We start from the raw sequence: 69276 nt of genomic DNA on the forward strand, positions 1-69276 counted from the left end.
TAATTCTTGCCATAGTAGATAGCATGCCTTAAATCTTTGCTTGCAATACAATTGTTGGTCTTGTTGCATTTCATCATACAGAGAGAGTGACCTTTGACCATTTCCCTTTGCACAATCTCTCTATCTCATCATTAGTTCTGGATCCTCTCTCATGTTCTCTGCTCTTCATCTCACCCTGGGGGCTGAAATCATTATAGAAGAAGGTTGATTTTGTGTCCACTGAAATATTTTTCTGTTGGTTTGGCTATGTGTTTTTGGATTATTATCCTGTTGAAAGACAGTATGACCACCCTTTTTCACCTACAAGAGGCCAGCGGATTTTTATGTTCATAAACCCTTGTACTCCGACAAGCTTCTCAGGGCCTTGATCAGGGCCTATGGTCATGAGCTTTGGGTCATGACCGAAAGAACGAGATCGCGGATACAAGCGGCCAAAATGGGTTTTCTCCGTAGGGGGTCTGGGCTCTCCCTTAGAGATAGGGTGAGAAGCTCAGTCATCCGGGAGGGACTCAGAGTAGAGCCGCTGCTCCTTCACATCGAGAGGAGCCAGTTGAAGTGGCTCGGGCATCTGGTCAGGATGCCTCCTGGACGCCTCCCTGGTGAGGTGTTCCGGGCACGTCCCACCAAGAGGAGGCCCCGGGGAAGACCCAGGACACGCTGGAGGGATTATGTCTCTCGGCTGGCCTGGGAACGCCTTGGGATTCCCCTGGAGGAGCTGGAACAAGTGGCTGGGGAGAGGGAAGTCTGTGCCTAAACGGAAGATGGATGGATGGATGGATGGATGGATGGATGAACTCTTGTACTCCGACAAGCTTCTCAGGGCCTTGAGAGAAAAATAAGCCCACAGTACTACAGATCCTTCTCCACACTAAATAGTGGGCATGAGGTACTTTTTCACCTCATCATTGTTGTTTCAATAGGAGTATTTCTTGCTGAAAAGCTCCATCTTGGTGTCATCTATAGCTATATCACACTTTCCAGATGAAGCTAGAGAAGCATTTGGTAATTTAATAATTATCCTGCATATTTTGCATTTGGTTAGCTTTTCATGGTTGTTATAAAGACTTGGCAACTCCAAGATGCCGCTCTTTGCCAGAGTTATTTATCTGTGAGTTAGAGATTGTTTCCTCCTCCAAAATATAACTAAATTTTAATATTCTCTCAGCTTTGATTCTCACTGTTCTGTTTCTAAAACATTATTTATAGTTTCTAATGGTTAAGCGATGTCATCTTATCTTTACTACTTAAAGAAAGGTGAAGAGGAAAGTGCAGCCTTGTTGAAAATTGTATTAACTTAATCTCTAGATATCCTATTGTGGGATTTTTGTGTATGTGGTGCTATTTTTTTTTTTTTTAAAAAGAACAAGAAAATTATATTTACTCATTATAAGAAGAGTTTAATTGCTGGAAAGGCAATGTAACATTAAAAAGTTTAATTAAAACATTATTTTTTTCAAAATTGAAACTTATGTTCTTTTAATAAATATCTAATAGATGCTGGGCCTCATTCCTATCAGAAATAAACTTTTTAGTGTGGAATAACCTTAACCTTAACTGTTAAGGTTTGTTGACCTTAACTGATGCTTTTTGTAGAGTAGAATGATAATTTATTATGTTTTCTTTGCAAAATATACACATCAGGTAGTTTTCTTTCCCACACTTCAATGTTGCATCTGGTGTTGCTATTTGAATATTTGTTATCCCTTTCAATATAATAGTTTTCTAAATGTATTATATCAGATATTATTCCACGTAGAACGCTACAGAATTTTAACAGAGGGTTATTTTTTTCCTTTATTTAATTTATTATTTAATAAAGTCCTGTCATATAATTGGTGCTTGGCTGTATTTACTAGCCTTTATTATGAAACAGAAACCAAATTACCAAAGCTACTCTCTTAACAACATTAAGTAAGTATCTAAATTAAATTTAAAGGACGTGCCAAGAAACTCATTTGAATAATTCATTGATGGTGTATCCCCACCTGCTTCTGCCTTAGAGTCAGTGTCTAAATTTGTGTGACGGAGAGGCTGAATAGTGATGTGTGACACACTCCCGATGAAAAATAACAGTGTCCTTTAGATCCTCACAACAGCTGATGAAGAATCACTGACTTTTATTGGCGCCGAATAAAAGGATGGGATGAAAGAGTCAAAGGCTGAGGGAGAGAAAGAGGGATTCAGAGGGAGGGACGGAGGAGTGCAAAACAAGGCCCCATCCATCACATGAGTTGAGAAGACACATTCCAGTGCCCTTAGCAAGAGGATACATTCACTCAAAGTCACAAAGGAGGGTGAATCTGAGAGAAGCTGGGAGGGGCATCCATCAATGCACAACCTCTCCCTTGAGCTGTCTGTGAGCACAAACTCAATGTGCTTTTTAAGTCCAATTCACTTCCTTCTATAGGCATGACAAATGTACATTTTGCTGCAGATGAATATGTTCATACTCAAAACAATTGAAAAAACAAAAAACTAAATCGCGTATGGTTGAAAATGCTTCTCCCACTCCTCTCCTTTCCCTCCCTCTTTCCTTCCATCTCACTTCTCTCTCTGTCTCCCTCAATAATCAGAGCCGGGGAAAGTTGAGGTCGGGGTCTGCAGCACATCTCCGCTGCCTGGCAGAGTTAGTGGGGATTTTAGGGTGGAGGGAGCAGGTGATGGCTTTCTGGAGTGCACTCATTTACACTCCTCCCTTTCTCTGTCTGAGCACCGTGAAGAGGTGGGAGAGATGAGGGGCCACCTCCTCTCGCTCCTATGAGCTGCACCTGCCAGGGGGTAAGATCAATTGTGAACTTTGACCTCGTACCTTCCACAATGCTCAATTATAACATGTAGCATGTAATATATACACCGTACATCAAGAGTGAGTAAAATATGTAAAATATGTGCAACTGCAGAATTATTCCTTTTATCTATTTATTTTTTCTTTGTCAAATGGAAATGTGACATATTATTTAAGACACCAAAAACCTTCTGATTCACTTTGGTTTACAAAAGACACTAAACTTTGTTGTGGCTCAAAAGGGACTTTTAGAAACTTACTAGGTAATTTATTCTTTTTAAAACTACACTTAGCACAACTCTGATATGTTCTAATGGAATAAACCCAAATTGAGGCTCAAAAATTATGAAAAAAACTGATCCAGTGAAAGTTACCTTTGATCAAACTTTCCATGAACAACACCAAAACCTAACAGAGCTCAAAGAAAAGATCTCATCTATTTGTTATGTTAACTACACCACATAAATTTACTTTAATGGAATAACAAAATAGACAAATATAGAGTGTTTTTGCAAAGTATCCAAACCTCTTTAACTTATTTTGTCACATTACAACCACAAAATTCAGTCTATTTTGTTTTGATATCAATTGAAAGATCAACACAGAGGAGTGAATGAAGTTAATATTTTACTAATATATTCCTGCATTTGTATGCAGATGACTGTGTTGTTATATTGCTAAATAAAAATGCAACAAATTGTCTTTTGTCTTCAGAAGTCAAATAAGGGAAGGTAGCAACCATGAAGAAAGTCCTCTGGTCAGGTTAGACCAAAACTGAAATATTTTGCAAAAAGCTGTGTGGCAGAAAACTGACACTGCAGATCAACTTCAACATACCACCCCCTATGGTGAAATATGGTGGTGGCAGCATCGTGCTGTGGGGTTTATTTTCTTGAGCAGGTATAGGGAAGCAAGTCAGAGATTATCAAAATATGGTTGCATACAAGACAACACTGGAAGATTAACTTTGAATTTGCAAACGGCACGAGATCAGGGCAGAGGGTCTCGTGCCCTGATCTCGAGACCCTCTGCCCTGATCTCGAGGGCAGAGGGTTTGTAAAATATTTGTAATATTTTACAAACATTACAAATAATGTTTGTAAAATATTATTTATGGGTCACAGAAAACATGATAGAAGGTGGTCTAGTCAGATGGGACCAAATCTGTAGTTTTTTTTATCTATATGCAAAACCCTATCTGTAGTTGAATACTAATATTTTGGATGACTCTAAACACAGTATTTTCATTTTGAAACATGGCGGTGGCAGCAGAAAAGGATAGATGAGCAATTCAGAGCTGACAGAAAACCTGTCAGACAAGAATCTTGTTAGAAAGGAAGGTCAAAGTTTAGACTTTCATCAATTTAAAGAATCTGTGCCACAATGGGAACTCTGCTGAAAAACTGAAAATTAGTGCACTGCCTTCACTTGAGCTGGTATATTTTTGGATATTTAAATTGCGACCATCTTGCAATTCTCAAACTCTGCCCAGTGATGCTTCTTTCCCATGGAACGATGTTGGCGATTACATTTTAAAACCACAGATGTTTATATCCAAGAACATTTGCTACGAACGTGTCAATGCTGTGAAAGTTTTTGTATAAATGCAGCATAATCTTCGAGTGATTGCTCATGCAACTTTCCTTCATCGGTAATATACTCATAACCTCTCCACTTCAAGAACTCCACTTCAAAAAAATCTAAAAAGAATGTGTTTCTGTGACTCAGACGTCTTACTTTATGTTGTTTAAGTATTTTCTGAGAAGCAAACCTCTTGGGCCCCTTTTCTTTCTTTTTTTTTTATCACTTCTGGCAGCTCATTTTTGTCAGTGAACTGGGTACAAATGGTTATTATTCAGTGTGATGAGAGCCATTTGGGGTTTTGTCAGGACCCAGAGTAGTGTGAAAGTTGGTGTCAGTGGACCCCTGGCCTGGACTGACTCAAAGCCAGTGTGTTTGTTCCTATGGTAATGGAGAAAAAGTAAGCAACTCCCAGCAGCATCCCGCCGCGTGTCGCCTCCTCAATAGAGCGCATCTGCAAAAAATGTGGGACCCTTTGAGATGGGCAGTGACCCGTCATCACAACGGCTCTTACATATATGGCTGTATGTAGACGCTGAATTAGCCTAAACCTCCCTTTCACGCCGCTTACGTCATAACTCTTGAGGCAAAGTTGAGACTGGGCCATATATTCCCAGTTTTGATAAAAGCTGAGTGTGGGACAAGAGTGAAAAAAAAGCTGTTGCAGAGGTCATTAGGATGAAGGAGAGGGAGAAGTGAAATATAACAACTGCAAAGTGGGTGGGGGGGTTTCTTCATACAATAGCTTGATTCAGATCAGAAAGATTCCAATGGAAATTAGAGAAGAAAAGAAGATAATGACTCATAAAAATCACACCAGGGGCCTGCTTTTCCTCTTGCAAACAATGTTTTAGTCATTACTCGGAACGGGAGTAACTTCAATGTGCTTCGGATAATTAAAATTTTATGAATAAATCTAAGGAAGTAAGAGCTTAAAAAGCAGTTCATTTTAAGCTTAGAATAATGTGTTCTTAAAATCCAAGTGTTTACGTTTTCTGTCAAACCTTTGTGCTGTGGAATAATAAAAGAAAAACAATTCTAAAACAATTGTGACTCCTGAAAGGAGACTAATGTGAGATGAATGGAGAGGAAATGGGCCAGACTGCAGGGGGTCATTAATAGGAAAGTCATAAACTTAAAGAGAACCTAGTTTCCTTTAAGGGTGCTTTTCCCGCAGCTTGTTCTCATCCCGCTCCGAAACGGGGTATTTACTAAAATGGGGGTAATCATGAGCCGCTCAGCTGAAAATGGGTAAGTAATGGTTGCATGAGTACATTTTTGTGGGAGCGTTTATTTCACCCCCCCTTTTTCCCTCCTGCTCTAACTGTCTGACCTCCCTCCTCCTTAACTCTTACCCCCCTCCGTGTTTTCCCATGGGCCTCCAATTGATTCAATTATGTGAACAAACAAATACCATATGCTTCTACTCAACCGTTCAAACCACTCCACAACAATTAGACATATTGATGCACTCATTTACCAGATACATAACGGAATGAGGCAATTTTTTTCTTCAGTACTGATCATTTTGTCTGAATTAATTTGGAAGATACTACTGGAAACATCAGAGAACCCCAACAGGAAGACACAGTGAAAAAGTGACTTAAGGGAGGAAAGCAGCCAAAAGGAGGGTCGAGCAGGGACAGTCTGTAGCTGTAGTTCAGTGCTGTTCTTGTAACTTCTCCTACGATTCGGCCTTCGGCGTGCAGCTCGGTGAAGAGAAATGAAGCTAACACAACATCGGCATTCTTTAACTTTTTGTCGTTGTGTGAGACTGTTCGTGAATGGGCAGCGGGGAACAAAGCGGGCGGGGGGAGCAGTTTGGATGAAGGCACTATTGCTGCCATCCCCAGCACTTTGAACAACTTGTCAGCAAAGACACTGAAGAAACTGCGCTCTGTCACATTTGTGTACAAAACCCTTGAAAGCGCTTGCTGACCTGCCCATATCCTTTTATTGAGGTTCAAATGGCAAAAAACGTCCATTGTGTCTGGGAGAGTTCATTAAATTCATTGGTTTGACCTGTTATTTCTAGGCCAAAAGTCTACTGATTTGGAAAAATGTGAGTCAGACACACCGCAATAGCAGACTGACCTCCACAGGGTAACAAACCCTTTTGAAGAGTGTTTCAAGGCTTTTATATGAATGGGGTCAGAGGGGAAGTTTGAAGCATATCCATAGCAGAACCAATGGATTTACATCAAAAGGAAATTTAAAATCATCCAAATATATTTAGTCCACTAATCACTTTTCATGTATTATTTTTGGTCAGATCAATTTTTTTATGCATGAGGACACTGTGAGAAGTATCACAACTTTTTTCCTGAAACAACGCTGTGCGAGAAGTTTGCAGATACCAAACGTTTTGTCTCAAAGACTGATAGGAAAGTTTGGGAATAAATACATTCAACTGCTTTAGTTCTCACAGCATCTTCACATTTAGATGTAAATAGGCTCATTAGAGAGGCCACACTGTTACGTTTGCATCTTCTCCTCATTTGTTCTTGTCAAAGAGGCCAGCGCCCATGGTAGCTCCCAGTTTTGTTTGTCAAACACATGTTGCAAATTGGCAATTTTTTGTTCTAAACTATGTTTTTGTTCAATTTTGTGACACAAAAATAAGCAGTAAAAGGTAAAGAATAACCTAAAAGTAGCTGATTTTTTTTCATTTATAGTACATGATTTTCTGCTTTAGACAGGTGCAGTGTTAACTAATGTATCCACTGTTGTAAATACTCTTGAGATGACAGTAGACTGAACTGAAAATCTTTTAATTATACACACTGTGCTCCTAAAAAAAATTTCCAAAATGCATTGGTGATGCTATGTTAAAAACATTTTGTGAAATTTCAGCAATCTTTAAAATCATAATTCTTTTAATGGAAAGGATAAAACTCTTAGAGTTCATGATTTTTTAAAAACATGTCTAAGACTCCTGACATGTAGAAATCTAAATTAATCATGTAAATTGAGTTTACATTCCCTGAGACATGGGGGGAGGAGACATGTATCACTCAATAAGGTTAAGCTTTATTAAGTGTTTAATCATGTTTAAACACTTAATAATGTGTTTGAACATTATTAAGCTAAAGATAATAATGTATTTAGCTTAATTATGCTAAGAAAAACCTTTGTTTTCTAGGCTTTCCAAAAACACAATAGTTATATTTCACGTTTATTTGTTTATGTCGCTATATTTTCCTCATTGTGTATTTATTTTAATGTATTATTCAAAACAAGTCAAAATTTTATATCTGTTTCAGTATAAGTACTGAGGTAAGGCTTCTTTTTACATATCTGTTATCTGTTTCTTTCATCAGTAGATTTTAGTAAACTGCGTGGTATTTTGTGCTGAGATTGTCAGCGTGGTTTAGTGGTGAGGATGCACCAAGCAGCAGCACTTGACCTGGTCTCAAACACATCACAGTGCCTCTACAACAGACCCAGGCATAAACTAGAGGGCCATGTATATCACAAGAGGACTCAAAGTAAATCTAATCAAAAAGTCTGAAAACCATCTAAGTGAAACAACCATTGTCTCTGCTTTCTTGTTTACCTTTAATTAAGGGATTTTTTTTATTTTTTTTTAGCCTAAAGATAAAGATAGTAAAGGTTTTTTGTAAAATTAAAATCTTATCAAAATACTAGATGTTTTCTTACTATTTATTTAGGTGCTACAAGTAAATACAGCTGTAAAAACATATGATGCCGTATAATTTGTAAGTTCATGCCCAAGTGAGGTGGAAAGAGACTAGGAACTGTCCCACATTTGCTCAATAAAATCTTGATTAACCCCAAGAATTTGGGGAAAATACTTTGTGAATTGAGGCTAAAGTGGAACTTTTTGGAAAGTGTGTATCATGTTGCATAAGACAGTCAAACACGGTGATGGTAGTGAGGTAGTTTTGGGCTGCATTAAAATCTCTATTAAGATAATTTAATCATCATAATCAATCCTGTGATGAACAAGAAGCCGTTGAGTGAACAAGAAACAGTAACCATCTTGCGCACAATACCATTATTCCCATGTGAGTCTTGAATTGATGTTGTCTCCTCAGCTCTGTGATGGAGTCTAGAGTCGATGAAGTGTCTGAATCTTGATAATTGTTTATAACATTCACGCAGCAAATAAAACAAGCACAAAAGGTAATGCAATTTGTAGAAAGAATTACTGGAAATAATAGGCTTCCCCAAAGTATGGGGTTATTTTCAGCAAGAACTGTTACAACAAAGAAGTAATAAACTTTACCATAAAGTGGAGCAACACTTCTAACGACAAGGTTTTCAGCATTCATCCAGTAGATTATTTAATTAGTGGTGTTTTAATTTTAATCAAATGTGATGCCATATCTTTAATTCAACTCAAAAATGCAACTTTTTTTTATTTTATTTTGATGTTATGAATATAAATGTTAGTAGCCACGTTGTTTTCTCAGTGTCTCCCTCCCCATAGGTTCACCTGTAGAGCCCTATATCTGTCACTTCATGCTCCTTCCGCTGACAGCTTCTCTTTGTCCACCTCTCTCTCTCTTTAGGATTCATTAGTCCCTATAGACTCCAGCAGCCCAAACATATTGCACCATTCAGCTGGTACTTATGTGTCATCTGTTATCTATTGGACTGGTGTTTCTGGTGAGCATATGAATGATAATCAGGCCTTTGTGTGTCCGTGGAGGTGCAGCGGGATCTGCAGCTTGTGATGTTGCCTCGGGGGGAGATTAGGAGGGGCAAACCGGCCCTCTGTGTCACGTCGCCAGTCACAGCGCCCATCCACGGCTGTCCCAAACCCCAGTGGGACCTTAAATCCTGTTACACTGTCAGCTAAAACCATCACTTGTGTTAAAGATGTGTGGGTGTTTAAGTGTGTGTACACATTAAGCGACGGGGTATAATGTCTTAAACTATGAATTATTCATTTCAAAAAGAAAAGGAGATATTGACTACATCTCCATAAACAGACTGCTCTCTTTATGTCATCAGGCACGAGATCTTTGGTTATAATTGCGTAAAAGAGCCCAGTGAAAATGTGTTCCACCAACGGCACAGCAGGCAGTGGTCAGCGTTATCATGAGGGTCGAATTTGAGTGATGGCAATTGTTCCGTCCTAATATCTTATAAATAATTTACAATATCAGGGGCAATTGCTTCCCCCAGAATCAAACAGTTATGTTAAACGTTTTCCCAGCTGCATGTTGAACACACTATAAAAAGAGAGTTTTGGAGGGTGTTAAACATTGGCCATTCAAATTATATCAAATTTAATTAAGCATATTAATTAGTTTTAGTGAAATTAGCTACTTCAGTTGGTAACAGATTTGTTGCTTTAGTCGTATTCTTTTTGTGCAACAATTAAGCTACAAAGTAATGCTCATGTAAAACATAACAGCAAGCTGAACTATAAGAAAATAACTCTGCAATGAGCATGTTGGCTAATTTAGTCTGTTTATTGTCTTTTGCAGAGAACAGTAAGGTTGGGTTTTATTAAGCGATGGAACCTGAATCAGTATGTGAGTTGAATAAAAGTCAACTCAAACTTGTGATTGAAATAAACTGCTGGAGAAAAAATAAAACTTGTATCCAGCTTCCACTAGTGTAAGCTGGTTGACTAACCATTAATGCTGATGCTAGCAAAAACCTTTTTTAAATGAAATTTGGAAAAAGTACTACATTAATTTAAATTGTAACCACATTACTAGTTTATGAAAGTATTGTTATAAAATTGGTCAACTTTAACAACATTAACCTTATTTTGGTAACAAATCTGGCCCACAGATTTAAATTAGAATTGAACTGATTATGTTGATTCACTTTGTTATTATTGTCAAAATGTGGGCAGCCCAGCTGGGAATGGTAAGGCTGATGTGTTCATGAGGGTTGTTTTATAGGTAAGCTAGAAAAACAGTTATAAAAACTGGCATGTCTGCATGCCTGCGATGGACTGGCGACCTGTCCAGGGTGACCCGGCCTCTCAACCAAAATGTCTTGCTAGAGAAAGGCACCAGCACCCCTCTGGACCCCACAAGGGTGAAGGAAAAGGATGGATGTTTGCATGCTGCTGCAAGTGGTAAAGTTGGCATCAAACTGTAATTAGTTTAGTAACCTTACTATTGCTAATACCTTATTTACAATGGCTGAGACATATTTGTTTTTAAAGCTTGATACAATGAATTTTAGGGGTTTGCTTTAATTTTTTAAGCATTTTTATGCATTAATCAGAAATTAATTACTGTTTACAAATGTATTTAACTTTTGATGAAGCCAGAATGAAATCAAATTAGAAAAACAGTCCTAATAATCTGTTACTTAAGTAATTATCTTATTGTAAGTAAATATGTTTCTAAACCAGGCAGTAGTCTTACTAATAGTCTTTCAGCTGCTATGTAAAAGTCTTGATTCAAACCTGAAAAAATGTTGTTGCCATGTTGTTGTAACAGTTTTTTTTAGTTAAATTATAACAGTTAGATTTTCAGCGCAGCTTCATGAAACACCATTAGTCCAACTTGTTTATATTTGAGGGGTTATGATAGATTGTATTCAGTGAAGTGTTTCATTTTGAGCTTAACTTAAAACAGTGAACAATCTTTGCACAATTGTATTGATTAAAATCTAACAATTTGTTAGTGCTGAGTTAGGCTGGGACGCAGCTTTTTCACAAGAGAAAAAAAACGCAGGTATGGGGGTGATGGTGCATTATCAGAAGTGGCTATAGATGTATCTTTATTTATTTAGCTTCCAGTTTGTGCAGAAGCGCAACAGAGTGGTTATAATGTGAGAGCGCTATTTTCCTCGATTATTTGTCTCAGTAACAAGTGATCATGGGGAGAATGGGATTCTTTGCACTTCTGGCCCGCAGCCTCCAGAGGGAGGTCAAAACTATTTGTCAGTCTCCAGTTGGGATTGCAAATTAGGGATGAGCCTCCCCTGCGTGACGGCCCTGTGAAACCTCTATTCCTATCCACGGGATGACTGCTGTACATAATTTGAAAATTAGGGCCTTTGATAACATCTTTATGTTCCGCAATAGGCACTGTGCCGCCCCCGCACACAGACTATACCTGCGGCTGAAAAAAAAAAGCGATATTCACTGAATCGTTTATATGTTTGGTCTGTTTTATATCTGAGCATTCCCACATACACTCAGCCTGAGCTCTTTGTGATCATTTTAGAGCTTTTAACGTCGGGTGACATATTATGACATATCATTAACCTGTCACCTTCATTAAAATTTGAATAAAGGTGTTTTTATATGTTTCGAAAATCGCCACAAGGCTGAATTGCTTAATGGAAATTAAGAGACAGACTAATTGAAAACTGAAAATGACGCGCAGTGATACAACAGCTTTTCAGCGTCGGTGGTTCGGTCTCCTTTGATCGCTTAACTGCTCCTAATCTGGTTTTAATGGCACAACCTAATTATTGAAGATTACTGGTGTAAATGTAAGGCAACAAGCCCCTTTTAGGAGCTCAAAACAGACAGCATCACACTGAAATATTGATGCAGCCATTCTAGAACAGAAAAGCGCACTTGGTGACACTTTTACGTTTCTAACCCTAGATTTATTTCGGGTGTTGTCTCCTCTAAACGTAGGTAGCAAAATAAATCACTTTCTACTCTTTACTCACACGTTACGACTGCGGTCCCTTTGAAGATGTTGTTCAAAAAGGACTTAAAGTGAAAGAAAATGTTTTCCTATTACTTAATTCAATCGGAGCGCAAGGCGGGGGCTTGACGCGCAGCGCGCAGGGCTCCTCTATGACAGAGTCGCCTTTGTTGCGTCTATCCGCCGCTGTCACACACTTTAATTCGACTCTCTTTCTCTCTCATTGAAAGCCCTCCACAATGACATTCAATGAGGGCCGCGGAGTGAAAACCTGGTTATTTTTACATATTCTTTCCCCCTCCGACTCGGCAGGGGCCCGAGCAAAGGAATTAATCACTGCTCTTTAACAGCGCTGCCTTCAGGCAATGACTTGTCCCTTTTTTTGTGCCCAGAAATGACACATTAACCCTAAAATGGATATGCATAAACTTTACATTCAGCTGTTGCGTGCATGTTTATGTCAGTGAAGGAGCCATACAAGTACAGAAGACCTGTATCAAATGCACAAAAAGATGCATATGTAAGATATTACATATAAACCAGTAAAATTATTCAAGTTTTAAGCAGAGCTGTACATTTAATGTTTAATAATAGTTGAATCCCAATAATCAACAACTTCATATTGGTAATAAAATGTGTCTATTTCAGCTTGAATGAGACATTAGTTCAGTGCTCTCATACAATGTGTGTGGAGCTGACCTGAGGACAGTCACACCTGGTCCATGCTCTGTTTATGTCCTCTTTGAGGAACGTCTTATGGAAGAAGAGCGCGCTATTTTTGAGCGCGCTATTCATGTTCCGACATTCAGCCCAGTCATGTGTAACATGAGTGACACTCTCCGAAACAGAGTGACAGGGCAAAGTCTGAATGTATGTTCATTTTTACAAATATACCCATATACCCAGATAAACTTGTATAAGGATTGCACTTCTTCTTCTGCTGCTGCCACTGTTGAGTAAAGGCAGATTTTTATCTCCAGCACCATTTTCTGTAAAAAAAAATAAAAAATAAGAACTGCAGCACATCAGCTGCTAAAGGTATGAAAGCCAAAACGTTCAAAGAGGCATCCTTCATGCCAACTCAGGTAAAAGCAGCAAAATGTTAGAATTTCATCAATAAACTTGATTTTGTTCAGTATTTCTGAATGGAAACTGAAAGATGTAAAACATTACTGAAGTAGTTCTCTCCACATCCTTTCCTATGAGGTGGCATTTAAACTTTATTCCTTGTAACAACTAAGATGTGCCATTCTTTTGCAGTGACTGCCTCCAGCTACGAAGATCTTTGACAAGTTTGACTTCAGTTTGAGTAACTTGATTGAACAATAAGTTGGATACGAACTTGATTTCAGCACATTTCTCTACCACAAGTCTTACAACAGTTCCTACCTGATGTATTCTATCACAATTTGACCCATATGAACATATCATTTGTCTGGTCTTTCCTTGGCCAGACAAATGAGAAGAAATGAACCACCATCCTTATTTGAATTCTAATCCAAATATTTAGGCTGAGTTAGTCACTGAAATAAAATAGGTTGTGGAATTTATGTTGGTGGAATTTACACAAATTTGAATATTACATTTAAAATCTGATCTGTTTCATTCAAATAAAAACTTATATTAGTTGCTGATATGTAATGGATTCCAAAATCATTTTTTAAAAAAGATTACTTCTCAGAATAGAACTCCTGTGAAACTAGCTGCAGCTGGAAACAAACTTAAATTTGTGCTCTGTGAAAACATTTAGGTCTTAGCCTTTAACAAACTCATTGCACCTCATCATTATAAACTAATGTGGCTTACCGTTCACTTCCACTAATTAGAATGAAGGTTGACTTAAACAACATAATAAGTTAGATTTTCACCAATGTGTTCAGGTTGGAAGAATAATAAATTTGGGATAGTTACTAAAATAAAGTGTTAACATTGTTTGAGCTCATTAACTATTATTAAGCAGTACATTTACGAAATGAATATGCTTGACAGAAATTTAGTAATGAATGAATTATATTTAACACCGTACAGTTATCAGTTTTAAAGTGAAATTTGGCCCTTTTGTCTCGTCTCTCAGTTGTATTTAACTCACCCTGCTTAATATCTGAGAGGAAACTTAACTTAGTTCCTAAATGAAACAGAAACGCTTTCTCTGGACATTTAAGCTTGGCACTATGATAGAAATGAGAGTGATGATAAAAGGGAGAATGGGTAGTGCCGCCTCTCTCGGCGTGGGTGGGGCTGACAAGAATAGACTACATTATGCAGTTCATTTAGTTAACAAGTGAAATAATGGGGAAGCGTGCAGTGGGAATGCCTAGAGAAAGGCACAAAACCCTATTGAGAGCTCTCGGCCGCTTACAGCGTAACCGTCACATGGCCGAACGGAGTCCATCGGCAGCTATTTAAGGCGAGGCCGTGCGCCTTCAGCACCACTTCGCTGTCCACCGTGCCACTGAGAGCACACTGACGCACCGAGTGACGCAACGAGGCTCAGACTACAGCCACGCCGAGCAACACGTTTTGCAAACATGCCGAGGTCTTTTCTCGTGGATTCCTTGATTTTGAGGGAGGCCAACGACAAGGGGAGCGAGAGCAGCCCGCCTCTGTTCCCTTACGCGGTGCACTCGCCGCACCACCCGCACGGGCTGCCGGGTTCCTGCCACTCCAGGAAAGCCGGTCTGCTGTGCTTCTGCCCGCTGTGCATGGCCGCGTCCCAGCTTCATCCTTCTCCTCCGACCCTGCCGCTCCTCAAAGCTTCATTCCCTCCGTTTGGCTCGCAATACTGCCACTCCGCTCTATCCAGGCATCACTCCACATCAAACAGCGTGAACCTCAGCCACGCTCCAGGGATATACCAAGCTGCGTACACGGTTCCAGACCCAAGGCAATTCCACTGCATCTCCATCGGTGAGTAGAGGCAGATATCACCACATTTAGATAACTTGATTTGGTTTTGGTTTTGTTTTTTCATTGCATGCCGGTTTTTAACAGTCTATATCACTTTTTTTTTTCAACAGAAAACAACAATGGGAAACTTCAGAGTAGCAAGCGCATGCGTACTGCCTTCACCAGCACGCAACTTTTGGAGCTGGAGCGGGAGTTCACCTCCAACATGTACCTGTCCAGACTGAGGCGCATCGAGATCGCCACGTACCTGAACTTGTCCGAGAAGCAGGTGAAAATCTGGTTCCAGAACCGCAGAGTGAAGCACAAAAAGGAGGGCAAGAGCGGCGGGCAGAGGACTGGATCACACAACTGCAAATGCTCGTCCCTGTCCGCCGCCAGATGCTCGGAAGAGGAGGACGACGACATTCCCGCATCTCCATCCTCGTCAGAAAAGGAGGATGTGGACCTGTCTGTCTCCCCGTAAAAGTCTCATAGAACTACTGCTGTCTGAAATTATTTTTCTGATCTTGTTGAGATTTGAACGCTGCCAAAAAAACAAAAAAAAGAATGAAGGAAAGAAAAGAAAGAAGACTGGGCCAGTTGTGTTCAGTCGTTTGTAATTAACAGATATTTAATCAGGGAACTGCTCTGAATTATTGTATAGCTGTATACACGTTGTACGTATTGTATGTAGTTTTTTTCTGAAAACAGTCCATTGTTGTTGCCAATCCGATGAGCACGGTGGACATATTTGTAAAGACAAATCCCCAGTCGATAGCAACATTGTTATTATTTGTATATTGGGGTGGGACAGTTTGGTGAAAATGTGGATTGAACTGTTACTTAAATAAATCTCCACCACTGTCACATGACCAGGACCACTCTGAAATTATATCTCCGGTGTACCTGAAAAATATTTATTTATTTAAAAATGTTGATACTTGAATAAAAATTATAATAAGCCGTACAGACTTTGTTGTTTTGTGAGATTAATGTTGGACGTTTTGCGCACACGATTGCGCACAGACATTTTTGCTATGCTCCAGAGAAAGAGCTTTTAAATCCAATATCAAAATATTGTGTAGTAAAAACAGATAATTTCTGATTATTAGTTAGATTGTTTATTTTTTGTAGTATGTTTTTTTTTTTTCCAATGAAAATATTTCAACGCAATGGCTTCCAATTTGTGAAAGCGCGCGGTTGTGATGTGTACAATTGCTATTTCCAGAGAGAAGCATCAATTTCAAGCAATTCTTTTCAGGAAAATAACATGTTTCAATATTATCTCATTTAGGCTCAAATTAATGGACACATTGTCGTTTTCAGGAATATTTTAAATTCGTCTAAAACAATTTGGTTGTTACATGCCCAGCATGAGCTTTATCCAACAAGCAAACAAACCTTTATTAATGGATGGGAGCACGCTGAAAGTTTTATTCTTCATTTGAACTGATAAATTAAATTCATAATAACCTCTATTACGCTGCAGAGACAAAAGCTTTATTGTGATGGGGCTCTTATACGCCTTTCCCTGGGGAAAACCAGCCCCTCATATCGCTGCCTTCTCTGGCCCTTAAGGGCTCCTTTCAGCTCCTCTGCCAGCTGAAATGATCTGGGTTGTGTGAGCGAGTTAATAATCGCAGCGGGTGTATAAGAGCGTATCTTCAAGATATCGATCTAACATGAAAATAAATGAGGAGTGAGAGCAGTTTTGTGTCCATGACAAAGATTGTTCCCGTTGTCAGCGCAGCTTTTCTCTAAGATGCGGGGCCGTTTATTTTTTTTTTTTGCACCAATGCAAACATTCTCTGCTTGACTAATGCTATGTTTTAAAAAATTCAAAACATAAACTTATACGTCAACCTGTAGTTATGTTACCTAAAGACGAAACCTAAAATTAAAGAGTTTGCGGTGCTTGGTTAATTTAGACGCATCATCCACATGGCATTTCGTAATCTTGGTGAATAAAATAAAATAAAAATGAAAAACATTTTTACTAAAAGAAAAAAAAGTAAAAATAAAGATGTTATTTTTTTTTATCTATTGTCATGAAAATATTATTTAATGTACAGAACATATGAACAAAAACAACAAAAGTTGTTCAAGACGCAGTTTTAGTTTTGTTTGCCTATTTTACGCACCACTGAAACCAGCCTCTGACTCAAGGCTTTGGTTAAGAAATGTGTTTTTCTTGCCTTGAATAGCCTTTGAAGGATGTTTGCTGCAATATAAACTTGCCTCAAACTTTTCTTAAAGAGAGAAAAATCAGTTGTTTAATTGCGTACAGAGTATAATCTGCATCTCTGTGTCTGTTATGGATGTTGAATTTCGCCAGCAAACTTTCCTTTAATGGTTCACTTAAACATTTTTAACAAAACTCTAATATTTGCATTTGTTAAGATATGGGATTAGGCTATTTTGTTAATTGCACCATAGAGTCCCCATTTTGCTCACAACGTGCTCTGCAAAGCGCCCTTTATCCATTCAATAGCCCGGGGGTATGCGCCCTGGGGGAGCTTATACGCTCGCTGTTCCCAAATGCTCAATTTATTTATTCTTAATTTTGTGCCGATCAATTCATTGAAGCAAAAAGGACTTCGGTGTCTTTTAAAAAAGAAGAAAAGGGGAATTGTGGACGTAACCTTGACAGAGCCGAGTAGAGGGCTCCCCTGACGCTGGAGAGCCGCTTGAGTCAACAGGCGCCCATCTAGCAGACTCGCCCTTGTCTTTATTCGGGCTAATTTTTTATTTACGGCCTTTCTTTGACATGTCTCTTATCTATCAGATTAAAAGAACAGCTTGTAACAAATCAGTCTGCACGATTTACAACAGCATTAAAAGGGGACAAAGGGAGCAGGCAGTCAGTACCTGAGAGTCTGGTAGACGGCGCGGCGCTGCAGCTGATTCGATGGTTTGAAAAATACGCACGAAACAAAATACTTGAATCCTGAAAAAGAGCCTTTGTACGTTTCTTTAGAAATCAAGCAATTCTGCATGACAAAGGACAATTAATAAGCCGTCTTTTCACGACCAGCAGCTGGTTTCCCCGTCAAGGAAAGTTGGAAAAAATTCAGACTGAATGCGCGCAAAAGCCCTTTGCGCGCAGACAGCAACCCAAGGTGACCCATTTGGCACAGTTAAAATAACCAAGCCGAGGTAAAAGCGGGGGAACTGTCAAAAACATTTAAGCTGAAATATCTTGAAATTGCAAATCCCTTTATGTGGAGGGACGCTGCCGATGTGGGTTAGTGGTACAAAGGAGGTGGTTAAGTTGGAGAGGCTTTGGAAACGGACACGTGGCTTCTCAATGAGGGCTCTTTTTTGGACCCGCGTGGCTTGCTCTGGCACTGCACATTCAAACTGGTTTAAACTTCTTTTGCTTCGAATAAAAAGTAGCAAAACTTAACAAGTCGATAAATAAAGTTTAACAAAACATTTAATAAACATATAGGAGCATTTTAAACAGTTTGTTTGCCAGTTTCTGAAAGACAAAAGTGTGCTTCAACTTCGACTGGAATAAAAAAAAAATGTTTTCTTAAAAGGGGGAAGGATTTTATTTTAAGTTTGTTTTTAAAGAAATCATTTATTGATGACATATACATTTATTTTGTAGTTTGTTGCGCAAAGAATGTTTCTAATTTCGCGCAAAGCTGTTATCTGCCATCAGATCTCGCAGATCGAAAACGTTTTTTTAGAGTAAAAAATGTAGAAGAGGATGCAAGTGGCTTAAAAATGAATTAATGAATTAATTTAGCACTGACATCAAGAATGCAGCCAGATAATCCGAACAGGCAGGCTTGTGCTTCATCTTCATGTAACCAACTCGACCTTAAGAAATGGATTAAAAACAGTTTCTATTCTATAAAATGTTTTTGTTCGACAAAAACGGAGCAGGATCCTGCCTCAGAAAAGCTGCTGTTGCCGACAAAAGTGCTGAAGTGGCTGCAGGAACAGGAAACAGCTCGCCGCTTGCCTTGAACTGCGGCTGTTTTTCTGCAGCAACATTTGAACCCACTCAGCTGTACATAATCTGTTTAACAGCTAATCAGTACTTTAAGATGAAGGACCGGCACGCAGCTCCGCTTTCCCTCGGTCCCCCCGGCTCTAATTGAATATTCAAGGCGCGCACCGCGCACCCTGTTTGCCTTTTTCAGGGTGCTGAGAATGCGCCCTTTTTAATTCTCGGCCCATACACAAGCGGTGTCAAAGGTCCAGAAATAATGAACTGCGCAGACATGGAAGAGACGTTTGGAAGAGTTGCCTCTGTGTGGTGTGAAGGAAGATCCTCTGGGATATATGCAGATATTTGATTGTTTAGTGGATTTGATTAATTCCAGCAGACTCACAAGTCAGTGATCCCCCCCCCGAAAATGAAAATCAAAAGGGCCTAGAAGTTGAATTATTTTGTGAAGTAAGAAAATCGATGGCAAAAGTTTAGTTTAGCCTTGAAATATCTGAGTCAAGTTTTTAATATCCTGACTTGCAGGTTTTAAATGTGACTGATATGTTTGCAGTTTAATTTCACTGTAGTGGTATAATGAAGGATTGCATTGTTTGAAGCAGAAAAAAATTGAGGGCACAAGTTGTGTGATTTCATCCGAGAGCGCACGGACAACCCCATGCGCACAAACACACACGTTTACCACAAACCGATCCAGGCTTGCAACATGAGAGGTGGAGTCCCCGCCGGCACATATAATCAGGACACCTGCCACTTATGTGTCGTGGTGTTTGGGTGACAGTTTTCAGACCCGTAAAATGCACAAGAGCAAGATTGTCCGCTGTTAGTTTCAAATCTGCCTGTTTTCTCCTCCACTTGGCAGGTACTCTGCGGCACAGGAGCGGCACCTGGCGGCAAACGCTGAGTTCGTTTGGACCAGCCCTGAATAACGGTGGAGGCCAGAAGTTTTAAATATTTTAGACATTTTTGTTTTTCTCGAAGGCGTTTCTGCTTTAATGTTTTTAGAGATTTCAGATTTTTAGGTTATACCGAGGCTCATTAATAATCTGAAATCAAGATTCTCAGCTCATCTTCTCTTAAACAGGAAGGTCATTTAAGACCGGCAGGGCATCAGAACTACAAGATACAGAACTGGAGTTGATTAATAGATCTGTGATTCAGTTCTAGTTTTCTCCATTTCCCCCCCACTGCATACATAAAATCAAATTAAAGGTTGGATTTTTGTTAAAATTAGATTTTTTTTTTCTAATAATGAGACTGTGGTTAAATAGTGATTTTGAAAAATAATACAACATCAAACAAAATTAATTTCCAGATGTGTTGCATCAACTGAAGAAATTTATTTTAAAGCCTTATATATTTAATAGCAGCCCCAATAATGAAAATAATTTCAGAAAGCACTGCATTTACATGAGATGTCACATAAAAGTATTAAAATATATATCGATTCAATAAATGTGTTGTCACAACACTTTAATTTTTTTTTTTATTCTGATGATTTGTAACAAAATCAGCAATAATATGTACATTACTGCAGGTGCTATCATCAAAAGACTTTTCACCTCAAAATCTTATAACACTGATACGTGTTTATGTAAATTCATACAACATATTGAATTCTTGTCAGTCTCAACAAGCAAACAGGAGTTATAAAAACCAACAGGAAACATTAGATGCTCAGTTTAAAGATACACTCAATCATCCTGCTCATCCAAACTGTGGTAACAAAAAAAAAAAAACAATGTCAGCTCAACAGCATTCAAAGTATGTTCAACATAAAAAAAAAGGTATCCTGTGCATTTACAAGTGATCTGCTAAACAATCAGAAGAGAGAAAAAAAATCTGGAGATGGCAAAATCTGACTTTGACTCAAAGCACCTTCAAGCTCCAAAGTGAATACAGTCAGCTCGCACAGAGGCAGCCTACAAATTTACTGTCTGATAAACAGCTCTTTAACTTCACTTTTATTCACTTTTCATTTGTCTTATTACAACATATATTCCAAAACAACAACAAAAAAAAAACCAACTACTGAAGTAACTCTGACACGATCAAGATACGCATTACTTACACTCCTTCGGCTGGTAAATACTGTTATTAAAATTTCTGATACATAGAAATCTGAAAATAAAATCATTTAAATATCAGTTGAACAAAATCACATTGACGTCAATGTGCGCCACAGATCCAGTCTCACTAAGTGTTCATATAAAAAAAAAAAAGTAATTAATGTCGTAAGAGTCAGTTGATTGAAAGAAATTTTTAAATTTAAATTCAGGGATAAAAAGTTTGTTTCATAAAAACAGTTTTAATCGATATTTTCCTTTAGGACTTCAGTTGTCCTTCTTCAGTAGATAATTCTTGAGAGATATGTCATTTCCTGTTTAACACACTGTTTTGTGTTGTAGCACTTTGCTTCAACTATAAAACATTACATCAGATTTTTTTTTTATGCCTCTAAAATAATCCTGCTCCATCCCTGGAGCTCCCAGAGGAGACAAAACTATTGGATCATTTTTGGATTTTAATGGATTAGGACTAACCTGAACTCAACAAGTTACAGAATATAAACTGCGCTTGCACGTTTCAGTGTCAGAAACCTTTCACTAACAGGAACATTTCCTCTGCATGCACAAGATGATTTCAGAGCTGAATTACATGCCACAGGCCTAAATCTGGATCATCTGGCTCCATCTAGTGTTTGTGTTGTGATCAACAAAAATGCTCATGCCCTGCAAGTATTGTAGAGGTGAATATGTCTTCTTGTGATCATTGCTTTGTGTGAGTTTGTTTGCAAATGGGTTTTGGGGGGAAAGAAGTTAGTGAGTTTAACTACCATATGCTGCAGAGCTAATTTCTGAAAAAGAGCAATATGTGATTGACTTCAGTTTGTTCTGAATTAAATGCATGGAATTTGTGCACATCTTAGAATAGAACCTGCTTCCCACTTTCTTCCTTTTTTTTTATTTTTTACATATGTCATTATCACTCAGTGAAAGGTCATCTTGCCATCAAGTTAATATATTACAGTAGCCTAAATTTTATCAGCAGTCATGGCACATGCGCTCTTGGATCTGATTTATTATCTAATAGACAGGTTGAGTCTAAAATGTTTGAACTAACCTCAAAGCTGCAAACTCTGTGCACATTTCAAACTCTTCAAACATAACTTTATGATCACCCTGACTGGTCTGCAGCTATACAGCCCTCTACTGAACTTAATGTTTGGAAACTTTGGACAGATTCTGACCGCTGCAGACTGGTAAACCTCCAGCGGAGCTGCAGTATTCTGACCCAATCTTCTGTTTAAACTTGCATATTTTTGCCAATTTTTCCTACTTCTAACTCGACCTTGATAACACAATGTTCACTTGCTACCTCATATATTCAGCGCTCTATCAAGTGAGATGATGAATAAATCTGATGTCATTTATTTTGTCAGTGGTCATAGTGTCACACTTGGTACTTTTATGCTGTAATTTAATTTGAAACTCTATCTGGGAATAAAAATATCATTTGATAAAAAAATATGATTACACGTATAAAAAAATACCAGTGAGGACTAAGAGAATGAATAAAAATATTGATCCTAGTCTCACATATCAGAGAAATCTGAGTTATGGCTTCCTCTTTTTGATTTTGGGATCACTTTAGCTTCATCCCATAGACTATTATCATAATCTTTTCTTTTTTCCAAAGATACTTTATGTACTGCACCTACAGTACATAAACTGTACTGTTTATGTACAGTTTATGTACATAAACCCACTCGCAGTCATTCGATCTGCCTGGGACTCCTGCTGTCAAATATCATGGACCTCCTCTGAGGCTGGTAGAAGCAGCTGGTTGATGTTTCTAGTCTCTGTCCGCTTTTCGGAATCGTCATTTTATTCTGCAGAGCGAGTCCCTCTTGTGTCCTGAAGTTCTCAGTCATCTCTTTGGAAAAGACATTGAGCGCCGACGTGTCATTTAGACTCTTGATGGATGATAGCAGCTTGCCATCGTCCCCTGATGTTGGATAGTCCATGAACGGGAAAGGGGGGCTGAGAAGGATGAGGCTCTGAGGTCTCTGCCGGTTTCTAAAGGATGGCCTTTGTAGCAGTGCTCCTCTGTTGGGTCTAGGACCGTCTACAAACACTTCCAGACTCGGGGCATGTCTCCTAGTTATGACTGGCAGCTCTGGGGTGGCATTCTTCCCAGCTTCAGCTGACTTCTGAACATTTGCATGCTTTTGGTGTTTATGGGGTGGTTCTTTGTTCTCCAGTTCCTCCTTTAGGTCCGACATCATCATAGGCGGGATGGCAGTGCTTGTGTCTGTGCTTGTCTTTGAGAATCCCTTTTCTTGCTCCTTCACAGTGCCAGAATCACTTTCTTGCTTTGTTTGAGGTATCTGGCTGTACTGCACCTGTGGAGGGACAACGGGCACAGCTTTGACCTGACATGTTTTTATCATGAAGGCTGTCCGCACCGATGACACACTGACTGGGGCAGAGTTTCGGCGGAGAGGTGCCTGTCTGTCATTTAGAAACAGATCCAACTCAGAATGTCCTTTATTCACAGTTCCAGAAGCGGCCAGCAAGCCTTTTGGACCAGAAAAAAACTCAGACGACTTGCGATTTTGCTGATTTGAAATGTCTCTTATGCATCGATGGCTAAGGTCTAAGTTAAGGGAGCAGGGCCTTTGTCTGAAAGAGCCATGCTCCTCTTTTTTCTCTGGCACTGTTGTCTCACATGACATTTGCCTGATGAATCTCTGAGATGATGCTGTATTCTTTGGTTTTGTTGTGCTGCTCTTTGCTGTTGGAGGTTGGGTTGCATTATTGTTATTCAAACTCGTTCGTCTGGGCACCAATGGCAGATTGGTCCATTTAATTTCTGGATTAGCTCCAACATTCTGAGGAACGTTTTCAGGAGATGAAGCTTCCGGGTTTGGAGTTTCTCCCTTAGAACTGAAGGGGGAAAGTTGGTTAAACAGCTCCTCAACATCAGGTGAGTGCAGAGGACTAGTAACCCACTGCTTGGTGGAGCTAAGATCCTCCCAGGACTCCACCAAGTCCAGCTCCTCCGGGTTCATTCCAAATACATCTTCATCATCAAAGTTTGCCAGCTCTGGTGTGTTTCGTCTCTCCTCTAAACACACCGAGAGTCTCTGACAGGGTTCCACCTCAGGATTCACACTTTTCTTTACTTCATCCTGTGATATTTTTGTGTCCTCTTGTTTCTCAGATTGTCTGTCTGCACTGTCTGAGAAGCTTGCGACCTGTGGGGCGTCCTCTATGGTTAAAGGATTTCTAACACAGCCTACCCTGGTTTCCCTCCTAGGAACCTGGCACTGGCTGGTGTAAGCTGGTGCACTTTTATGTAAAGGTTTCAGCTTCTCTTTTGCGTCTAATGTGCTTGAAATTTGGACGTCAAAGTTTTTGTGAACACAAAACAACAGGTCTGATTCCGAGGGCTGTTTTCTTTTTGAGTCGGGTCTATTTGCAGTTACACGCTCACCCAAAGAGGCGTTCGACGAAGTCTCCTTACAAAGCAAAGATAAAGATGGAGAGCTGCGGCTTCGCTTTGACTTGACGTCCATTGTTAACTTGGTGCTTGTTGAAGCAAAAGCCGGCTTAAAAGTCGTATGCAGCAGGTTGATTTCAGGCTCAGTTATCATCAGCTCTTGATGGAGGTCAGACCAAAGCATTTTCCCAGCAGCAGGTAAAACAGCCTGAGAGATAAAAGGAAACACGAATTAATCACACAAAGTGACTGAATATTTATTTATTGACTTTATTTTGAACAAGGGTTTGGATTTTAGCATGCTTAAAATGTAAAAGTCCAAATGAAATTTAGTTTTGTTATGAAATAATAACAAGGTGCAATATTATTCATACCAGGAGCAGACTGAGAGGAAACATGTCTTTTAACTTGACAAACATGTTTCTTTGGGAACAATATTACCTTAAATTGTGCAATAGATAAAGAATCATAATTGCATTGATTAATTAGAAACAGTGGTTTATATCAACCCAGAAGGTGAAAAAGCAGAAACTCTCTGCAGCTGGTTTGAGGAAAATCACTGCTAAAAAATTGACCTAGGGCTGTGCAGAGGAAAGGGAAACTCAGGAAACGGCTACAACTCCATATGTAGATGTCTTGAAGCTCCACTGTCAGCAGTGCACAGTATTATTAAAAACATTTAAGACGTTTCAGTAACTTTAACTCTAAATCTCCCAGGAGTGTGCACAGTTTTTGGCTTAACTATAAATCTCATCATTCTAAGGAAAATAACAAGAACTGACATGACAGAAAATAATTTACCAGTTGTGTATCTTTAGGGATTTTTGAATGTCTTCCCCAGAAGATGGCGCTGTATCTTTGTCTTCACTTTTTTGTGCATTAGGTAGCTCTTCCAGTTTAGAAACAATCTTTTCTCCTTCGTTTTTTTGCAATGTTTGTTTGTCTTTATCTGAAAGAAATGAAAATTTTCCTTCATGTCAAATAAAACACTTAGCTGAAGTGAAGCCATCTTAAAAAGCTGCAAAAGAGACTTCCTTACCCTCTGGCGACACTCTGAAGGTCAGAACCTCGGTGTGCTTCTTCTCTGTTCCTTCCTGCCTTTTCGGCTCCAGCAAAGGGAACGTGTTGCTCTTTTTAAAGTGGCTGCTCTGCTCTGTAGGCTCCCTGCAAGGCTTCAAAGTGGCTGCTTTCTCTTTGTTGAGCCCCCTGCAAGGCGTGCTGTTGGAGCTGATGACAGCAGACACACGTAAGGGCACGGACACAGCAAAAGGCTCAGATATGTTGACGGCTCTGCGTTGGTGCCTCGGCGAAGACTCCAGTGGGAAGAAGCTGCCTGGGAACGAGGGCCGGGAGGAGCCAGAGTACAGCATCCTCCTGTTTTTCGGAGAACTCGGTTTGTAGTTGCTGAGGTCATCCCCTTTGAACACCTTGAGTTGTTCTGGCATTGTTTTCTGAAAAGCGGAAGCTCCCGGTGAGTCTTTTTGGTTCAGGCCAGAGCTCCAGCTGGCCTTTGCACCACCTTTCTTTGCTTTCATCTCCCAGCTTTGGTTATGTTCGTTGAGATCGTAGAGTGAGTCAGATCCCAGTGTTCTGGATTTCACATCAGGAATAAAAATACTATTGGATCCATCAGCTGAGGTATTGCTTCTTGCCCCGTCATCATCTGTGCAATAGAAAACATAATGTCAACCAAAGATTTGTATAGTAAAATACTTGCATAATTGTTTTTTTTAAAGCCAGTTATTACGTTTTTGTTTATACCCACAGTGCTTTAGAACGTTGCATCTGCAAGCATCAATGTATTTATATTTTATGTACTGCACCAACACAAAGTAGCCCATAATTGTGAAGCTGTAGTGAAGGTAAAAGTTATATGACTTTTATTTATTAGTTTTTTTACAAATAAATTCTGAAAGGTGTGGACCAACTTTTAGTTCTCCCGAGTAAATACTTTGTAGAACCACATTTCACTGTAATTACAGCAGGACTTTTGGGCTATGCCTCTAGCAGCTTAGTCAAACTAAAGACTCCACATTTTGCACATTTGTTTTTACAAAACAGCTCAAATCAATCAATTAGATGTGAGTATCTGTGAACATTCATTTTCGTGCCGTGTCATAATTTGCATTTTGCATATACAGTACAGACCAAAAGTTTGGACACAACTGTGTGTCCAAACTTTTGGTCTGTACTGTAGGTATAAATAGTTTTTATTCTAACTTCAAATCATATGTTGATGTGATACAAGTTACCTTTATTTAATTTGTGTTAAACTAAGTAAAGTTAAATTAATAAAAGGTACTTAAGGATATCTGAGTAAAGGAGGTCTGAATAAAAATACATGCCAAACTTTTCAGATTTCACTGTTTTCCTTTGATTCTTTTACTTCAGAGTTGTACACTACTTTGTACATGTCTGTTATATGACATTCCCAGAAATACATTTGTGTTTGTAGCAAGACAAAATGTGAAAAGTTTTTCGTATTAGAAGGCACAGCTATGATATATAGTATTTAAGACTGGGTTCACCTGGAGATGAGGAGCACAAGGACTCCATGCTTCTGGAAGGACGCAGAGCTGCCTTTTCTGTAAAAAGAAAAATCAAATACATGAAAAGTTACCACTTATTTTATAAGTAATAATTTAAGACAATATGGACATGAAAATCCTGTTGTGCCCAATATATTTAACTTAATGTTTTGGTGTCATAAGTACTTAATTTATTTTAGTATCTTGTTTTTGACATCTCTATAAAAAATGCTCTTTCTCTCAGGACAGGTAATAAAGGTTTATAGGCATCTATAAACTGAGTCATGCTGTTTGTGACATTATCATATATTCTTTACATTTGTGATGCTAGAAATTTTGAAATGTGAATTTCATTAATCCCTGAAGTTGTAACCTGTATCTGAGATGACATAAAGCATAACTTAAACATTTTCCAGATGTATGTTCAAAAACTAGTGTAAACTGAAAAGCTAAAAGCAATATAAGCTAACAGCAGCACATTTTGTATTTTTAAAAGCTTCCAGCAAGATTAGCAAAGAAGATTGGATTATACTGTGTGTGTTTATATTGAATTTTGAAGTCTGTGTCACTGAGAAACCTTTTCACACTGGTGTTGGACTGCAGGGGAATTTTCTGTTACTTTTTGTAACATCATACTTGGAAGTTTCATCTTTTTAAATAAAATGACACATATTATTACATCCTCAAGTCAAACAGGACAAATTGATATGAATGTTTAGGGTTTATTCAGAGTCCCAGGCCTGTTTCTAAATGATTTTAACATGGTTACACTTCAAAATTTTAGTTTTTATGGAACTAGTCTTTGTTTACCACTAACCCTAAACATGTTCTAAAGCATACAAAACACTGTTGTCCTTATTTTTAATTTATTTATTTAATCTTATTGTCTGCATTCTCTTTTTATTTTCTGAGAATGCAGTAAAGTTTAAAGTCTGCCAGTGTATTTGTAGTTAGAACATTACTTTTGTATGTTTATAGTACACAAATGGAGCAAAGCCTGACCTGATGCTCCCTGTGCTCTGATGAACACACTGCCATTGCGGCTGAGTTTTCCCTTTGACTCCACAGATCTTCCCAGGTTAAAGATAGACTTCCACTTTTTAGATTTTCCAGAGAACCTCCTCCTAATCAAAACAAACACAAAAAAAGAAGTGATATCAAATATATTTTCTGCTATTTTATCCTGTGAGACATCAATCTTTAACTTGAAAAGCTGAATTTAGATCTTACTTGTCTGATATTTCTATGACCGTGTGATAGAGCGATGCAGTGCTGGTATCAGGTAGGCTGTTCTCTCGCTGACGTTCTTTGTGCACTGGGTGGTTTGGACTTAAGGAGCGGGCCTGGGCTTCTTCCAGACTCATCAGTTTCATCGGCCCACTCCCACCACTGATCGGGAGAGTGGCGTATTTCTCTGCACACATCAAACTCGGTCCTGCAAAAGTATATTCTATTAGTATCAGTAAAAATCTCTTACTATTTTAGTGTTGAAAGAACTGTTTATGGATATACCTTCTTTGGGTTTTGTTTGATCAGAATCACCACTGAAGATCTGCTCTGTGTTGTTTAAGATAAACTCGATCACTGACTGCTGTATTCTCACTTCCTGGAAGGCCATGTCTCCATTACCAGATGAAGTCTCAATGTCCTTGGATCTAAAAAACACAAGATGTAGGATTTTAAGGATAAACTGCTGAGTACAAGCGTCTCTCAAAAGCAGGGCATTTACAAATGCATTTGAAGGCAAAGTAGAAGAAGAGGAATGACAGTCATGCAAATAAGTATTTGCCTTCTTTCCTCAGGTTTGGCTTTTTTTAAATCTTCAAATGTTTCAGATCATCAACAGGAATTAGTAGCAAACAAAGATGGCCTGTCTAAATACAAAGGGCAGTAACCAAAATAAGACAATCTAAACAAAATGGCCCGACGTAACAGAAATGTTACTGGTGCCACCATTCGTGCTTAAAACTACTATCATGCTTTTTTAATTGCTCCCTGTGGAAGAACTGTGGCTCACTCTAATTTGCAAAATTATTTTTGATTCAGCCATTTTCCTTGGTCTGGTAGTAAAACATTGAATATTACAAAAATTATGTCACCTCATCCAGACCCTGAAATAGTAAAGCAGACCATCAAACTACCAGAACCATGTTTGACTGCTGGGGTGACGTCTATTTTGTTGAAAGGGGAAACACTACCATTGATGACATTTGTGCCCAGTCCCTTTCTAATTGTTGGATTATTAACATTCACCCTAAATGGGGCCACTTAAGCTATAAAGCTTAAGTTCTATTATTTTCTCCATTTGTGAATAATGTCTCACAATGCAGTGTGATGAAGTTTCAAAGCTCTAAAAGTTGCTTTGAAACTTATTCCAGACTGAAAGAGGTCAGCGATTTAACATTTTCATCATAAACCTGCAAAGATGAGTTATTTATGACTACTCATAAATCACAAGTGCAGATGTCGAAATGCCGCACAGCTGTAAGGTTTTAAAAATAAAGTTGGTAATGTAGGACATCCAAAAGTATTGTGTGGGATGATAGAAGCACTATATGTCAAATCTATTAAAAGCCTAATCATAAGATTTTTTTGGAAAAAATAATGGTGGACACATTCAGAATTGGGATGCTAAATATCTAAAGTTTAGTTCATATTTTCCACCAGACTCATTGACTTAGCTTAACTCTGTCTGACGTTAAAATGTGTTTGATGATTAAAAAGTCATTGAATGTAACAAAAACTGTAAAAACAGAAGAGACTTGTGAGGGGGGCAAATATTATGCAGCACTGTATGCCTAAAATATTTCCAGTACTTGCGTGGGTTTAAACTCACCTTAACAGATTTGGAGCCCAAACCAAAGCCAGATTACGCGTGTGCATATTTGTCTGGGCGCTTAAGGTAGCAAGTCGGGCCAAGTGCTTGGAAAGGTATTCCAGAGTCCTGAGAACAATTGATTAACAGTTGCTTCATCATATTTTTCACAGCTTTAAAGTCAGTAAAAGCAAGCTCGACTGATATTTCAGGAACTGAGAGCGAAAGATGTGGGGTTTACCTGAAGTGAGGGGACGGAAGTTCTTTGATAACTGTCTGAATATGTGAAAGTCTGTCTTGATCTCCTTGAAACGACACAGCCTCCTGTATGAGAAACAAAGATAATCACAATGGCAGTCATGTCATGTCTGATATATTTTTACGTTTTCTCTCCAAAGCTTTTGCAAATAAATTTGAAACTTACCAACATTCATGACACAAACAAGTTCAAATTATGTCCACATATATGGGATATAAATCGTTTATAATTCATTTCAAGTCAGCCAAATTCATTCCATTACAACCATATTACATGGTTATATTAAGATCTAGTTTGATTCAAATCATATTATTTTGAATTTCGATTTGAAATTCAAAATAATAGCTAACTATTATTTTAGCTACAACGTTAGCGGTTAAGGATAACTGCTAACATTGTTTTGGGGAGGCCCAGCTGGTTGCATGGGGTCACTGCATCAATCCCTCTCTGAGGAACCATCCAGCTACAGACTCATTCAAGTTCATACTCATTAAATATTAAAATAGAAGTGCTGCAATGCCTGTAATTAAACCAACAACACTGAACTTTTTAAAAAGTTTTATTGAAGTCATTATAGAACACTGAAAAAAAATCTTCAAACAAAAACCATCCAAGTGCAATTTTTTTCAAAGGATATAAAATGATATTTGAAGATGTTCACACAAAAGCATCTGCTCATGTCTGAATATGTTTGAGAAGTTGTCATGATTTATCAAATGGATGAAACAAGTCTGACTTTCAACATCTTTGTTTCTTCAGGCCAAATTCGGACATCGTTTACGGGCTAAAAAAAAAGTTAACGTTTTCATTTTGACTAAATAAGGACACCTAGGTGACCTGAAATATCCATTAAAATACAACCATGAATGTCCAGTCTTTGTGGGTAAGATATTTGTGATCAGCCAGATTTCTGTTAGTACCCCAGGAGAGTGAAACTCTTTTCAAAGCATACCAGAGAGCTGGAGTTAAAGGCACAGCCAGCCAGAGATGTAAGAAAGCCAAGGTATGCAAATAACCCCGTCAAAGTACACACACTGCTCCACAGAAAGCAGTTCTTACACTTGGGTATTTTTGTCCCATTTTCTCTTACTGAAGTCTCTTTCATATTTGCATTCATCTAGAAAAGCAACCAAAAACTTTTCTTTACTACCAAGTTTAGAAGTTATACAACCTACACTTTATCTTAGCTGGTTATCAGTTCGACTTTGGGTATATTTTAGGATCTGGTCCCATTTTATTCAATGTTTATTAAATCCTTCAACAAGTAAACATACAGTGAAACCGATGTTGACAATATCGGTACTGTAAAGTATACAACATTAAGTAGTTATACAGAGAAGGATCTGAGTTTTAACATTTTCCCCCCTGACCCCCCCCCCCCATCCCAGCCAACAAAAGGAGCTAAAGCAAAAGAAAATATACTAAAATAAAATGAAGATAAAGTAAACAAAAAGTTCAAACACACTGTGTCTTTTATTCTGGACCAATAGTGTTTGAGCCTTATCTCTCTGGTTTTAAGAATTTTATTGTTTTGATATGTATTTAATGGAACTGAAATGGGAAGATTGTGATAGTGAAACCCTTCTAAATACAAAAGCAAAGACACTGACTAAACAGCTTGCAAAAATCTTAAACGACAGTACAGAGATGGATTGAGTGCCCAAAAAGTTGTAATCAAGAAAGAGTAGCTCTACTTCAACATATTTTTACTCAAGTAAACACAGTCGGTGAAATGGTTACTTAAGTACTGAGTAACATAACATTTGATTTAATATCTCAGATTCTCAGTAGGAGAGAATTTATGGAATTTGACTGGATCATTCTAATACATAGATATGTTTTGATGTAAACCTTTCCACTGCAGCTTTAAAGGTCCCAGCCTCTTGCAGGTTTTCTCCCATGTTTTCTCTGTGCTAAGCTCCATCAGTCTTTCCATGAACTCTGATCAGAATCCCAGCAAAGTCAAAACCGTGTTTCATGATGGGAACAATATGTTCAGGGTGATGTGTGAGGCTACGTATAAAACAAAAACAAGAAGTATATTTCATGAAGGCCAATACTTAAATTTTATTTTCCCAAATGCCAGATTTGGGTTGTTCTGCTTACAGTCTTTTCCTCCATTAAGGAAGTCAGGTGACATAAATTATTGTTTTTATTTTAGCTAGCAATAATACTTTAAAAAAATCATTACCTGATGTACATGAACATCTGTCTCTTTAAAAAATACAATGCAAGATGAACATTAGCGTAATCCACAGCCATACCGGCTCATTCATACAGGATTTTTAATTCTGCAGATGAAACTAAACGTACTCACAGTGAATTTGCTGTAGAGTTCATATGTGAGCAGAGGATTGGGCAGTTCCCTGAAGTAGAGCTTACATAAGGAACCCACACAGTGGATGTCCTGGAGGTATACTTCCTTGGTAAGGTCAGGGCACGCCTCGGAGCAGAATTCCTGCCTGCACAAAAACATCCACACACACCGAGTTAGCTGAATGACTGGACTGTTTGGCACCCCAGCTCACTTCTGTTGCCCTCTGAGGCTCTAAGATGCATCAGTCTAGTCGATGTTGTTGGAAAAGGCGTAAACACTAAATTAGAGAATCTCATTTATTTCAAGGATGCCGTTCAAAGATTTGTTCATATTTTATCTGACTTTTGTTATTTTATGACTAACAATGCTGCAAAAAATGCATTTGCCCTCTTACATATTGAATTTAATTTATGAATGACTTAAAGGCTTCTGGTCATCAAACAACTTTATCATTAGAAAACTATAAACTGATGATGATTTTATTTGTTGTAGTAAATCTAATAACTAGTTGTTTCACCATTGGCAGCAACAATTGTCATCAAGCATTTATGTTAACTAGAATCATATCTTTTACATCCATGTGGAGGAATTTTGACTCACTATTTTTACAGGTTGTAATTTGGCCACATTGGATGATCTCTAACATAAACAGCCTGTTTAAAATGAAGTTGTTTGGATTTAAATATGGACTTAGTCTTTATCTCTTCAAAACCTCTACTTGTTAAAGTTGCTGCTGTGCTTTGGGAAACTTTCCTGCTTGCATAATCGAAGCTACTTGGCCAGACTCTTCTTGGGGATTACTTCTATGCTTGATTTCATGGACTACAGTAAGCTGTCGAGGTCTTGAAGCAGCAAAGTGGCCCCAGACCATCACACTACCACCACCATCTGTGACTGTCAGCAACGGAAATGCTTTGGTGATTTTGCACCAGTTATAAAAGAATGTACATCTGTAAAAAACGTCCAAAGAATATTTTTTTCTCAAAAGTCTTGGGGATTATAAAGATACACCAACTCGGATTTGGGAGGCAAATCCGAGTTGGTGCTTGATATGCTTTACTTCCAATCTTGTTCTTATTGTTTAATCATGAACACTGAAGATTTGATGAGATCTTATAGTAATTTTGGTAGGATAATCAGTGCTGGAAAAGTTTCCAACTGTTTCATGTTTTTTCTATTTGAGGGTTACAGTTTGCATTGTGAGTTGATAAAGTCCCATATCCTTAGAAATGGTAGCCTTGCTGCGTGCCGTGGTGGCGTAGGGGATGGCGCGACCCACGTTTGGAGGCCTTGAGTCCTCGACGCGGCCGTCACGGGTTTCAACTCCCGGACCCGGCGACATTTGCCGCATGTCTTCCCCTTTCCTGTCAGCCTACTTTCAAAAATAAGGGACACTAGAGCCCACAAAAAGACTCCCTGGTTTTACAAAAAAAGAAATGGTAACCTTTTCAATAATTTAGGTGTCAGTGAGTTTGTTTCTCATATTTTCTTGAATTTCTAGATATTAGGGTTTGAATAAGGCATTAATTGTTTCTTTTTGTGCTTATTTTGCTCCCTCCATGTTGTCAGATAGGTGCTCTTTAAAGCATGTCTTTAGTCTACAGGTATGGCAGTACTCAGGCCTGGGACTGGCAAGTAAAATTTCATCTAGCATCCAAATAAAAAAGGGCCTGGAAATTCACAATTCAATAGGGATTTGGGGGATTACTCTTTCTTATTGGACTGAGCTGCTTTGGTTATCCTTTTTTACACAACAAATGAAATCATCATTTGAAAACTGCATTTTCTATTTACACAGTGTATCTTTGAAAAATGTATGTGCAGAAAAGAGGCTAAAACGTAAGAAAAAAACCTGAAGGTAGGTAAATATTTTTTCACACATCTTTTTCTTGTCATGAGTACCTGAGACGCTGGATGTTTGAGGTGACACCTGAGAGTCTGTAGATCCCGTCCACAATCCCATACTGCTCAATAAACTCTGCACACTTCTGGAGAACCTGAGGAACTTTAAGGAAGGAAATCGCATGTTATTGAAGAGATTGGATTTCATTTAGTATGTCTCAATTTCTTTCCACTACACAGACAGCAGGAACAAAGCAGTAAAAATAAACAGCTCTGATAGTCACATTTTAACTGTAACAATGCACAGAGGAGTAAATCCATGCAATGTGGTTTGTTTTAATACACGCCTGCTTTTTTGCTCCTCAGGGTCGATGACTGTAGGTGGACGTAGGCAGGAAGTTAAAAATGGTTTGTTTGTTTCAGAGGAAAGTTGACACACCCAGTCCTTGTGGCTGGTATTACTTACGACATTTCCTCTAATAGAAATAGGCTTTTGTAATGTTACCACTGACCTACACACTGCTTTCCTAACAACAGCCCACCATCCCAGTAAACAGCTCGGCACAAGCCTGGCTGTGGTTTTTAAAGTGTCTGTGAAATCACATGTCTGATTTTTCTGACCACAGTTTCACTTTAACTAATAACGATACTAATAAGCAACTACAGCTCATTTTTATTCACCGGGGTTTTTGCAAGGTTTGCTGTGACGCAGAAACAGATCAGTGAGCTTTGTCTTCAAGTATTGGGTAATGATGCATGTGATTTGACAGTTTTAAACAGATTAATCATCTTTTTCCTAGGTTATTAAGGTTTTTAAGCAATAAATTAGAGAGTTTTGATTTAAAGTCTTGTATTTTTGTGATGCAGTGTGACATGTAATCAGAAATCTGAGTTTTTGTCCTTCAATAGTGCTACATACATGACTTCTACTTATTTTTTTAATTTAAAAAAAATTATCCTCATTCGTTTTTCTCAAGTTTAGCACAAAATAAAAATCTATCCTGTGTTAAGTCTATTTAACACTTAATCTATTTTGGCTAGTAAGAGTTTCAGATTCATGCACAGCTAATTCCATGGGTACATTATTCATATTTTGAATTCTTTCTCTCTCAGTGCCTGATTTTCTGGTATTAACTTTGAATATTTTGGAAACAAAGATGCAGAACCCTTCCTCCGCAAAAACGAACGCCCGAATATTTCTGGCAAGAGTTAATTTCTCACAGCTCACCGCAGAAAGCAACAGATATTTAAATTCTCGTCTTTCTGACCTAAGTAATTGGATTTCTAATTGCCTGCCTGTGGTCAGAATCTGAAAGACAAGCGACTCCCGGGTTGTCATTTAGCTCCTCTCTGTTTAGACACTGGGCGAACTTTTCTCATGGACTGGCAACAAATATAGTTAGAGTTTGGATGTATTTCTGAAGACACAGCAGTACATGTAATAATTTGTGGAGAGCTTTTAAACTTGAAAAAAAAAACAGTCTATGGGATCACTTCAGACATTTCTTTTTTCACTGATTTTTATATTTGTAGCTTTCTCTTTGAGTGTAACTTTTTAAATCCCTTAAGAGCTGTGCAGTTTTTAAAAAACATTTCACAGCAACAGTACTATTGTGTTAACTTAAGTGAAATTTCAGCACACAGAACAAACACAAACATAAGTTTAATAAACACTTTTTTGTAATTAAATGAAAATTATTTTGCACGTTTTCTATTTTGATTGAAAAAAACAGTGCCTCTTTTTATTTGTATTTACTTGTTTTGTTTGAGTTGCAAATTTTATAATCACAAAATAATAAAATGTAATTTGTAGTAGTAGTAATAATAATAGTATTAATTATCATTTATAGCACTTTTTAAGGCATTCAAGTCCCTTGAATACACTACAACAGAAAGCAATACTAAAGTAATAAAATCAAACTAGTAAATGGAGCTGTAAGGGTTTATGCAGGCAAATAGGTTTTCCATAGTGATTTAAAAATACTTAAACTAATATAACTAACTGCAGTGGAAATGAAAATAACAACCTATTTAATTTGTCTATAAATTAAATAGGTTGTTCTTGTTCTTGCAGAGTAGCAGAGTAAATGGCTCAATCATCTGCAGCAGCAAAACATTCTGTTATATGCAGTATGGTGGACGTTAGATACAGCTGGTTTCATTTGTTTATCTATCACAGGTGTCAAACTCCAGTCCTCGAGGGCCGCTGTCCTGCAATTTTTAGATGTACCACAGGTACAAAACACTGGAATGAAATGGCTTAATTACCTCCTCCTTGTGTAGATCAGTTCTCCAGAGCCTTAATGACCTAATTGTTATATTCAGGTGGTGCAGCAGAGGCACATCTAAAAGTTGCAGGACACCGGCCCTTGAGGACTGGAGTTTGACACCCTGGCTAGACAGCCTGTCTGCGCTTTGCCTCTTGGAGAGATGAACATATCAAAAAATACACAGATGATGTCAGCCTGCCTGAACAGACGGAAAAGAGTCTGCTGCAGAACAGCATTGTGTAAGGGCTAACCATTTGGATCACAGGATTTTTTTTAAAGAATAGATTTATTTATGCTCCTTTTATTTATGTTTAAATAATATTTAAAAACTTATTACAAGTTGTGTTTTTGTTTTGCTAATGGCTAAACAGCAGATTACAAGATTTATTTTAAGGTTAAGTAATACATTTGGACTCTGGGTCAATTCAGACCTTTACCAATTCAGAACCCTGTATCATATGCAAGTGTTGTCATATTGTCCCATTAATGACAATTTGGTACAAATATACAAAAATACACAAATATACATAATCTTTTCATTGAAGGTCACTATTGTTGTTAAGCAAGTATTTTGGCAAAATACGGAGATCGACGATAAACAAAATGCTCAAATTTCATGGTTCATTTTAATCAAATTTACTCCTTTATTGAAGATTAGAAACTAACATAGTGTTAGTTTCTAATCTCATTGATCGTGGTTTGATCCATGTCTGGGTCAGATGACTCTTAAAAAAATATGGTGCATTATGAGCTCCGATCAAACCGAAATACACTGCAGGACAAACACAACCTCAAGTTTCTGTTTACTCTGCTCTTATGACTACTGCAGAATAAGACATTCCTTTCATTTTTCATCTTAAAGTTAAAAAGAAAGAAAAACAGGAAGCAACAAAGAAAAGGAGAAACAAAAAACAAAAGAAAGAAAAAAGCAGAGAAAGAAAGAAAGAAAAGGGTTATTTGCCTCACAGGTTTTCCACAGCCCACCAACAGCAAGGACAATATGTCTGCTGCTGCCATGACACAAGACTCTGACCCACACCTCCTCCCTCACTTCCTGCTCTGAATGCTCCACCTCACACCGATCCCATCTAACAGGTCTAAATTTATCTTTAAAGCGTCTGATTGTGGGATTTCTGTTCACTTAACTTTCCACATGTAGGGAAACTTTCAACAAAGGTTGTGAGAAGTCAGAAATAAAATCTATATTTATATATATATATTAAAAAAATTATCTTAAATTTAACACATTGGTGTGTTATTTCCTTTAGTTTTATCCTTTTACTGTCCCACCATACAAAACTAATAGTAATATCTAGTCTAATTATGACATGAAACTTGTCATAGGAGCTGTACACAACAGGAAATTTACACAAAAAGACTCTAAGAGCCCCACCCTGTGTTCATTAAATGCAGCCAATGGGTGAATGAATGTTCATAATAAATCGAAAACATATGTATTCTGATAAAAAAAAAACCATATGTAGTCTTTTAAACAAAAACTGTTTCTTACATAAAAACTACATATCTTTTGTCTTTCTTCACAAATGGCATGTTTGTAAAAAAGATTAAAACAGCCAAAGTAGTTTAAAAGGTAAAAAAAAACAACTTATTTTTTTCTGTGTCTGCGTAAAAATACCAGCGAAGGACATATTGTCTAGCTAGGAAGTGCTAATTGCCCAACAGTGTTAGATTTCAAAGCAAGCGTTACCATCTTGTCCTGAGCCCTGGAGATGTTCTGTCAGGTCACAGCCGAACACATTCTCACTTCCTTTCTTTTTGGTCTTCTGCTTGTTTCCTTTATTCTTCATGTGGGCTCCAGTTAGTAGTCCAGAAGATTGAAACAGAATGTTCCCTGAAACCACCAGAATTGATCCATATGAGCCCAAAAAACAGAATTGAGATGGTAGGTCAAAAGGCAGCCGCACAGGAATCCCAGCACACAGCTCCCAAACGCCTGCATCCGCTCGCACCCTGACAGACCACACAGTTGGTGCTGACGTCACTTTTCAAACTTCAACTCTTTTTACATGGCTAGTTCCTCAGGAGATGAGCCGAGAAAAGACGTGGCGGGACTGTTCCTCAAGGTACTCGGCTGAATTATGTGAGCCGATTTGCAGAAACAGCATTAGAATCGTTTGGTTTCCTGTTGTTTTTTCACCCCCAGTCTCTCTCTCTCTTCCTCTCCCTCTCTCTGCTCTTTTATCTCCTCCTCTTTTCCTTCATTCCAGTCTGTTCTTCTCACTGGTTCCTTCTGCAGCTGAGACACCCATCCATTAGGAACATGGTTATAGTTGTTTTATGAGAAAGACTTTCTGCATTTTCTGAATTGAGGGATAGCCTCGTGGCAGTGATGTGGCAGGGATTTTTCAAGCGTCCAGACTATGTAAGAGGGAGGGAGACCAGGTTATGGGAGGAGGAGAACAGCTGACATCTGTTTCTCTCCCAGTTTAGGAGTTACTGACCCCTCTTATATTTTTTTTTCTCCCCTCCGTTATGTCCTCAAAGTTGGAGCTGATGGGAAAGCTTCTCTCTGCCTTTCCTGAATGCTCCCAATGTATACACAGTTTCCTGTGCAAAGAGCCCAGGCTCAAAAACAAAAACAGACGGGCTCTGAAGGAAGAGGAAAGTGGGAGGTGACTCAAGTGAGGGCCTGAAGGGCACAGATGGGAAACGAGCCGGGGGGGGGGGAGTGTTGGTGGACCAAGATGGACAACACGTGGTTCTCGTTACTAACTGCCTTGCATTTTATTGCTTTCCTTTTAAATTAGACTGCAGCTTCAATGGAAACACAGAATTAATCAGTGCAACGTGTTGACTTTAAATGCAGGGAGTTCGTTAATCATGGATTCCTCCACAGCTGCCCTCCATGTCTCCACCGGATCTATTTCAGTTACATCCCTGCTCTGGAATGCCAAGCCTGGTAAATATCATGTAATAGTGCAGGATATACCGTACGACCGGAGCCCTCTGACTCTCACCACATGGGAAAATAAAACTCTAAGGCAATAAATTTAATTTTATGACTTTGTGACTAAGGATAGATGAACTGCCTGTGACTGCACACCTCGCCCTACTGGAACTGTATAAGAAGATGCAGGAATCAAACATAAAATTGATGGAATGTCAAAAATTAATTTACAGTTTGTTGGAGCTGATTCACCTTGGAGAAGAGGTGAAGCATCTCTACGAATCCAGAATTGTTAAATCTTATTTTAAGACACAGTAATTCCACATTCTGTAAATTAGACTCACCAGTTCCTCGCTCTACCAATCAATCTTCCTTATCTTTGAGAAACACTGAGTTCCTTGCTGGATTTTTTTGCTGTACACCATCCTGATCCTGTTTTGGGGCTTGGTTTTAAATAGCCTTGTGATCTGGTGCTTACAACTTCTAGCTCATTCCTTTGTCAGTTTTTAAAATTCATAATGCCATTTTTAAATGTACTGTATATGATAAATGTCATACTAAACCAATGCTTACCAAGACATTTGGTGCACACATATCAAGATTCTCAGTCATGAATCCCAATTCAATGAACAGAACGCAACTGGATTACTTCACCTGTTTCTTGTAGATGTTTAATGTTTATAAAAGATAGGTTTTTAGTTCTGATTTTGGATGGGGGTAATATTTTAACAAAGTTAAGCACAAAATTACTAATACCTTTTACAGATTTTGCATATCTTTTGGCTTTGAACACATATTCAACCATTCATTAATTTAATTATTTCATTTTTCAATGAAATTACTGTAAAACATATTTGTTTAGTAATATTCTTCTAACAATCTAAATATTTTTGCCTGTCTCATTTTTATTAGAATCAAACTTCTTGGGTGAGTGAAAATAGTTTCACATCTAAATCTGTCAGTAGTAGAAAATATTTGGGTTTAACTCTACATGTCTAAATAATTTAAGGACCTCAATACGATATACTCCACATGCTCCACATGGTGTGATATTTGCAGTACAGTGCGATGAAGAGTGTTGACATGTCTGTTTGGATAAAACCAAAAACATACACAACACAGAACAGAGCAGCCAGCCTCTCAGTTATTTATCTACATTTCTAGAACAAGAGACAATCTCTTGAGAACTCAAAGTGCTCATTTAAGCGAAAGAAGATCTGTTTTTGGAAGAGCAGTGTAAAAAGTACAAAAATAGAAAACACTAAACAGCAAGACAAAGAGGAGAAGGTTCCAGCAGTTTCGAACTCCAGCCTTCGATGGCCGGTGTCCTGAAAACTTTTAGGTGCATCTTTAATTCAGGAGGACGACTGGAATTTGAAACACCTGATCTGTGGAGGCGAGTTGATTCAGACTCACCTCCCCAGATTAATGTGATGGAGGTGGGATGAACATCAGAGTTAGAAACCTAGAACTATCAGCTTATAATGAGAACTGAAGAAGCCTTCTGGATAAGAGGTGAAACATCTTAAAACCAAAATAAAAGTCCAGTTTCCTCCTATTTTAGCACTTTTGAAATACAGTACACATGAAGCAATATCAACATTACTTGGAAAAAAGGGAGTTCTGTCCAAGTCCTATATCTGGTTTACTTTTACCTACCTTTTGACCCTTCCCAGCAGCTGTGGGAAATATAACATTTTAGCTTTAAAAGGAACCCCAGTGATTAATGGCAACGCTCCAGAGCTATCACTGCTCTGTTTAATATCCTCTATATTCATCTATTCTACTCCCCAAAGTCCAAGACAAGCAAACAAGAAAGCAGTTTGGGAGACGTGCACCTCAAAGAAACCTCAGACAGCATAGAAGTTGATTTAGTAGAAAGAGAAAAAAAAATACAATATGGTTATTTAACATGATTTACTTAATACATTTTATAACAAACACATTGCTGAACACATTACAGGGAATATGGACGTTCTTAGTAATGGAGAGGTCTGGTTTGTGAAAGAAATTGTTTTGGTGCTAAAAGTGTTTTGTGAATGTCACATGTTTGAGCAATGACCAGGCCTACCCTCTGCAAAACAAAGGTTTCTTTCTACACCATAGGAAGAGGACATGACATCATCCTGCTCATACAAAGCCTCAATATCCCACTCTTTCTTTGGGCTGGTAAATTAAAAAGAAAAAAAAAAGACATAGTATTGTAAGTGAATAATAGGGTTCACTTGTGTCTTTATTTTTAGTTTTTGAGTACATGTCTGATGGGTTCCATATGTAATGCTTTGACTTTTATATTTGTAACTCATCTGGTGCTCAGCTTAGTGAGGAAATGATGCAAAGAGAAGAAAAAAAATCAAGACATAAATGAATAATTACTGCATAAATCTTGCTGTGCATGTACGTCTCAATAAATTATAATTTGATTATGCACGTTTGAAAGATGAAACACACCAAAAATATCCTTTAAACAGGTATTAAACATCCTTTTCTCTTAGCTGTTTCCGAATTACATTTTTTATTGGTATAATGTAATATTAAAAATCCCAATTGTCATGTTTTTTTACATATAAGTGGAAAATCATAATAATTAAAGATAAAGACTTGGGGGGGAAAGAAACTGTCTAAAATAAAAAATGCATAAATATTCACCCTCTTCAAGTTAGTATTTAATACTAACTTTGGCAGTCAGTCTGTGTGGATAGATATCAGCTAAAAAAGCAAAAATAGTGATAAAAATTAATTTGTAAAAGCAATGAAAGAGTAAAACATTAAAGGGGAGAGTTCTATCTATCTATCTATCTATCTATCTATCTATCTATCTATCTATAGCTCTAACTACATTTCTTTTATATACACCTTTATTTAGTTTCATGTTCCCTGAACTTCAGACAGATTAATAGATAACTCCTTTTGCCACATGTAGTACTTTCCAACTTTTCATCCAAGCTCTCTTGTTCAGGCCATGTTTCCTGTCAATGTGCCAGCTGCAAAGCCTTGTTAAAGTCTAAAAGCATTCTTCAGTAACCACAAATTAATTTGCAGATCAACTTATGCAGGTATTTGTTTTAATGCAAAATACAGGAGGATTTGCATTTCATTACAACAATGTCACTGATGTATTTTTAAGTATATTTCACAAACACATAATATTCTGTGGCCATCATTTTGCACTACACACTAGACAATGCATTATTTTATTCATAGGTGGCAAAATAAATTTGCACAGGTCTAATATCAGCAGGTGCCAAAACACACCAGCAGATTCAATTTTAGACCCATGCTGTCAGAAGCACAGACGGATGTTAATTTCCTCTTCAAATGATAATAGTACATTTATTTTCATGGGCACATTGTGCTGCTCATGGCCACTTTTTCAATTCTGATGGAATAATTAAGGAAGAGTCATTTTAGTGTCATTGCTGAAGGTTACTGAAAACTAAGAACAATGTTTTAAGCCTACAGTATGACACATGTTCACATCAAATACTGACTACAGACTTAAAGACAATTAAGTAAAATAAAGTTTTTTCAGTGTTTTACGCTGGCTTGCACAGTTATCAGTTAAAAAACGACACGATGAAATTATTTTCATCGATATTGAAAAAAACTAAACGATCAACTACAGTATAATTATCACAAAAAACACACATTACTTATTGTGAGGACTTTGATATATTGTGAAATTTCTTAGTAGCAAACATCATCTATTTTAATACAGCAATAAAAGGCCTATGTCAAATATTTTCTAAGAGGACGTGTTTCAATGGAACCCGATGATCACACTCATACACTGCCCCCTGCTGGTGGAACCTCGTCTATTACAGTACACTGTCTTCGACAAGCTCAAATACTATCTCTAGTAAACTGTTGTAATTAAGAAAGTTAGTTTTGTAACGAGGGATATTTCAACCTATACATATCTAATGATACATCAGGAGCACAATTTGAAAAATAATTAAATGTTACCCCTAGCAAATGCAAATTTCTAACAAGAATGCTTCCGATATATGCTCGAGACACTGAGGGATGTATTAGTACTGTCAGTAAATCTCTGTAACAAATACACCTATGTACATGTCTCTCATTTACTATGTGATAATTCAAGCCTGTGTCACCTGGAGTGTGAATGGCGCAAATAAAGTAACTTTGCAATCATTGCTTTTGATGCAGCAGTTCTGTGAAAATGCATTTGTCTCCGAACTGATTTTTTTGAGGGATTTTCCTGTTTTGTCACAAAACATTTTTTAATTATTACATCAATTTTAATATCAGAGATAAACAAAATAAATACAAAGTGTAAATGATGATTTTATTTAGTAAGAAACAAAACTATCCAAACTGACTTGATATGTATAGTCAGTTTGAAAAAGTATGAATGTGAATATGAAAAAGTAAACACCTCTTTATTAAATATTAAATAAGGGGTGAACTGTACAAACCAGTTTTAGAACTCTTTAATAAAGCACCAACAACAAAAAACATCAGTAGAATCAATTAGAGAAACTATTTTTATTATAAGCTTGTAAAAACCTAAAGATACAAAAACAAAAAGGCTCAACAAAACAACCTCATTTTTGACACATCCACCCAAAAAAGCTTTGAAAATAAAATTGGTCAAGTGATATTCTTCAAGAGTTCAAATAGCATTGTTTTAAACTTTAAAATGTCAGCTAAGTTGTTTTAAAACTAAATGCTTTTCTTTACCGGTCTACACACTCATTCTACCACCCCAAAAATAATGTCATTCATTAAGGAGAGATAAAAAAAACACATATAGTGTTTAAAATATGTTGCACTAGTACTACAGTATACTGCCAATTAATGAGGTGTGCAAAATTGTTTCTCATACATAAATGCTTCCTTAATGAGAAGCAACCTTTGGCGATTCTGACACATGACTCTGACACAAAAACATATAAGGAGTGAAATGTCAACGGTGACAGTGCACACTTTTCAGTTTCGAAAAAAGAATTTGAAAGCACCCCATGTTCTAAAATGATATAAAAATAATAATAAAAAAATCATCCAAATAATTTGATATATGTCAGAAACATGCTACAATAGAAGGAAATATGCTGATTTTCCTTCAGCAATTTTCTATAATGTTGATTTTCTTTAAAAGTTAAAAGTGGTATACAATCCATCACCTATTAGTAAGTCCCACATGAAACAAACCATATAAGGCTTTAAAATAACAAAGAAAATAATAGTTTTACAAAGAAAATTATTTTGGCTCATTAAACTTGCTTCTTATAGAAACTTCCTATGATTGTAATTATCACTTAAGTTACTAAAGCAGATTTATTTTACTAATGCAAGAGAAGTATAAATATAACTAAAAATGACTTTGGAGTGATAAAACTTACAATGTCATTGTAACCTTAAATTATACCATAAGTATGAGACAAAATTTCAAAGTAAAAAACATCAGTGTCAGTATGAGACTACCTTGAAAAAGGAACAAGTCTATCACTTAAAACCATCATACCAGGTATAACTGCATTTCTGACTTCATACTAACCATAGTATATTGATATTACTGTATTTGTAGCATATGTTTGTTTTCTCCATCTTGGAAGAAGAGGTTTTGTTTGTCATTTGCTGTTAAACTGATACAAATCTGAATCCTTCATGTGTAACCAAGGTGATCATAGTTGGATCTTCATCAGTTGGATGGGCTCTGAACAACCTAATGGGTTTCCTCAGACCTGTACTATTTCCAATAAAACTAAATAGTGATTCATCAGCAATATAAACTGATTCTGCTGGAGATATGATGTGATCAGTCTGGAATTGAAAAGCTTTCAGACACAGGGCCTTGCAAAGGTATTGATGCCCTTATAGTAATATAAACTATTGTGTTATAATAAAATGTATTTTATTGGGATTTTATGTGGGACAAAATCAGAGTACAGCATTATTAAAAAGTGAAAGGAAAATATGCATGCTTTTATATACTATCTTAAAGTATCATAAGAGTATGCCATGCGTATAGATTCTGCAAATTTAAATCTAGTGCAACCAAATATCTTTACAAGTCTCCTAATTAAAACTAGTCTCTGATTAGTTATCAGTTTTTATTCAGCTGTTCTGTGAAAGACACAGAGGTTTGCTAAAGAACATCAGTGAACAAACAGCAGCATGAAGACCAGGGCTAAAGCTCTGGATACTTTTAAATCATGATGAGGTTATAAAAAAACGACCAAGCGTTGGACATCTCACAAAGCACTGTCTAACACACTTGGATCAAGTTGATGGGTCATTAGCAAAGCTTCTGCAGAATGTGATTTATGTAGGACATTGGCCCTTGAGGACTGGAGTTGGACTGGTCACACCGTTCCTATACTGAAAACTGCTTGAAGGCATATCATGTTCTAGGAATGCCTTTCTTCAACACAGCGTTGATAGGAAGGTGGGAGGAGCTAAATACATGGCAAGTGAAAGGAAAATGTATTAAGCTACAAAAGGCTTGAGTCTGGGATGGAGAATTTGCTTCCAGCAGAAGAACGACCCAATAAATATGCAGCTATAAACACATTTGGGTTGCCAATTGAGAATCTGTGGCAATACTTCATAATTGATGTTCACAAACTCTCTCCATCCAACCTGAGTGAACTGCAACTATTTTACATTAAAAAAATAACATTTTCTGTAGAGCAGAGACAGGAAATCTTTAAGCTCCAATCTCAGCAAAAGTGTTGTTTGACCAAGAAATTATGCAGGGAATATAAATGTTATTACACAATTTGCAAAATAGTTTGCCAATCATTCCACTTCTGAATAATGCATGATTTTGTGTTGTTCCATCACAAAAAAATCCTCCCAAAAATCTTTCAACTTTGTGCTCATCACTTGAGAAAATTAAAGAAAAGATTCAAAGGTATTCTTACCTTTGCTTAGCACTGCAAACGATCCGCTTACATTTGAGGTACTTCATGTGCAAAAAATTAATAGTATAAATTCCTCCTTCTTAAGACATTGTTAGGCAATGTTTACCTCTGCTGGCCTCACTATGTAATCTCTCTCTCTAAGAAAACCTGCATCCTGGAACCTATTCAGCATCACATTACAAGATCAACAGATTATGACTTTGTTAAGTCATACAACAACCAATCATTGCTTCTCAGGTGCCAAAACAAGGACCTGGTCAGTATGAAGTGGTGGAGAGACAGGCAAATAATAAGGCATGAGTGTGAATTAATCAGCGTCTGACAGGTAACAATGGTATAAAAATATTAAAAAACTACTGGAATGACAGCTGAAGTTAACAATTCAGTGATTGAAGATTACATTCCTAACAACATAAAGAAATAAAACATGGATATGCAAAACTGTGCTAAATAACTGGAATATCATCTCATCAAAGAGAATTTAGTTTGTCAGTTATCTAATAACCTTTCAGCACACAGTGGTCTCGACCTCATAGAAAATAATGGGTGTCAAACTCAAGGCCCGGGGGCCAAATCTGGCCCGCCACATCTGTTTATGTGGCTCTCATGTCTCTATAGGGCGACATAAATACAACTTCAAGATACTGGTTGTGTGCTTAAGTATTATTTTACCAGTCAAACCAAATTAGTTTTTAGTGCCAAAGTACATCAATGTGAAGAATTGTTGAATATGAATTAATTTTTGACATTACCCTACATCCAGTGGGCTTGTCAGCAACTGACCTATTGGCGGTCGCAATGTGCCTTGGCATCATGTCAAGCCACATTATTTAAACTGTTTTGTTAATAGGTAGTTCTATTAATAAATTCTGCCACATCCGGCCCTTTGAGGAAATTCAGGATCTTGATGTGGCCCGAACTGTTAATGATATCAGGATAAGGACTTGTTTTCTTTCAGAGTCCTCAGCTCTGAGGCTGACCAATGTTAACTGTGATATTCACATAGAGAGGATACCTCCCGACCGATAAAGTGTCATATACGCAGCTGTTGAGTCCATCAACTCTCCACATCTTTGTCGTTTGTCCTAATAACCTCATCCTAGAAAAGAAGAAATACTGAAATTATAATCAAGATAAATATATTGCGATTGACTGAAAAGACTGGATATTTTCTGTGAACACAAAACAACATAAATAAAAAAAAAATCATATATCCACTCACCTGTTTTTGTTAACCTGATTTCCAGAGTCTCGTTTGTGAAACACCATGGTATAGCGCGCTACGTTAGCAGGGGGACGTACAATTTTCATTTTTTGCTGTTCAACTCTGTAAAGCAGAGCCAGATGAATCAAACAAGTCATTGTAGTGGATTACATCTGCTTCAAATGTGACAGCATACAGATAATCCTTCTTACTCTAATATAATATTCCTCACCTCACTCTAAGGTCATCATCTTCTCCACCCCATCCCCAGTAGTTGTTTGAGAAACCATTTACTTGAAAAAACTGGTCTTTGGTCATGGCAGTGACTCCACCAAAGTAGCCTTTGTAACGGAGTCTGAGGAGAAAATAAGATAAGATAAGATAAGATAAGATAAGATAAGATAAGATAAGATAAGATAAGATAAGATAAGATAAGATAAGATCAGATTTATTTGTCATTGTCATCAACAGATTACAACGAGATTGAGATTTGCTCGACTCGAGTTAAGATGCAGGTTATGTGTATATACATAATAAATAGACAGCCTTCTTGATAATAACAGACTTTAAGTTTTCACCAGAGAAGCATGTCACCAGTTAATATCAGTTTTTTATAATAAAGGGAGCAGAGTGAAGAATATTCACAAGGCCCAGCCTTGAAAGACCTTCATTTATATACGTACTTGTATCCGGTGACATTGCGGCCGACTACCAGGTGTCTGGGCTGCTGGTCACAGATGTATAAATTGTGATCATTCTCAGGAACCAGGTCCACATCGTGGAAGATGAAGCATTCCCAGCTAAAGTCTTTTATTGCCTCCAAATATCCAACATTAAGTAACTTGGCTCTGTTAAAAGTTGCATCACCCGCCTTGAATGAAAGAAAGCAAAATGAAAACCCTAAATTTGACATGAACTTCAAGGTATTATTTAGAATGCACGGTCATATTGCTGTACGCCTCTTTAATTTTGTTATATTACAGTCAGATAAGACTGACAAGGAAACAAATGAAATCCTTTTAGCTAAATATCCAGGATTATAGTAAAACCTACAGTGACTTTATTAAGAGAAGCCAAACACAGGAAATAGAAAGCATACAAGTTCTGGCTTGATTTGAAGAAATTAAAATCCAACTTAAAAAAATCATTATAAACAGAAATAAAGAAAATTGTCTAGAAAAAATTTATTTATTTAGATCCTGTCCACCTTTCTTAAATGAAAAAAAATTTATTTAGGTAATGAAATTTGAACTAAAACAGAATTTCAGCACTTTTCCATTTTCTCAACATGTTTCCATACACACACATATTCATCAAGAGTATTATCATGTTTTCCAGTTTCCTTCGTCGACAGAATGTAATTTTATCTTTGACTGTGAAAAAGCCCTATTTATTTTCAGATTGCCTCTGGCGTATCACATTAACATATCTGCTTAGAGATAATTTGCATTTGGCAGGTGAGGTTGACCTAGTTCGCTTCACTGTTCCCTAACAAAGTATCATATCAGCACCGCATGAGAAGCGCACAGCATGTTTTTTGCATGTTTTATTTGTAAGTTATTGCCAGGGTTCCTAGATATTTTTCCATGTAAAAACAGTACACTTAAGAAAGACAGAAAGAAAGAAATAACAAAAGAAAGGACACAAAGAAGGAAGAAAGGGAACAAGGAGAGAATGAAATAAAACACAGGTGGACTTGTGACACATCGCAAAAGGAGCAGAACATAAGCAGCTGAGGACATGATTTCAACACCCCTGCAGTAAAGGAATGGAAGGAAGAAAACAAAGGAAGGAGGAGTGAAATGAAATGTGTAAAACACAAGTAAAGAAATGAAACAGGACACAAGGAAGTAAAGGAATGTAGAGCACCGACAGAAGAGAGGTAGCACAAAGAAAACTGAAAGGAGGAAAGAAAGAAAGCAGGGATACAACATTCAAACAATAACGTGAAATTTTTTTTCTTCACACCAATTAAGATCTAGATTGCCAGGAATGTTGATATAGGGGAGGACAATCTTAAAAAATACATTAAATGATGAGCCAAGTACAATCATATTAAATAATGTTTAATGATACCTACTAATTTGATTAAATCTGTGTTGTCATAAAAATGTCTGACTGGTGTAGATGGTAGTCACCTTTACCAACTGCGAGTGTAACTGAGGGGGTGATGTTTTAGAAATGTAGACATCGTTATTGCATCATTCCAATTTTCTTTGGTTCACAACAAAACCTCAACTCAAATACAAGGAGAACGGGTAAGCGATATCAACAGTAAGCACAAACTGGCTTTACCTGCATGACATGCAGAAATGTACCTGGTGGATGACATAGATGGCGTAGTGAAGCTGCTGCCGCTGCAGAAAGGGGTGCAGGTGGTGCAGGAGGTAGAGGAGGTGTCTCTCCCGGTTACGATGTGGAATGAGGATGGCTACACTGTGCCTTGCTTTACAGTCTGACGGCTCATACTCTCCTTTAGTCACTACTTTGTTTTCCTTTTCTACATCCTTGAGGTTCAGTGAAGATTCAAAGGTCAGCTTCGAAGCTCCCACTGGAGAAACAATGTTGAGAGAAATTTAGGCAGACATTCAACTCTGCAGTGAACTTCTGTCAGTTTCTCCATAACTGAAATACTTGCAGCAATGAAGCATAAGTAAGTTTTTATATTTACAGTCATATTTAGAATATGCATTCTGATGAGTCGTTTGTGAGAATAAAATTAACCTTTGAAAATAAAGCTTTAAGCAAATATTAAACCTAACTTATATGTGATGTAGTAGTACTCTAATCTTAAATGTTGTGTTTTCCTTAGTCCATTAGTGCTAATTAACAGAAATAAAGACTTGAACACATTGTTCAGTCTATGATTGATTGATATACAGTACAGACCAAAAGTTTGGACACACCTTCTAATTCAATGGGTTTTCTTTATTTTCATGACTATTTATAAGGCAAGAAATCCCACTTATTAACCTGACAGGGCACACCTATGAAGTGAAAACCATTTCAGGTGACTACCTCTTGAAGCTCATCAAGAAAATGCAGAGTGTGTGCAAAGCAGTAATCACAGCAAAAGGTTGCTACTTTGAAGAAACTAGAATATAAGGGGTATTTTCAGTTGTTTTACACTTTTTTGTTTAGTGCATATTTCCACATGTTATTCATAGTTTTGATGCCTTCAGTGTGAATCTACAATGTCAACAGTCATGAAAATAAAGGAAACTCATTGAATTAAAAGGTGTGTCCAAACCTTTGGTCTGTACTGTATGTTTCATATAGTGAATTAAGTTACTAAAGAAAGAATAAAATAATTGTATAGTAATTTCAGATTTAAAAATGCAACAAAAAAAATAAAAATCCCTCTATATATTCTGCATTCTAACAGACACTGGGACATTTCAGGTCAAAATAAGTTGGTAATTGAAACTGTTCCTGATTTCATTCACCTTGAATAAAATCCTGCTCCACCTGAAGAAAAGCTGCCCTAAGGTATTTTGCTTGTTTCAATGATGAGTCATTTTTAAACAACCCGCACCTTTTGGTACGTTTGATTCAAACCGATGTAGCACATTCTTTTTTGGGAGTGTTAATCTAGGCCTGGACATCGTGAAAATGCGTCTGTCTCTACTAGTTGAGACATATGGGAAATGTATTAGATTGCTCTCATATTTATTGGGCAGAAATCCCTCCCTGACCAGTTTCTGTTCTGCTCGGAGATTTGTATAACCTTTCCCTGATGTATGTCTTTAACACTTCACAACTTTGCTATCAACTATGGGCACATTATCAAACTCTTCATAGCATAGGTGGATTTGATTTAAAGTTTATCAAATAAATCACAATTTATGGCTTTCGCGCCAGCCCTGTTTAGTCCATTTTAGTCAAACTCTAATTTGTTTGCATAGAAAGTCAGGTTAATTTGGAGAGATGTGAATGCGGACTCTGGTCTGCCTAAAAACCAGAATCCTTGGTTCAGTTGAAGGGAACTCTGGTGTGACTCAAATGCATGTCAATAGCAAGTGAACTGAAGACCGCACCAAAAGCAGGAAGAGGACTTAGGTTAGGACATTCTGGGTAAATACGATCAAAACAAACACGTGAGTCTAGGGTTAGAGGGTGAAATGGCTCATGGCCTTTTGCCCAGGACAAAAGAGAAATTCTACAACTACTAAAATCTAACGCCACTACATTATTGTTTACATTTCATGAATAAAGAAGGTCAGATGTTTTTGTGTTGTTTCCTTCAGTGGTTCTTGGTGCAGTGTCACCACAGGTAAGGGGGTAAACAGGTTGTTCAAAGGGTTTGGTTTGTTTGACACCAGGCAGTGTGAAAGAAAACTACTCCTGCTGGAAATGTAACAAATGTTGAATTGTGGATCCCCAATTGCACCAAGTCATCCGGATAAGATTTGAAAACACCCTACCATGGTCAAGAAAATCAAAATGAATCATTACGACTGCATAAAACACCTGGCATTTTAACATGAATATGAGAACTATGTTATTTGCTTTCTATATAAATACCAACCAAGATGAATGACACAAATCTATTTAGTCAAATGAAGGATGTAGAAAAATAGTAATCCCCATTTGAAATATCACTTTGAAATATACTTACCTAGCAATGGAGACTTCTCTGGACACTCATCTTTTTCTGCTGAAATATTTGTGTGACTGGCTTCTGCGATCCTTGAGTTAAGTTCATCCCTCTGTTTGTCTTCTTTTACAGGAGTTTGTGTTGTAGCAAAGTTATCATCAATGGTCCTGTTAGTGTCCCCAGTAAAGCTGGCCTTCCAAGCCAGGACTGACAACAAGAGACCAATCAGAACAGCATATTTGCACTTTCGCGAAACCTTTTTGATGGCTGTACAAACAATCATGATTTTGCCGATGTGACCACAGCAGCAGCGAATGTAGATGCTGCTATGTGTAGTTTAGGAGATTTCCATACAGGGCATTACTGAAGAAATACAGTTGGTCACAGAATCAGTGGTAAGTCATCCCATTCTCGTGAAACATCCTCCGTGACTATAAAGTCAGCAAATTGCAGGAATAATCACTTTCGCTCAGATGGCTTTAAGAATAAAAGTTTATTAAAAAAAATATCTGTCCCCAGATCTGAAGCCAACCACAGGAACTCTTTTATAACTGTGAAGAGATCAAAGGAAGAAAACAGATGACCAAATATGGATAATTTACATCAGGATAAAGTACAAACATGCAAAATATCTGCTAAAAATATTTTAGTTGTCTTCTTTTCTTAAAGTAACAACAAATTGCATTTCTAAAAAAAGTAGTTATTTGATAGATTACAGATTCCTTATGTCTTTGGGGGGGGGGGTTGTTTCAGATCATCAACGAATTCAAATTTCAGACAAACATAACCTGACTAAATACAAAATATTGTTTTCTAAAGATTATTTAAAAGTATCCAAGCTGCAACAACTGTCACCAAGCACTTGTGATAACTGGCACTAAGTTTTAGTTTAATTCAGCCACATTGAAACGTTTTTCAAGCATAAATGGCCACTTAATGTAAGTGCAGACTTTAATTAGGCCAATCTAAAACTGTTAGTCTTTTTAATATGTTTTAGCAGGGTTTTTTTCTTTTTAGCTAATTAACCTTGCTTTTATTTAAATGTAATATCTATTTGTTATCTCATGGTTTGTTACATCATCTCAATTTTAGCTATGAACAATTTTAGCAACTTTTCATTAATGGATATATTTTTTATGTATTTAAGTCACTAGTCTTGGCAAATATAGTCATTTGTTTTTTGTAGAATTCTGTTCTTTAATACATAATACATGCTAAACATATTGTATTGTTTAGCATGTATGCTTTTAACTTTAATCTCTATGATTTTAGGTCTGTGACTTTAAATTATTTGTTAATTTTTATTTTGTTTCACTTCATGTAATAATATGTGCACCACCAGTGTTACATGTTCAAGTTACATATTTATTGTTCCACAGTTCCTCTTCACCACAGACTGATTTATTTATCTCTTAAGGGTCTTATCAATAATTGTTTCTCTCTTTATTTGTTTGATCATTTTTAATGTGTGTCGCTTACTCCTTGTAAACCTTTCTGCTCTCAACCTCTGTAAACCCCTTCGTGTTACATTTAGCAGTATGAAAAGGGCTTCATCTGAACAATTTGCTTTATCATGGATACCTGAGTACGAGTCATGAGCCTGTTTCTCATATTTCTAAGTGTAGGTCAAACAAGACTGCCAAGAATAGTCTATGCTTTATTAATCAACATAACAGAAGACTCATAAATGGTTAATACATATTCTTCATTTCAAAAGTCCTTATTTGTCTAACATCCAGAAATTCAAGTGCATGTTTGGATTATTTTGATGTAAAAAATATAAAAATCTCATGTATAAATGACCTATAGACAGCTAAAAAAATATAATCTCATACTCTGATCAAAAAAATAAGTAACTAAACTTGATAGATAATACATAACGTCCCTAAAACAGCAGCTGACTGTACTGATATTCATGTTAAACGAAAATCTGCACTATATAACGACGACACTATTTGGAAAAAAACGTGGGTCTGATACTACTAAATCTGTAAAAACAAATATATTATCAAAGCAATTGAAGTTATCACAATTATTATTATTGACAACAGAGACATGCTAACCAGAGATAGCTCATTATTATGAATACAAAGACCGAAGCAAGAATATTACCATTACAATCGGTCTATATCGTTAATATTAGTGTTTAATGACAATAATAACTGAGCCAGACGAGTTCAGACGTAACAAATAAACTACAGGCTAGCAGACGAGTGCGGATGTAACAGCTACATCATCACTCAGTGCTTTATAAGTTAACATTTCAGCGTAATAATAGCAATAAACAACAGCCAAAACCACACACGGGTTAGTATAACTAAAGGGAAAAGAGCATTTATATTTACAATTTACGATTGTTACAGGCTTAAATTGCACAGCTTACCTTAATTAAAAACCAACTTTAAACGCCAGCTATCAAGAACAAACAAAAACGTGTAAAGTCAACTACAAGCGTTTCCTCTTACAGTATTTTCAAAATAAAATGTATATTTTTCTTTTCTTGGTGAACGCTGGAAATTGTATATTAGTAGTAGCCTAAGTGTTCTATTGTTGTTTATTTTGTTTTCATTACGGAACGTAAACAGACATTCTTTTCACATTTTAAATGTAATTTGTAACTTCTCCCACACGTTTTGATATGCATTTGGTGTCTTGAGATAAAAAGAAACTGTCAAAAATTTACATATTTATAGTCCTGTTTCATAATTACGTACTTAATAATATAGTGTTGATTTAATTGTTAAGCGTCATTTACAAACTGAAAGACATTTAATGTGAAGCTGAAGTCTGGTTTTGTCATGTACTTCCGGTTCACTTTTTTCCAAAATAAGACGCCGTCAATGCTGTCAAAATTTTAGACATCAAGTGTAAAATGTTATTAACAACAATATCCTCTACAAATGTCTGCTATTATAGATCATATCTTTCATATGCTCGTATTTATTATTATATTTTTTATGCGAGAACTCCTGCCTGGCCTGGCAACTGTTTCTTTCTTTTCTTTGCTGTGAGGCGTTTTTTATATAATGATCGAACCAACGTTTAATCACTTGACTGTATAATCTGATTCAACACTGTTTTTCACTTTGTTTTTATCTAATCTATTTCAACTAACCTTTGGCTATGTAACATTTGTTTGACAGTTGATACATCCAAATCAAGGCAATACTAGCAGCTGGTCCCAACTATTTAAAATTATTTATGTTTTATACTGCAAAGAAAGAAAATCTACTAAAATTCTCAAAAATGTTTTTTTGTAATTAGAAGAGAGGCTATTCCAGATATTCCCAGTATGTGGTGCCTTTCACTTTCAAGATGATCTGATTGCTGGACTATGTCCATGCTCCCAAAACAAAAGGGTTGTTTCAGGTGGTTTTAACAGATGTTCCTCAGTCAGAAATTTGACAAATACGTTTTGGGAAAAGTAAAGCAGAGGTTTTGTTTGTTGTCAATAAAAGAGCTTGTTTTTTTTTTTTTTACAAAGAGACAGCGGATTAAAGTATTGCATAAAAGCGCTGAGAGGCAGCACAGCAGCTTTATAGGCTTTGTTGTCTTATTTGGTAAAACTGTGAACATTTGCACAGCCATATAACTTGTAAAATTGGTTTCCAACCTGAGCATTAAAAAGAAATTTTCTATCTTCATGTCACAATGAACTCCAAAATCTCAGACCAAGTTCCACAGGACTGGAATGTGAAATGCTACCACATTTGCTTTTAGAAAGGCAATTCTTAATAAATAATTCCAGTCAACATTATGGGAGCTGGAGATTTCCAAACTCCTTTTTCTGTTTCAATCTTTGTTCATCAAATCCACACTTATCTCTCAAAAGAAGCCACTTAAAGTTTATTATGTTTCCTTCTATACTTTCTGAACCACAGCTGCTCAAGAAATAGTTGAAGACTTCATATTTTAAGAACTGGAAAGGTGTTTTTTTCTCCTTTTTTATCTGTTGAAAAAACATGATGATAAGGTTAGTGGAAATGAGACTAACATGTCAAGGTGACCTACACTCCTTGCATTTAACAGAGACTTGTGATTAGCATGTAGCAGACAGAGAAAACTCCTCGAAAGAAACACAACAGAACAGCATAGACATATGATTACTGTACAACCACACATTGCTGGAGTTTTATGTTATAGATCAAAACAAAGTAGTGCATAATTGTGGTGTGAAAAGAAAATGGTACATGTTTTTCAAATGTTTTATACAAACAAATTTGGTCTTTCATGTTTTATTTCATGGTCCTGGTGGAAGGCAAATCTTGTCCAATTTTTTGATGCCTTTTGCTGGTTTTCTGCAATAAATTTCATTTTCTATTCAGCACTGATCCGCTTTTCTGTCTGTGTTGAAGAAAGGCATCCTTAGAGCATAACGCTATGTGAGATTCATCCAGAGTTTTTATGGGCCTCTTGGGTGCTTCTCTGATTCAAGTCTTCCTTTCCCTTCCTCTCAGTTTATGTTGACAGCCATGTTTTGTGGCTTTTTTTTTCAACTTTATCCCTGACCAGTCTGCTGTGTTCTGTGGTTTTCATGATGCTTGCTCACTATTGTTCCATAAGAAGCCTTTGAGATCTTCACAACAGAACAATGAAGGTCTCAAATATTCACAGAACATTTGGGTTTATGGAGAAATTAAAGTATACACAGGTTGCCTCTGTGTATTAATTAGTAACGTCTGTTAACAATAGGAGTATCAGAGTAAAACGGCTTTTATGCAAATCCACACTACATAGAAAAACTTTAGACAAATGTTTTTCATGATTATGTGCTATTTTGTGATTGTCTGTCAAATAAAATCCCAATTCTGAGGGTAATGACTGTAAGATAACATAATATCATGGATTATTTTTCAAAGGACCCTCTTTGTTTTCTTTGACTAAGGATGTGGGCTAATTTGATTCAGTTGCAGAGGTGAAAATGGTGTATAATGTAACATAAATTCAAATGTGTCCTTAAAAGAAAAGTATAGAAAAGAAAAGAAAAGAAAGGAACCTGAAAGAAAAGAAAAACAAGACCATTACCAACCCTCTCCAGCTCTAAAAGTGACAATCAGTGAAGAAATAAAGACAAATGTCTTGTAGATATCCCACTCACGTAAAGAATAAACATAAAGATGTGATTTAATGGCTTTATTTATACAAAATATTCAATTGTTTCTTAAAATATCTTACTCTAAAGCAGATTTAAGCTGAAAACTAATGTTATAAAGTTTAAGTGTAAGTCGGACTGACTTTTACATTATTAAGTAAATTTTTCAGTCAACATACAAAGAAAATTAAAATAAAAAACAGTTTTTTAAAAATAAAATCTGACATACATCTCATGTTCTGACTGATTAAATGGAATTTAAGAAGTTGAGCAATTCATAAAAAATAAGTTAAGTGGTTCCACATTGAATCTTTGAGTTGGTACCATGAATCATACATTTTTGTTATGTGTACAACTCACAGCTCCAGGTTTTACACTAGTACTTATTTTGACTTTATGGATTAGTTTTGTCAATCTCCGTTCCCATCTTGGTGCCTCATTCTGACCCTTACACTCTTGTGCATACCATGGTGGGCACTTTAGTTTTCTAAGAAAAAAAATCAGTGGTCTTCTCATGTGTAACTTGTACAATCCACCAGTGTTAACATTTCTGTGAAAAGCTAAATGTCTAGTTTATTGAAATTGTTGGGGGTCAGGTAACGCAGATCATGCCAATACGTTCTCAACTAAATCAGAGAACTTCTTCTTGACTCCTCAAAGCTCAACGACAGAGTAACTGTTCCACTGCCAAAGCTCACCCTCGGCTTGTGCCTCCCTGAAGTCGTGTCGCAATCATTGCCATTGGTCTTGAGGCTGATGGATGAGGATGGAGTTGAGGAAGATGACCCACCAAAGCTGCCTGATTTTTTCCTCGAAGCTGTGCTGTGTTTTAGCGTAGCTTTGGCGGCCACTTTGAAAGCATGGGCAGAGGTGCTGCATCGTACCTCTTCAATGGTGTTCCTGGATGGTTTGAAGAGGATGATGTACACCTTGTTAAAAAAAATGCAAGCCAGTTGTCCAAAGCTGGATGCCAGGATAGCAATAGCCTCCACAGCTGACACAAACTTGCCATATGTACTGAAGTAGGCAGGGATAAAAGAGATCCAAACAATGAAGAAAATGAGCATGCTAAAGGTGATGAACTTGGCTTCTGTGAAATTTTCTGGAAGCTTTCTGGATTTAAATGCAAAAAAGAAACAAATGGCTGCTAACAGGCATGTATATCCAATGAGAAACCCAAGAGCCATCACTGAACCTTCATTGCATGTGATGAAAATGATCTCATCAATGTCATAGTTCCTGTAGCTTGAAGGAGGGGCATTGTAAAGCCAGACCACACATATCGTGACTTGGACAAATGTGAACAGGAACACCAGGAGAAACTGTAAATTCAATCCCCACCATTTACGATGGAGACTTGTAGGAATTTTTGCCTCAAATACTAAAAGCACTCTGTTAGTTTTCACAAGGATACAGGAGATGCAGAGAACAAAGCTAATCCCAAAGGCAGGCTGCCTTAAGCGACATGTCCAATCTTGTGGTTCTCCGATGAAGATTAAAGAACTGGAGAAGCAGCAGATTAGTGAGAACAGGAGGACGTAGGACAGTTCGCGATTGGTGGCCTTTACTATTGGGGTATTGCGAAATCGTATAAAAACTCCCATCACAAAGGCTGTCAAGACAACACCAACCACAGCACATATGGCCAAAGCTATCCCAAAAGGTTCTGTCCAAGAGAGGAACTCTATTTCTTTCAGGAAACAGAACGTATGGTTCCCATTGGACCAAGAGTTGTTTGGACACTTGGTGCAGACGCTGGCATCTGTGTAAAGCCAAAAACACAATTTGTTTTAGAAACTAAAATAATTACAGGGACTACCATGAGGAGCATAGCATTTTACCTCTGTGATTACTAAACTCTCCATCTGAACACTCAGTGCATTCAAAGCAGCATGTGGGCATGCTGTCAATGATTCCTTTCCTTGTGCCAGGTTCACAGTCCTCACTGCAGTTAGAGAACGGCACCTGTAAACAGTAAACAAGTTGCATGAGAAGGACAGCGACATAAAAACACATATACAACAAATAGCAGTGAAACTTGGATGCATTTCCTCATTGAAAATGACTAGGTGATTGTTAAGATGTTAGACAAATGAATGCAAATGTTTTAAAATTTGATTAGGAAGTTACTGTAGGTTCGTGCTTCATGAGGATGGAGGAGAACAAAAAGTGACACACATATAAAGATGTGCTGACTTTTCTCCTGTTCAAGCTAATATCAGTATTTAGCAACGTGTAGATATTCTGCTGCGTTTGAACCTCTGATCCATTCTGGAGTTGTTTTTTTTGTTTGTTTGTTTCTTAAAAAATAAACTTTGATTATGAGAAACACTTTCCAGAATGAAATGACTGACAATAAAGGAAAAATGTTGCCAAGGAAAACACAAAATACAAATTAGTATTATTAAGGAGAAGTGTAGAAGACTTAGCTTAGCATTGCATAAGCAATGATCAGGATCTCCGTCAAACACTACTGCCTCCCAATTTCTTTGATGCTACAGTTTTTTAACTGGAATTCAGTAACCATGAGGAGATTTTTTTTTCTTTTTTTCAGAATCTAAAAATAATGATTTAAAAAAATGTCCTGACAGCTCTAATTTGGACCATAAGCAAATTTTCAGAGGCTTTCATGCATGTGCTAGCACCTTGTGTGTTGAGTGCACGCTTTGCATATCTATAAAAACCCTCCATACGGACAGAATAACAGTATCCCAGTGACTACTTTTGGAGTAAATAAAGTGGCAATATGTAATTTTTGTAAAATAAATAAATAAAAAGAAAGGTTTTTGGCATATTTGTTAAAACTGTCACTATGTCATCATGACAGTATAATAATCTATCTCATATACTGAGACAGATTAAGAGGAGTTAAAAAATATCTATCTCCTCTTGAAAATCCCAGTTGGAGTTAATTGTCCATTTGATGTTACAGTTTTTAACTTTTTTAAACTGTCAAATAAAACCATCATACATTGGCAGAATTCATAAATTAATGGTGCCAAACTAAAATCTGGTGACAAATGAAATAAACGCTATTTGCTTGACAATATTGCTAACTTCCTCAAGCTAGCTCTCTAATACACTTATTATAGACAGTTATGGGTCTGTATTACTTTAGTACACATTTTGTTTTAAGTTAGTGTGCCTCATGAATGAAATAAACACCAAATGGGACAAGAAATATTCACCATTTGTCCATCAATCTATTGTCTTCTGTTTATCTGAGATGGAGTTTGTTGGTAATAGGTCAAAGAGAGAAATAAAGACATATCATACCCCGTGACTGTCTCCAGCTCATTCTGGGAAATAATAAGGACTTGGGGAAACTTAAGAACTAATATTCCAAAGAGAGTTTAATATCCTGATCAGATTACTGACAAACACCAACTAACCAACCACATCATCTGCAAAAGCAAAGGTGGCCCTGAGGTTTCCAAATCAGAGATCTTTATCTCCATGACAAAACCTTGAGATTATTTCCAAGAATACCACAAACAGGACCAAGGACAATGGGCAACCCTGGTGGACTTCAACATAAAACATTGGTGTATTTTAAGAATATCTTTATTTTGATTTGACTGACCTCTGAATAGTATCCATTCCAAAGAATCTTTGTCTTGTCAATGGACAGTTTGGCCCCCCTCTTCGCATGAATATTGTAGTATCCAACTTCCTTAAACATCACAGAACCGTCTTCAGTGCATCTCTGCCAGTTTATAATGGTATAGTTTGCTACCAGGTCTGCATTTTCATCGAACTGCATCTTTTCACCTATGCTGTTGGTGTAGTTCAAATGTCTCAGCTGTTTCAGTACCTATGACAAATACCAATATATTTAGATGATTTACACATTTATAAACTTGGTTTTATAAAACTGTCTTAATCATTTATAAAACATGTTACCTGCCATGCTTCAATTTTCCTAATATCTGCACAAGAATTGTTTGCGAAAAGTCCACGTCCAGGTGTGCAGGTAAATATGTCCTGCAGGGCCTGTGCAATGGAATAAACTGCTACATATGCATTATAGGAAATACGAAGGTGTGTGTAGTCCAGGTATGGGGTCTCAACACTTGTAATATCTTCCTCACCAGTACACAAGGGTCTGAAACTAGTGCTGCCATTCTCACTTTCTTGAAGTCTTGGGCTGTCTTCTAGGTAACAGTTGAAGGTTTCTTCCCAAAACTCTCTGACAAATTCATTATGGCTGTCTTTCTTTGGTTGTACCTGCTGTAAGAACTCCCTAAAGCCGGGTATAAGTCCTGCTCTTAAAGCAAAACCAATAGTTCCTCCAACAACATCTAAATATTCTGGTTTAGCGATGAGAGAGGAGCTTGCCCATGCTTCACTAGCTAGCCAGGTGCGATCTGTGATGTTTCTCCTGACCATCTCTTTGATCAAAGGCTCAATGTCTGGGCCACCAGCAAAAACAACAATTACTTTAGCTGTAGAGTTTTCAATTCTGTCAGCCAGAGCTCGGATCTCATGATCCTCAAAGTACTGAGAAATAAGTTCATTCAGATGAATGCAGATGTCTCGCTCTTCCATTTCTTTTTCAAACTTTTCTATTCCTGGGCGCCCGTAGTCATCATCCGAAGCAACAGCAATCACCCAGTTCCACTGGAAGTACTCTATGATGTCTGCCATGGCTGTGGCCTGGTATTCATCTGTTGGAATGGTTCTCATGAAAGACTTGTACTGATTCTTGTTGCTCAGGAGTCGACTAGAAGAAGCATAACTGATCTGAAACAGGAAAGATTTATATTTCAGGTTCATGTTGTTTAACCACAAAAATCTGTAAAGCATGTTCTGTAATTCATGCTTCTGTAATTCAAGTATTCTGCATACCTTTGTCATCAACTCTACTTTGATTTTTAATTAAGCCTCACAGATAAGTTGGATCAATAAATTTACCTACTGACTGGATACTGACCTGAGGGATGTAGAAGAGACCAAGGAGGTTGGCAACTGCTGTGGAGACCGCAGATCCAGCAGCCCCTACAACTGCAATGGTCGATGGGATGTGATCAGTGCAGTTGCAAAACTCATCTAAATTCAGGGAGTCAATCTTGTTTTGAGCCACAAAACTGAGGGTAGCCTCCAAGGCTTTCGACACGGTGTTGCATGTGTCAAAGATCCTGTAGCCCAGGGTGATGTTAGGCAGTAAAATGCTGCTGTTGTTGATCTCCTCAATGGCAAAAATCATTGCCTGCAGCCAGCGAAAACCCCGGAAATTGAATCTGTAAAAATAAACAAGATGAGTTCAACAAATTCAGTGTTGGAAAAAAATTTAAGCAAATGTTTATGCAGCACACTCGCACAATTGCTGGTCAACTTCCCTCCATGCCATATGTCATTTTATTCTTCTGCAGTTTTCATTTTGCACTGAACCTTTATAGGTGGAAAAGGGTCTACATCAACTGGAACTTTTTATTTTGATCCTGTTTCATGTTTATAACTAGCTCTGGGAGGAGTGATATATCACTTGAAAGCTGGTGAGATAAAAAACCGTCTATGGTCTACTTCAGACAAATCATTTTGTGACTAAAAGGAATAATAATAACTTAATCATTTAGGTTGTAAAGGCAAATCAACTAACCTAAATGTTTTTTTCTAAAAGAATTATATAAAAATGGGATATTATATACCATATTGAGAATATGTGTAGGGAGCTAAAGATAAGGGTGATGATAAATGGCCTTGTAGCATCAAAGACTTGATTTATATATATTTTAATTTAACCATTTCAGTCAAGACGCACATTGTGTAACAAAACACGTAAAAGGCATATACATTCTCTTAAAGCTGCAGTATATAACTTAAATTAAAATGTATATATTTTACATATTTGCTAAAACTGTTGCAATAGAGTTCATATAAGCACTATTTTACCATTCAAGCAACCCTTGTATAGTGTGTCATGAAGCTAAATGTGGAGAGTGAATATAATATGCTTTTCAATTCTTGTCATTCAGCCTTTTTAAAAAATATTGTGTCCTGTGAAGACACCATGAGTTTTTCTTTCAGTTTTATTTGAAATGCCAGTAGATATTCATTAAGTCTCTACTTGCATATTTTTTGCTACCATATTTTAAAAACTGGTTTGGTAAGTTAATCATAAACATCACAAATCTTACCGAACACATTGTGTAGATTCGGGTCGAGCTGCTAGGTCTTGGTCTTTAGATGCAACCCCAAAGTGCATGGGGAAAAGACCTCCAAGCAAAATGTCTCCGGTCATCTGTGCTCTTTGGTGGGGCCCATATGTTGAAATCACATAATTGGACCCCAACACTAACAGATAATATAAGAACAGTCTCATCTTCAATTGGGTTGGAGTATTTTCTGTGACTTGTCGGGATCAAGATGGTATTATGCTCTTCTTCCTCCACTCCCCTTGATGATCTGATTTCTTTTAACCATGTTTGTAATATGAGAATAATTACCTGTGGGAGAAATTGAAAAGGGAACACATGTTTTTTCCAGACAACAAGATGAATTTAGCATATAATAGAGTTTTGTGCATAATAAACTTCAGGTGCACAGACACAAAACTGAACATTTCACTCCTGAGTTATAAGGTCAGCATGCTACTTGAAATACGCCAAACAGACGCAGGATTTCCACAGCTGAGAGCTGAGTCACACCATAACGACCCTCCTTCAGGTAGACCTTAAAGCTGTGGCCAGTGAACTGCAGTTACCATGGAGAAAGTCCATGGCTGCTCCTCCAAAACTAGTTAATACTGCTGGAAAAATGCTGGAGCAGAGCTCTGATAATGAAGTCACTACCTCCCCTGAAACTTTTTTTGGAGGAAGGAACAGTATGAGCTTTTGTAGTGTCCAAGGAAAATGTTTCCTTGAAAAATAATACAACTTCCTAGTTTAATTAGTGAAGGACCTTGTCTTTTTGTTTAATGTAAAAATGTAAACAAAACCAAAGATTTTTTGTGCTTCCACATCAAAGAAAAATGAATAAATATACTTAATATGAAGTTAAAATAAGTGCCTTTCAAGTTCCAAGAGAAGTGTTATTTTCTGATTTAAGCTAGAAAAAAAAACTTGAAATATTTCCAGCCACATTTTCTTTGCAATTTTGAACAATTTCCAAATATATACACAAAAAGTTAAAGATGAATCATAAGAAGAAAACTCACCATCTGAGTTCTTCTATAGCAGATAACCTCAAACAGTCATCCTGCCACTCTGACCCAGCTTCAAGTACTTTATCTGAAATATCCAGGATGCTGAATGAATTCAAAGGACTCTGCTGCCGGCCAAACCTCTTTCTGTTGGATAAATCATTAACAGAGAGAAGGATTGTTCATTTCCTTCAGCTAATGAAGTCTGCTCATGGTTAATTCCTCCCAAAGTGGTCACAATGTAAAGTTGTCTCATATTTTTATGTTACTGCTATTGTCAATTATTTTTGAGTCAGATTTCAAGCAGATAAAGAATAAGTATGGGCTAAGGTACAGGTGCAGTCAAATATATTGGTATCCTCCTGTATTAAAAGCCATCTTTTACAACAGGAGGATTATAACACATTAAAGTATAAGTACTTTGTTACATTTGTTCAGTGGATTAAAAAAATCCTTTTAGCTTTTAATGATTATTTTTCTTTACAAAATTATTGTCAATGTTACTAACATTTTCAGAGCAAGATCATAAACCTGCACTAAAAAAGAAAATATTTATTGTTAGGCTTTTTGTATAAATTTACCACAGGTCCCAATACATAAAGCAAGCTAGAAATAAGAAATAAATCTAATTGACAGTCTCAAAAACCAACTTTTTTTCTTCCATGATTGCTTTTCCTTCCAGTTGACTTCAAGTGATTCATTTTGAAATCCTGCTTTTCATTGTAACTTAACCCGCAGCATGATTAAGGGAACCCATGGAAGCGCTGGATTGTACCACAATGTTCCACAAACAGTGGGCTAAGTCTTTCTGCCCTGATGAACTCATATTCAATTTGTTGCTGAGCAGACATACCCAGGGAAAAATATTTCTCTTTACAACATGTTGACTCATCTGTGTTCCAAACCAGCTCAGTATCCATCAAGTACAAGAATCCGAAAAAAGACATTTAATTACAAACTTCTTTTTATAGCAGGAAAGTACCTAACATTTTATTAATGTGCAATTATTGAAAGGTAATATAGACCAACTGCATTTGATGAGGTCACTGTTAACTGTATATTTGTAATTGCAAATTTTCACACCAACCATAGATTACCAATTTTGAACCTAAACAATACTTGAGCAATACAAACAAACAAAAACATTTTTACTGTCATTTAAACAGAAATCAGTACATCTAACCTTCTCCAAACTGCTTCCTACTTTATGAAGTCTGTCTCATTGCCTGTTGTTCCCTCAGATAAATTCTTCAGATCTTGTCCTTTTTTTCCCCCAAAATTGGCACATAAGTATGAAATGTAGCGTAATGTGTAAAAAATGTTGGGCAGTGGAGACTTCACAGGGGATGGATCTATCCTCACACATGGTGTTGACTTGAAGGATCAAAAGTGTGAAGGATCACACTCTGCAAGATTCAGCTGAAAAGGTAAGATCTCTTTCTCAAAAAATAAATAGAGGTATTTACATTATAATGAATTTAAATAACTTTTTTTAACTGAATATGAATACTTGTTAAGCTGGGATTATGTAAAACACACATTTGTTTTAATAATGAGGTAGAGTTGTCCTGGTGGTGTTTGAATTAAATATTAGACAAAATACGTATTTACTGTCGTAAATCAGCCCAGAAGAAAATGTATGCCTGATATGCTAATGCTAGCATTTGTTTAAAAAGACTCTCAGGAAGGAGACAAGTGTGGTTCTTCACAACAAAAATATGTTGGTTCAGTTCAACTGAATGAGTCATTAAACATGCATCAGTTGTCACCATTAACAGTTGTACTCTGCGTACCCCATTCTTCTCCCACCATCCAAATAGATGCCAGACCTGGAAATTATGCACAATATTAACATGGCATGAATGGGACAGTTGTTTTTTGGGGGGTGGATGGTGGGTGGGTTGCAAATGAATGAAAATTTGATTTGAAAACACCGTAACCATAAGATCTGACCAGTTTATGTACTCCAGCTTTAATCTGTGTATCATTCTAACGTTGCCTATTACCAAACAATATTTTGACCACCACCTCACAACTGCAAATATTGAACAAATATTCTAAATATTCAAAGGGATATTTACTGAAGGTATAAATTTTGATACAGACATAACAAATTGCTGTCGAGATTTTTCAAAGAATAGTAAAATTGTCCTTTACTTTACCACCAAATTGACAGATACCAACTTTATGATGTGCTGCCATAAGTTTTTTTTTTATATCATGTGTTGTCTTGAATACCTGGGAGTACCATCTCACAACATGCTAATAAGTAGCAGAGTTGTTTTAGGTGCATATGATGAATGACTTTTTAAAGCGGACATGCTGGGGTGTATCCCTACACAGTTAGCCATATCAAAAGAAGTAACGTACCTTCAATGGTGTAAGTCAGCCATATCAAAAACACTTAATGGAAACACCTCTCATTCACTAACGTGTAAACATTAGCGTACATGGAGTAAAGTCACCTATTTTGTTTCTATTTCTTATATTTCCTAACAACTGAAGCATCTGTTTTTTTTTCTGTAGATACACAATAATTCAGATAAATGTTTTAGATATCCTTAGATATCCTTCACCATTAACTCAACCTATCTGGTTTAACAGATGTCTGGCGCAAAGATGCTACGGTTCCTCCAGAGCATTTCCCGTAGGAAACCTTTGGAGCCTGAAGGCGAAGTGTCCAACTTTCGGCGCTGCCTGACCACCCTCGACCTGGTGGCTCTGGGGGTTGGCAGCACCCTGGGGGCTGGTGTTTATGTGCTCTCGGGAGAAGTGGCCAGGACCATAGCTGGTCCCAGCATAATTATTTCCTTCCTAATAGCAGCTGTAGCCTCCATCTTTGCAGGATTGTGTTATGCTGAATTTGGAGCTCGGGTTCCTAAAACAGGATCTGCCTATCTCTACAGCTATGTGACTGTGGGGGAGATATGGGCTTTTATTACTGGCTGGAACCTACTCCTTTCTTATGTCATTGGTATGCAACACAAGAGTGAGATAATAATGAAAACATCTATTTTTAGTTAGTTTTTTTTTTCTTGCAAAACTGTCTTAGGTGCAAAATATAAAGATAAATTAAATAATTTCTTTCAGCACTTTGAACAATATTCATATTTATTAACATTTTCACACACTTGGAACTCCAAATCTGTAACTTTAACTAGATAGCCTCAAAGTAGCAAATAACAAACATTTTCATGACAAAACCTCTGAAAATATGAATGTGCATTTATGTTCAGAATCCAGAGTTAGGATGGTTGGTGGTTGCACAGCCTACACACAGGCCGACTCATTTTGTAAATTATAAGATTTATAAAGCAATTGGTTGCACTGGATCAAATTAAAGGGGTTAGAATACAAATGCATGCTACACTTTTCCGTGAATTGTTTTCTTTTTACGTCCCAATTTGTGACTTATTTGAGTTGGAAATCCAAAAAAATACACTGAAATTTGTGCTGTAAAAAGGGAAAAGTAAAGGGGAACAAATGTTTATTTTCAAGGCATTAAAATAATTGTGTGGAGTTTGCTCCATGTTAGGTAACATTTTGTTACACTTTTTAAACATTTTTTTTCTTGTGTCTTCGCTAAAGGAACAGCAAGTGTTGCAAGAGCATGGAGCGGGACCTTTGATGATCTCATTGGACACGTTATTGCCAACTCTCTGGGCAAAGGGGCCATGATACGTTTACCTGGACTTGCTCCATACCCAGATTTCTTTGCAGCTGGCCTCATAATGCTCTTATCAGGCAAATTTCATGATTTACCATACACTGACATATTCAACAAAAAGCATCCAGTGTGTATGTGTTCAAACTGATTTTTTTTTTTCATTTTACTTTTAATAGGAATTCTTGCATTTGGAGTAAAAGAGTCCGCTATAGTAAATAAGGTATTTACAGCCATAAACATTCTGGTGTTGCTGTTTATTATCCTTTCCGGTTTCATCAAAGGTGACATCAATAACTGGTTCATTAATGAAGACTCTCTCCAAAGAGCATTTGAGTATGGGCATCTTTTGGTTTAAAGTTGTATTTGAGTTGCTTCTGTGTGGTTCAAACTTCCTGAATGATGACATGTCCTTTATTTAAAGAAATTACACATTCCTTAATGAAACCAGCCAATATGGAACTGGAGGGTTTTTTCCCTTCGGCTTTGAGGGAACATTAGCTGGAGCAGCCACTTGCTTTTATGGATTTGTTGGATTTGACTGCATTGCAACAACAGGTAACTAAAAAGGTTATTTGTTCCAGAGTTGCAAACCTACATTATTCAAAGCAACAACATGTTTTTATATCTGTGAGACTTTCTGAAGAAAGAATATTTACTTTGGCTATGTCCCCAGGAGAGGAAGTTCAGAATCCTCAGAAGTCAATCCCACTCGGCATAGTGGCATCCCTCCTCATCTGTTTTCTGGCTTACTTTGGTGTGTCCGCTGCCTTAACTCTGATGATGCCATACTATTTGCTCAGCGTTAACAGCCCACTGCCCATGGCTTTCACATATATTGGTTGGGGCCCGGCAAAGTATGCAGTGGCCATTGGATCCCTCTGCGCACTTTCAACAAGGTACAAATCACAAGATTTAAGTTAGAAACTCAATAATACTCTGTATTTTAGAAGAGCATGATTAATTCCATCCAGATTTTCAGAACATCTCACTGTTCTTGCTTTCTTGTGTAGACAAAATTGATATGGATATGAACATTGCAAGAATACTGCTGGATATTTAAGCAAAGGTAAATAATGTTCACTGAGATAAATTTGTGTTTTTCATTTAGTCTGCTGGGATCAATGTTCCCGATGCCACGTGTTCTCTTTGCCATGGCCAGAGATGGACTTCTCTTCAGATCTCTCAGTAAAATGAGCTCCAGACAAAGTCCTGTCATTGCAACGCTGGTTTCTGGGATTGTTGCAGGTAAATGCATCAATATTTTAAGGCATTTTCATGTTGTTGTTTTTTTAAATTATTTTTTCTCATTATTTTTCTCTAAGCTGATTTTGTCTTTTTTTTTTTTACTGAAATGAAAATTGATTCAAAAATAGTCAAAGCACTTTTTGAACTGCGTGGCTCAAATATTGAAATATATGAAACAGTTT

General features: G+C 37.1%; 5 protein-coding genes across 5 annotated transcripts in view; 2 read left to right on the forward strand and 3 right to left on the reverse strand.

The window, feature by feature from the left end:
* Window positions 1-14314: 14314 nt before the first annotated feature.
* On the forward strand, window positions 14315-15820 carry gsx1 (GS homeobox 1). Its single transcript, XM_032575664.1, has 2 exons — window positions 14315-14874; window positions 14985-15820. Exons 1-2 carry the CDS (start codon window positions 14496-14498, stop codon window positions 15335-15337), a joined length of 732 nt encoding a protein of 243 aa, XP_032431555.1. The 5' UTR covers window positions 14315-14495; the 3' UTR covers window positions 15338-15820.
* Window positions 15821-20274: 4454 nt separating this feature from the next.
* arhgap31 (Rho GTPase activating protein 31) lies at window positions 20275-38839 on the reverse strand. Its single transcript, XM_032576691.1, is given in 13 exon segments — window positions 20275-24527; window positions 25121-25146; window positions 25149-25268; window positions 25359-25982; window positions 26848-26904; window positions 27850-27971; window positions 28078-28282; window positions 28360-28502; window positions 29684-29791; window positions 29904-29986; window positions 32239-32383; window positions 34141-34243; window positions 38059-38839. Coding segments are annotated over 13 exon segments (3774 nt in total). The 5' UTR covers window positions 38159-38839; the 3' UTR covers window positions 20275-22589.
* A 4857-nt stretch (window positions 38840-43696) lies between these two features.
* On the reverse strand, window positions 43697-54403 carry b4galt4 (UDP-Gal:betaGlcNAc beta 1,4- galactosyltransferase, polypeptide 4). The gene is made up of 7 exons (XM_032576941.1): window positions 54333-54403; window positions 51971-52500; window positions 49671-49903; window positions 48036-48223; window positions 47585-47707; window positions 47371-47475; window positions 43697-47247 (listed from the first exon to the last, which is right to left on the reverse strand). Exons 2-7 carry the CDS (start codon window positions 52230-52232, stop codon window positions 47112-47114), a joined length of 1047 nt encoding a protein of 348 aa, XP_032432832.1. The 5' UTR covers window positions 52233-52500; window positions 54333-54403; the 3' UTR covers window positions 43697-47111.
* Window positions 54404-57286: 2883 nt separating this feature from the next.
* On the reverse strand, window positions 57287-63363 carry casr (calcium-sensing receptor). Its single transcript, XM_032576904.1, has 6 exons — window positions 63179-63363; window positions 61975-62281; window positions 60945-61784; window positions 60625-60855; window positions 58883-59006; window positions 57287-58803 (listed from the first exon to the last, which is right to left on the reverse strand). The coding sequence occupies exons 1-6, from the start codon at window positions 63361-63363 to the stop codon at window positions 57668-57670; spliced, it is 2823 nt and encodes a 940-aa protein (XP_032432795.1). The 3' UTR covers window positions 57287-57667.
* Window positions 63364-66478: 3115 nt separating this feature from the next.
* LOC116728822 (cationic amino acid transporter 2) overlaps window positions 66479-69276 on the forward strand; it is a 5003-nt gene continuing 2205 nt past the window's right edge. The window contains 7 exon segments of the mRNA XM_032577139.1: window positions 66479-66562; window positions 66787-67156; window positions 67771-67926; window positions 68026-68182; window positions 68271-68404; window positions 68523-68745; window positions 68958-69094. Coding sequence (XP_032433030.1) covers window positions 66479-66562; window positions 66787-67156; window positions 67771-67926; window positions 68026-68182; window positions 68271-68404; window positions 68523-68745; window positions 68958-69094 — 1261 coding nt within the window.

Source organism: Xiphophorus hellerii, chromosome 11, assembly GCF_003331165.1.
Source record: "Xiphophorus hellerii strain 12219 chromosome 11, Xiphophorus_hellerii-4.1, whole genome shotgun sequence".
Lineage (NCBI taxonomy): Eukaryota > Metazoa > Chordata > Actinopteri > Cyprinodontiformes > Poeciliidae > Xiphophorus > Xiphophorus hellerii.

Bases quoted from the DNA above. Each gene is read 5' to 3' on its own strand.
- gsx1 (XM_032575664.1), top strand. From the start codon at position 14,496: ATGCCGAGGTCTTTTCTCGTGGATTCCTTGATTTTGAGGGAGGCCAAC. The intron at 14,875-14,984 runs GTGAGTAGAGGC...TTTTTTCAACAG, and splicing joins ATTCCACTGCATCTCCATCG to AAAACAACAATGGGAAACTT.
- b4galt4 (XM_032576941.1), bottom strand. From the start codon at position 52,232: ATGATTGTTTGTACAGCCATCAAAAAGGTTTCGCGAAAGTGCAAATAT. The intron at 48,224-49,670 runs GTACATTTCTGC...CTTTCATTCAAG, and splicing joins CCATCTATGTCATCCACCAG to GCGGGTGATGCAACTTTTAA. The intron at 47,248-47,370 runs GTGAGTGGATAT...CTTCTTTTCTAG, and splicing joins AATCAGGTTAACAAAAACAG to GATGAGGTTATTAGGACAAA.
- casr (XM_032576904.1), bottom strand. From the start codon at position 63,363: ATGAGACTGTTCTTATATTATCTGTTAGTGTTGGGGTCCAATTATGTG. The intron at 62,282-63,178 runs GTAAGATTTGTG...TTATTTTTACAG, and splicing joins GAATCTACACAATGTGTTCG to ATTCAATTTCCGGGGTTTTC. The intron at 58,804-58,882 runs GTAAAATGCTAT...GGCTTTACACAG, and splicing joins AGAGTTTAGTAATCACAGAG to ATGCCAGCGTCTGCACCAAG.